General features: G+C 39.0%; 1 protein-coding gene, 1 long non-coding RNA gene and 1 pseudogene across 2 annotated transcripts; 1 reads left to right on the forward strand and 2 right to left on the reverse strand.

Annotated features, from left to right (window-relative positions):
- The first annotated feature begins 9,852 nt into the window (after positions 1-9,852).
- LOC144650129 (uncharacterized) lies at positions 9,853-53,644 on the forward strand. The gene is made up of 3 exons (XR_013570022.1): positions 9,853-10,100; positions 10,777-10,898; positions 53,098-53,644. It is a non-coding gene; the product is annotated as an uncharacterized LOC144650129 (long non-coding RNA).
- A 4,375-nt stretch (positions 53,645-58,019) lies between these two features.
- LOC144647725 (uncharacterized) lies at positions 58,020-60,867 on the reverse strand. Its single transcript, XM_078507402.1, has 11 exons — positions 60,726-60,867; positions 60,563-60,622; positions 60,319-60,447; positions 60,153-60,236; positions 59,985-60,070; positions 59,742-59,817; positions 59,562-59,621; positions 59,356-59,400; positions 58,941-58,999; positions 58,746-58,804; positions 58,020-58,543 (listed from the first exon to the last, which is right to left on the reverse strand). The coding sequence occupies exons 2-11, from the start codon at positions 60,605-60,607 to the stop codon at positions 58,137-58,139; spliced, it is 1,050 nt and encodes a 349-aa protein (XP_078363528.1). The 5' UTR covers positions 60,608-60,622; positions 60,726-60,867; the 3' UTR covers positions 58,020-58,136.
- Positions 60,868-60,885: 18 nt separating this feature from the next.
- LOC144648292 (uncharacterized) lies at positions 60,886-69,896 on the reverse strand (annotated as a pseudogene).
- Positions 69,897-72,089: the final 2,193 nt, after the last annotated feature.

A 72,089-nucleotide genomic window follows, 5' to 3' on the forward strand; every position in this document is an offset into this window, starting at 1 on the left:
AGCGCACACACATTCGATATCGAAATATATTCATATTCAAACATTTTGCCGTAGTTTACAAGCGAAATGCTCTGAGGTTTCTACGGCATGAAACATACATGTACCATGTAGTAGTAAGGGGAGCGTTGCCCTAGCCTTTTGTCAGTCACCTTAAAGTGGTTGGGGGGGGGGGGGGAGGAGTCAAGAGTTTCTTTATCAAAATGCAGGGGAGGGCCAACCCTTATTTTGGAAAAAATACAAACATTCCCCAGCCTTCCAACTCAAGAAAAAACGTACCTTCCCTTTATGTAAAACATTGCCGCTAAAACTAGCACCAAACAGCAAAACTGTAATAAAAATTAATAAAAGTTACAATCGTTTTAACAACTCTAATCAAACAAATATTTCTTTAAATAAAGAATCGTCAATAGAGTCAATTATTCTGTGTGAACTCCACCCTGGTTTTTCTTTTATGCAGGTGAAGTTTGTTGCCTCCGGAGATAAAACCTAATCGTATTTATTTAATTGATTTAAAACACTTAGGGCCGGTTATTTAAACAAAGTTTAGACTGCGGCTAAGAAAGTCATCGTCTAAATCGGGATTTAGCCTGCGAATCCAATTATTTAAACAACGTTTATCATAACCCGCGTCTAGATGAAGTTTAACCGTTGACTAACAAACAATGGCAAGTTAGACCTGCTCCTGAGTAGGTTTAAACGTCGTTTAACTGTTTATTTTCACTGATTCTAGCCCGTTGCAGTCAACTTGTTTCTTGATCTGTATTTTGTATGCGCTTTCTGAACCTCCGAGCTGGTTTAAATAGATATTTGCCCTCTATTTGTTTCATTTCCTTTAAAAAACACAAGTACAATTTCTTGAAAATATTTCCACACAGCTCTATACTACATTATCTATACAGTCCTTTGATTAAAAGAAAACCAACAGCAAGACAATAGTGTTCCTTTGGGAGTAGCACGCATGCATGATGTCAAAACAATAGCTACACTCGTTAGACGTCGTCTAAACGTGGTCTTCGGCTCATCGGCGTTCAAATAATGCAATTTAGACACCGGTTAGCCATAGTTTTTGGAGTCGTCGTCTAAACCTCGATTTAGCCTTAAAGCACGTCTAACTTAGGCTTCGTTTAAATAATCGGCCCTTAACCTTTAATTATCCTTTGCGTTTAAGATCTCAAAAGTGTGAATGGCTCAGTGGGAACTCAAAAAACAAATGATGAACAAACAGGGGTGACTGGTTATGTACGAAAGTCACAAGCTGGTAATTCAACAGGTAAGTGACAGATCCTAAAGAAACCAACGGGCTGTGGTCAAACATAAATTCATCCTCTCAGCGCTAATAAAAGCAAAACTAATTGCTTACATATTTTGTTCACAGACTTCCTATTTTTGCAACGTTTGTACCACTTCTTTCAAGCAACTGAATTGTCCAATTCACCGAAAACGGAAAATTCCCATTGGTTAAAAGGCGATTAGCGTGTCATGGCCCTGTAAATGATCCATTTAGACATTTGGTTCGGTTGTCATCACTTTAGAGAGGACTCGTCAACAGGTGCACGTTTACGTCTTCAAATGATTAACTCTTTTGTAAGTTTTTGCCTTTTGGCGCTTTCTGTATTTATATGTTTTCCCCGTTCGTTTCTTACCAGTATTTTTTCCAATAAATGCCTGGGCGTTTGTTATAATTGGGGGGGAGGCATTTAATCGGAATAGCTTTCTTTCTCAGTGTTCCAGAATAAAAAAGCTAATTTATTTAGTAAACCTTTTGGTCACTTGTAACCATGCAAAAATTCTAAATGAAGAACAAATTTTGGAAAGAGACGACGAGCCACAACCTCTGACAAATTGTTTGGGACACTTGCTGTTTTGAACACTTGAAATAGAAGATAAGGTCATTTCTTCCTCTCTTCCCGCCCCTTTACAATGTTGTGTAGCTTGGAACACAATGCATTCTACTGCTGTCTATTTTGTAACATTGCTTTTGGGGGAAGCGAGATTTCTATTTCTTATCATTTGAAACGAAATGTCTCGTTACTGTGTCCCAAGGAATTATGACCATTGCTAAGTTTTGATTCGCATCAAAGATGAAACAAAGTTAGATGACTCAAAGGTAAGCATTAAGCAAGTCCTTTGATATTATCTTTGACAGGGATATGACGCACGTCAAAGCTAGTAAAGATTTGACGCGAGGCAAAGATTCCTTTGACACTAGCCAAAGTCGTAATTCACTGTACCATTTTCACACTTTTGAAAAACGTCAGAAGCGTATTAGCTTTGATCAAAGTCAAAGACGGGCTTCCTCCTAATCAAAGGTATCTCAAAAGTTCCACAAAGATGGTCGTTACAACCTTTACCCCAAGTCAAAGGTACAGTCAAAGCCAATGTTTTGTGCCGGACCTGGTCTCGGATTAGTCGGAATGTAGATTTGAAAACCAACAAAGCTTATTAGTTTTCAATAATAAATGATGTGAAAACTGCCATTACCGTCAGCAACTGAAATTTGCGCAAAACGTATTTAAACAGGAAAAAATATAACGTTCTTATACAAAAAATGTTACACTGATTAATTTTTTCGAAATTTCGTTGTATACAATTGTGAAGTTAATTGCAATCTTATTAATCATTACAGATTGTCAAATTTCAATGAACATGTTTATCGACCAGTTCATGAATATATTGCTGCTAAACTAGCAGCAAACAGCAAAATTGTAATAATAATTTAATTAAAGTAACAATTGATTCATCAACTCTAAACTATGCAGTATTTTTCTTAAAAATTATAATAAAAAAATTCGTCAAAAGGGTCAATTCTTCTGTGTGAACTCCCCTTTGGTTTTTTTCTTTTATGCCGTAAAGTTTGTTGCCTCGGGAGATAAAACCTAATTGTACATATTTAAATTTAAAAACACTTACCCTTTATTTATCCTTTGTGTTTAAGATCTCAAAGGTGTGAATGGCTCAGTGGCAACTTAAAACACAAATGAAAAACAAACAAGGGTGACTGGTTATGTACCAAAGTCACACGTTAGTAATTCAACAGGTGAGTGACAGATGGAAAAGAATTCAACAGGTTGGACCTACCTTCTTAAGCGTCGTCTACAGGAGTATTTTTTTATTTATCGGACAAATATATTTGATCGTGTAAATGACACAACAATTATTTGTCAACAGTTCAAAGTTTAGTGCGCCACTAATGACTTTGGACAAAATTCTTGCGACACTTACTGTTTTGAACGCTTGAAACAGAAGAAAGAGGTAATTACCTAATTACCCCCTCCCTTCCCGCCCCTTTACAATGTTGTGTAGCTTAAAAGCAATGTCTCCCATTGCTGTCTATTTTGCAACATTGCTTTTGGGGAAAGGGGTATTTCAATTTCTTAGCATTTGAAACAAAATACAGTCGAAGCTCTCATAAGCGGACACCCTCGGGACGCGAAAAAAGTGTCCGCAACTGGAGCTGGCCGCTTACGAGAATGGTTCTTGTAAGCGGCCACTAGAGGTGTAGGGGATAGATGGCCGCTTACGGGAGCTTGCCCAGCTAACATAATGGTAATATGCATGTTAGTGGTGTTTCGAAATGTAACTGGACGTGGATGACGACAAAACAAACACTGAAATATGGTTTTGTAATTACAGTAAAATCATTGTGACGAACGGCGATGTGAAGTTGATTGATTAATAAAAGATACAGAGGTTTTTTATATGATTTTCTTTGCGGTGTCCGCTTACGGGAGCTTAAAAACAAAGAAAAAGTCTAAGCCGTAAACTCGGAAAGTGTCCGCGGCCGCTTACGGGAATGTCCGCTTACGAGAATGTAAAAATACAGAGTTTGTATGGGAGTAAAAACGGGGTTTCTAACAAGGTGGCCGTAAGTAGAGCTGTCCGCTTACGAGAGTGTCCGTTAAGAGAGCTTCGACTGTACATGTATCTCGTTGCTGTTGTTGAACTAACTGTCGAAGTAAGCAAGTCCTTTGATATCACCTTTCACGGGGATCTGACGTGCGTCAAAGCTAGTAAAGATTTGACGTGAGGCAAAGGTACCTTTCACACTAGTCAAAGTCGTACTTTAGTATTTCACTGTACCGGGCTCCCGGGGTCTTTGGAAAGCGTCTGGTCCCGTGGTGTGGAAAACCAAGAAATAATAAAAAATATCTCTTTCTGGTTATAAAGACAAGTTTATTTATTTTGTCTGTTAAAATGCATCACCAACTAACTCAGGATCTTCGTGAAACGTGTTTCCTTGTATCGAAAAGCCTATTACATGTAAACATGTCGTGAAGGAAAGCCACTCAAGCGTTGTAAACTACCCGCCACCATTGTCCATATTTCTTACGGGAATACTGGCGCTGGCGCTGATTCATTCATTCATGAATCGGTGTGCAGTGTTGTGGTTTTGGTAGTCAGAAAAATAAGCAATGGCGGGTTTTAAAATACCGACTATTAAAACAAAGCCAGAAAAGAAGATTACAGTCGAGGGTTTAAGCGAGTTTGATTGGGGTGACATTATAGACGAAAAGGAAGAAATCGGAAGAGGTTCTTTTTGCGTGGTTTTTAAAAAAATAATGGGGAAGCCGTCGTTGTGAAGCAATTGAGAAGCGAACGAACGGCGGATGTAGCCCTGAAGTAAGACTGTAGTTATGTGTATTCAAATTGCTCACAAAGACAAGTATGATTCACAACGATAGGCTTTCCGATATAAGGACACGAAGATCCTGAGTAAGTTGGTCATGCATTTTTAAAACTGACAAAAATGAAACTTGTCTTTTTAGCCAAAAAGAGATTTTTTAATCATTTTTTTTGGTTTTCCACATACCCCGGCACCCCGCGTTTTCCACAGACCCCACAGCCTGCGTTGTTTACAGACCCCTGTGGGGTCCACAGACTGCGTTGTTTACAGACCCCTTACCCCGGTACCCCGGCCCCGCGTTTTGCACTAATCCTCAAAAGCGTATTACCTTAGATGAAAATCAAGACGGCCTTTGTCGCAATCAAAGGTTTCTCAAAGGTTTGGCAAAGATGGCCTTTATCACCTTTTCCCCAAGTCAAATGTACAGGTCAAAGCCAACTTTTTGGGCCGTGTCGGAATGAAGATGTGAAAACAAACAAAGTTTATTAGTTTTTAATAATAAATGTTGTAAAAACTGACTTTACCGTCTGCAACTGAAATTTGTTCAAAAAGTATTTACACAGGAAAAGTTATAACGTTCTTATGTGAAATGACGCGCATGAAATCTAACACAGATCAATTTTGCGAAATTCCCTTGTATATCATCGTGAAGTTAAATACAATCGTATTAAACATTACCGATCGATAACTTTCCTCGGCGGTCAAATTTCAATGAAAATGTTTATTTATATTGTTTATATTGCCCGCTAAACTAGCACCAAACAGCAAAATTGTTATAATTATTATAAGTAACAACATGTGTAACAATCGTTTCAACAACTCTAATGTCTAAAATATTTCTTCAATAATAATAAAAAGAAATCGTCAAAAGCGTTAATTCTACTGTTTGAATTCCACCCTTGGTTTTGCTGCTATGCCAGCCGTTTGTTGCCGCCGGTGATAAAACCTAATTGCACTTATCTTAATTTAAAAAACACTTACCCTTAATTTATCCTTCGCGTTTAAAATCTCAAAGGTGTGAATGGCTCAGTGGCAACTCAAAACACAAATGATGAACAAACAAGGGTGACTGGTTATGTGCGAAAGTCACAAGCTGGTAATTCAACAGGTGAGTGACAGATGATAAAGAAACCAACCCGGGGGGTTGTACCTATCTTCTTAAGCGTCGTCTACAGAAGTAATTTTTATCTGAATTCTTAAATAAACAACAAAAAATTAAAAAAAAGCATAGGTAGTGGGTTAAGTCCTGAAAAACCTAGCAGCGGCGACAAGCTCAGGTTTGGCCCTTTTGTGATCACGTACGCTGTGCCCGGTGCCCGATTAATAAAAGGCGATAAACATGTCATGGCCCTGCCAATGATCCATTCAGCCATTTGGTTCGGTTGTCATCACTTTACAGGGGCCCGTCAACAGGTACACGTTTACGTCCACAAATAAATATCTTTTTCTATGTTCACGTCTTTTGGCGCTGAACCGTATTTGTCAAGTAAACTTTCTGGTCACTAGTAACAAAACAAAAACTTTTAACCAAGAGCGAATTTTAGAAAAAGAGACGAGGAGCTACAATCCTAGATAAAATTCTTGGAACACTTACTGTTTTGAACACTTGAAACAATAGGAAAAGGTAATTAACCGCTCCCTTCCCGCCCCTTTACAGTGTAGTGTAGCTTGAAAACAATGCTCCCATTGCTGTCTTTTTGCAACATTGCTTTTGGGGTAAGGGGTTTTCCATTTCTTGGCATTTAAAAAACTAACTGTCCAAAGGAATTATTACTCGCAAGGTACGAGAAGTTGCCATTGCTCTCTTTTGATTCGCATCAAAGGTCAGACAAAGTTGGATAACTGCCATTGGCACAACTGTCAAAAGGAAGCAAGTCCTTTGATTTCATCTTTGACAGGGATTTGACGGACATCAAAGCTACAACAGCAACGATTTGACGTGAAGCAAAAGTATCTTAAAAAACCTGACTTTTGAAGGGTAACACAATTACTGGTGTCCCAGTAGTTTTCATTATGGCCCTGAATCCCCGATCAAATTGGAATTTAGAAGTGTTGGCTTTCTTGTGGACGGAGGAAAACCGGAGAACCCGGAGAAAAACCCTTGGAGCAAGGACGAGAACCAACAACAAACTCAACCCACATATGACGCCGGGTCCGGGAAGCGAATTCGGGCCACATTGGGAAGCGAGCACTCTCACCACTGCGCCATCCCTGCTCCCCCAGACACAAGTCATAGCCGTATTTCACTGTACCTGTGTTACAATTTTGATAATTGTCAAAAGCGTATTATCTTAAATGAAAATCATAGACGACCTTTGTCGCAATCAAAGGTATCTCAAAGGTTTGGCAAAGATGGTCTTTACCACCTTTTCCCCAAGTAAGGTATGGGTCAAAGCCAATTTTTCCGGTGTGTCGGAATGTAGATGTGAAAACCGACAAAGCTTATAAGTTCTTAATAATAAATGATGTGAAAACTGACTTTACCGTCTGCAACTGAAATTTGTTCAAAACCTATTTACACAAGAAATATTATTACGTTTTTAAGCGAAATGACGCGTAAAAATCGAACACTGATTAATTTTTTGAAATTTCGTTGCATACCATCGTAAAGTTAAATGCAGTCGTACAAATCATAACTATTTGATCACTTTCCTCGGTGACAAATTTCAGTGAAAATATTTATTTATTGACCACTTCATGTATATATTGCCGCTACACTACACCAAACAGCAAAATTGTAATAATTATTTATAGAAGTAAGAATTGTTTCAACAACTCTAAACTATGCAGTATTTTTTAAAATTAAAAAAAGGGTCAAAAGAGTCAATTCTAGTGTTTGAACTCCACCCCTTGTTTTGCTTCTATGCAATGTAGCTTGTTGCTTCCGGAGATAAAACCTAATTGTACTTATTTAAATTTTAAAACACTTACCCTTTATTTATCCTTTATGGTTAAGATTATAAAGGTGTGAATGGCTCAGTGGCAACTTAAAACACAAATGATGAACAAACAAGGGTGACCGGATATGTACAAAAGTCACACGTTAGTAATTCAAGAGGTGAGTGACAGATGGAAAAGAATCCAACAAGTTGTACCTATGCGTCTTCTACACGAGTAATTTTTATCTGACAAATATATTAGATCGTGTAGATGACACAACAATTATTTGTCAACAGTTCAACGTTTAGTGCGCCCCTTATGACTGTGGACGGCAGCGATATGCATAACCTTTGAACAGGCTCTCCGGTCAAGGATGGGGCCCCATTTGGGAGCCTGTTCGCAGGATAAGATACACAGAAACAAGGCGATGCCGCTTGATCGCCACCCAAACAATATGGCGCTTACAAAAAGGCAAAAAGTTGTAGCTGCGACCATTATCGCGTTTCTAGTTTTACATAAACAACAAAATATGAAAAAGAAACATAGGTAGTGGGTAAAGTCTTGGAAATCTGAGCAGCGGCGACAAGCCCAGGATTGGCCCATTAATTTATTTTATGATCACATGCACTAAACCCAGTGGGAGGTTGGCGACCACCAATGCTGTCATTTCGAGTTGAACAAAGTTACTAAGATGAAAATTATTAAAACAACAACAACAACAACAACCATTTTATTTTGCCAAATTAAATAGAAGATAAATTACAGCATAAAATAAATTAACTAAAATAGGCCAAAAAACCACTCAGAGTAGAAATAAACTAAACGAGCTGAGTAGTTAAAAAAAAATTTAATTTCTTTGACAAGGTTGTACATAAAAGAAGACAGAAGTAAAATAAGACAATTACTAAGTAATTAAGTACCATGCAGACAAAATGAAATAAAATAAAATAAAAATAAATAAGTAAAGAAAAAAAAGCAACAAAAAACGCCTTCATAAGGAAAAGGCTGAATACCACTAAAAATTATGTAAGCGACAATATAATTTTTTTTAAAATAGCCCAAATTTGTGCTTGGGAACCTGTTTAGGCTAACTTGGGAAAATGGAGGTTCTTACTCGCGGGTTTTTACTGTAGTCCCTTACTTGTACGCAAAGGCTGCTAAGATTCTTTGCATTTGCAAGGAAAACTATTTCCTCTGATATCGAGTTGATATCAAACTAGTAATAGTTCTCACTATAAATCTGCCCCCGCCTTTTTATAATTTGTTTTACATCATTCTAAGTTTAGTGGAGTCTTTTTGTCGCTTTTAATTATTGATGCCGATGGACTACACAATTAGACTTCTTTTTTTACTGTGCAATGTACGTCACGACCGACATTGTTTGCTGCAGAATTTCTTGTTGTGTGACACTCCGCTGCGTCCTAAAAATATATCACCTAGCGCGCGGAACTAACTCCTAGCGGAAATAACACATAACACATTATTCGTGGTGACAACACGCAAGCTTTATATTCCCGGGCTTATAACATTCAAAATAACTTACAAAAATGTTCAGGCCAAAAAGCCCAAAAATTCCACGAGTAACAAAATATGGCACATTTAAAGATTCGAGAAAACAATTTTTAACCTTATTCAACCCACTCTTTGGATCAAATAATCTGACAGTTTGTTAGCGAAACGAATTACCTTGTATTACATGACAAAGTTCATGATTTTGTTTATTACTCGTTGAAAGATGTATCAGTATACGATACAGCAAACCTCCGAAAGCACTCGAACCAGCTCTTCGAACACACGTAGCCAAGAACACGAAACTAATTGCTCGAAATCTTTCGACGTATTACTATGATATTACTATAAACAGCTGCTTCAAATATCACTTAACACAACCAAAGCAGAGAAACTGCTCGAACATATCTGTGAACACGCGTAAGCCAAAACGCCGGAAACGAAATGCTGCTAGAATTTTTATGGTGAAGCTCGAAGGTGACGAAACGCGACCTCGTGGTTGCAAGTACCCGACACCATCGTGCGCGCTTGCTAAAATATTACCCGTCACGACCGTGCGCGCCTAGTTTCGTCAAATCGAGAACGCTTCGCCCATTACAAACACATTTCTTACTTTTTCAAGAGATATTCTTTGTCCTTGTATGTATACACCCGGGGACTCCTAGGGTGCCTCCTCGGGTTTTGGCCTCTGGGCCAAAACCCTGCGGGGGCAATGATCTCTTTAGAGTGAGAAAATCTGGGTACGAGATTTAAAATACCTGGGTACATTTCAATACGGGTACTTGAAGTACCAGCTTACGAAGGCGGTGCGAGTGTTCGATGCGAGTGGCGATGGAAGGCAGCATGGCGTATGGATTTGCATGCAAAGCAACCGTGCAAAGAAAATGTTTCAGTTCCTTTACTTTTCGAAGTTTGCTGCAGGTTTGCTGAGAAACGATGAATTAAATGCAAGTTACAGTGTACCGTACGGTGCAAGTGAAAACAGATTGTTCCAAGCAGAGGTCCAAGCAGTTTCAAATTATGGCATCATAGGAATGCTGCCATTTCATCTGGTTATGAGAGAGCCGAATGCATGGAATTACTTCAGGTAAGGTGTTCTTCCTTGTCTAGTTCTTGTTTTTACTCGTTAAACTCTGAGTTTGTCATTCTGCTATGCAGCTAGCACAGGGCTTTGTTTACAATTCAACGCATAACACTTGCAAGAATCGGACAAACATGCATTGTGGTTGATCTCGATTTAAGAACCCGTAAAATTTTTCATTGTTTTTGGCTATTGTTCTCCTGTTCTATATTTTTCCCTTAAATTAGGCTAACCGAAGTGCTATTCAGACTATTTAGGCTAACTGGAGTGCCAGTCTGCAGTCTGCCTTTGTTGCACGCTGTTTTATTTGTCATTTCTGTGATAGCAGTGGGCTAAACTACAGTACACGGCCACATTTCCAGCATGCTTATTGAGGTGCCTTGTCAGTTCATCAGTTAATTCAAACCTGGAAGGTGTATTATTGCAGGTAACTTGTTGGCTTGTCATTCACTGCCAAGCCGCTAAGCTGTGAAGCTACTAAAATAATATACCTTTGTTGTTCTGTAAACATTAAATCCAGTAACGAACCCTCAAGCTGCTGAGCCACTAAATTATATACCGGTACCTTCCTTGTTTTTATAAGATAATTCTACAAAGGGATTTACCTTCCTATAATTCTCTTACATGTATTACTGAAAGATGGCAAGCACTAGAGCCAATGTATTATGCGATTTCTTTTTAGGCAGTCATATAAACCAAAGCCATTCACTGCCCTGCAGAATACATCATGACACCAAAATGGCAGGGGATAGCAGAGTCAGGTTCCCTCAAGGATGTTAAGATGCTCAAGAGTCAGTTGCAAAGGTGTGTAAAATATGTGAGATGTATTTGGAAGCATTCTGTTTAAACATTGTCGTTTGTTCGTCACACATCTATGTTGTAGGTAATTTTTTTCTTCAGGTAAATTTGAGTTTTACTCAGGTAATATTTTTTCAACTAGGTAATTTGTAAAACAAATTTTTTACCTGGATATTTTTAATTTGTTATCATGTTCTTCATTTTCACATTTTTTATTATTTTTATTTATTTTTTTTATTGCAAACACACAAAAGCACATCACTTACAAAAATTCAAAAAAAGTATGCCCACTACTCACTACTTACTATTTACAACACTTACACTACTTACAATGCGATGCTTACTACTTACAGTGAAATATATATTTTTTAAATACAAGAGACTAAAATACTGTAACACTATACATGGCACAAGAGCTAATTGACAGAACTTACACTGCACTTACAAAAAAATACTGAAATTGGCACTAAACTAATACAGCTACTCACTATAACAACAGATCTAATGTAACTAAAATGATAAAGGATAAATATAACAGACAAAAGAAAATGCACCTTAACCTGGCTCTTTTACTTAATCAGTGGTACAAAAGCTACCGCATCGCTTATGCAGAGAGTCCACTTTCCTTCATACTTTTTATAGCTAGAGTTTTTAATAGCGATTTGTCTTTCACATTTGACTTTGCTTTCCAGTAAGGCAAGAAAGACTTTTATGCTAGGAGTCTCTGACTAATTTCTTGCGAGATATAGATGTCTTCATTTTCACATAGTAGATCAAGGGATTTTGTCAAAGCTGGAGTGCCGGTTAGCCAAATTTTAACCCTTAGCCCAAGACAGAATGTTTCACTAGTAGTTTGCTTGCGGTTAGCTTTCACTCCAGTTTGCTTGCTGTTATTTTTCACTCCGGTTTGCTTGCGGTTGTTGGGTATTTGTTTATTATTGTTGTTCCGTCATTCCACCGAATGGGATCACCCTCAGTCAGTTAGTCAGTCAACCAACCTTTAATGGGGAGACACTAAAGAGTTATGTAACTAATATACTTGTGGTTTGCCGTCACTATTGAAACAAAACGAATAAAGGAAAACAAACTTCACAGTTTGAGAAAATCAGTTTTATTGGTTTTATTGGTCCATTGCCATCTTACATGCTGCTGTGAAAGTAAGTTGTTTAGTACTATTAAATGTGATATTGGGTTTCCAGCATTTGGTTAACCTGCTGGGGGAAATGAGAGTTGTTATTAACCCAAATTTGGTTGCTAGTCGAACATATGTGTTCTCAATTTCTGTAATTTTCTCAAACAGAACATTTGTGTGAAGTGGATTACATTTATCAACCTTGTCAATTTTTACACAGACAAATTTAATCATTGATTTCAAATCTTTTTACACTTGGTCTTGCAGCTTTAATTTTTTCCTTATATTTGTTTTGTTTTTCATTCGTTTGGCTCTTCATTTGTTTTTGGATTTAGGAAAAATTATCTTGAGCCTTTCTCTTGGGAGCAGGATTGGTTTCCTCTAAGACTCTGGTAGGCTCTTCCTCTTCTCTTTCAACTGCATTCTCAACACATTCAATTTCATGTTCATCTTCCTGTTCTTCATCTGCTTCCATAGAAGGACATTCTGTTTCGGGCTCCTCTTCTTGTTCTCCATCTCCTTCCATAGCAGCACATTGTTCTCCTGATGTTGTTGTTGCTATTCCTTTATGGGGAAGAATGCCAAAGACTAGCTCATATGGGGTTCTTGATATAGCGCGGTGTTTGGTTACCGGTATATTTCTTTTGTAGGTAGCTTCTCCCACATGATTGCACCAAGTGTTTAAGCTCACTTGTTTTTCTTTAAGATGTTTGCCAAGTTTTCCTTAAGGGTTCTGTTATTCCTTTCAACGAGTCCTCCTGTTTGTTCTCCTTTCACAGTTCAGAGCTGTAATGTTGCCTTGGTAATCTCTGTTTATGCCATTATTTTCAGGTGGTTCTGTTTTGTTGCGAATTCTCTATAATGATTCTAAACTGATTCAAACTTATCACACCAACTCAAAGCTCAACATGGCTATATTCTCTTATTATCGATCCCTTGCATAACAAGATCCAAAAGTCATACGATACTTAGCTTTACAATCATCCAAAAATAAACACTAATTAACGCCACACCTCTATTGTAATTATCTTCAGAGTAAACAAAACGATGTCTCAGTCTATAGTTCTGATCCTTAGTTTCAATGTAAGCTGATCACAATGTCTATTTGCACTGTTTATTCTTCATCTCAGACAATCTCCCCTAAACGCAGACACGCTTCTATAACAATGTCGGCCAGCGGCCACTTCCCTCGGTTCTTGTCCTTTGATTTGATGATTACTTCGTCACCAGTGGAAGGTTTGTCTCCCCCAGTCCCTGCCTGTGCGTGAAGTCTCTCGCAAAGGCTGCACAAGTACTACTGGGACCAACGGTGCCACATTGCTTCCTTACACTTCAGGAGGTGTTTCGCTCACTTTCGCAGGTCAGGGTCTCGATGTGATATGGCTGTAACTCTGGGAGCACATTGTTTAGGAACAGCATAGAATTGGGCGTCAGGGGAGGCAACTGCACATCATCTTCAACAGGTAGCCTAACGGCCGGTTTTTAAGGTTGATCTCTACGTCCAAAAGCACTTCCTGTATCTCTTCCCGCGTAACATTCCATTTCTGTTCGTCTTGTTTAGGGCTGTCTTGACACAATGCCGATCAATCTTTTGAACTGACCTCCCCACCACGGGTCACGGCCTAGGTTGAACTGCCATTTGATCTGATTGGTGGAGAGGTAGGTCTGCAGTCGTTCGTTGTTCATGACAGTTTTCATCCACTCTGCAGTACCAACAAAAGTTCGGCCATTGTCTGAATAGATACACTCTGGTCTCTCTCACTGCACAATGAACTTATTCAGGCTTCTCAGGCACTCTGCCATTTCCAGATTCGGAAGGAGATCTAAGTAAATCCCTCGGGTGAGACTGCATGCATATAAGAAGACATATTCCTTCCCTTCTGGTTGCTTGGATACCTGATATTGTATGGGTCTGGCATAGTCCACTCCGATTACTTGATATGGGTTGGTCCCATGAGTCTGGGGGGTCGGCAAATTTCCGGGGGGAGGAGCTGCGTCCGCCAATGCACTGACTAAACCTGAAATTGCTGGCGGTCTAGGGCCTGTCGGTCTCGTTTAGCGATAATATCATCCGTCTTGTTTAGCTTAAAGTGAAGCATTTTGATTTTGCCATCCAAATCCGCTATCTGTTTCTCCGTCATTGTTACTTTTCAGATTCTTGCTCTTGTTCGAGGGTTTTCACTAATAACCGTCCCGTCGGAGGTGCCACTTATGTTGCGAATTCTCTATAATGATTCTAAACTGATCTAAACTTATCACACAAACTCAAAGCTCAACAGGGCTATATTCTCTTATTATTGATCCCTTGCATTACAAGATCCAAAATTCATACGATACTTAGCATTACAATCATCCGAAAATTAACACTAATTAACGCCATACCTCAATAGCTTTAATCCACTCGATCATAGAGGCAGAGTTTTTCCATTGGTTGAATTTGGATGTTCTAACTTAATTATATATAGAAATATTACATATTTACAAATGTTCTAGCTAGAATTTAAAAATAAATAAAAACAAAAACTAACAAAAAATTAAATAAGAAAAATATATGAAAATTATTTATAAATAGAATAAATAAAATTAGCAGCGGCCTTTTTTTGGACATGCTGTAGCTTGGAAGTTCGCACATTTGAAAGTCCACACATTAAGCTATTATAATAGTGCAGTCTAAAAGTAATAGATTTTTCAAGTGATAAATCAGGAAAATTAATCTGAAATGTTACTGTACTTCTAAGTATGGTAAATTTATATAAAGATGGTGACAGTGACTTTTAATCAAAGATAAAATCTCGCAGACACTTTGATTGTCCTTCCTGGTCTTGTCATGGAATACCAGTTAAAAGTAAACGCTCTTAACTCTTTGAAGTTATCCTCCGCAGTATCACTTTCACGTTCAAGTTCACATGTAGTGCTTGTTTGCACCTGGGAATGACAAAAATTATAATGGACATTGGCATACATCTTTGTGGGTCTCACCACTATCAGATTCATCTGCTCTCAGGCAAAAATCCATAGGTTAGAAATTGCAACTGTTTCCCACCATGTATCAAGGCATAGTCTAACTCATTATGTATATAGCCTGAATTGATCAAATTAACTTTCTTAATCATGTACAATTATGTTGAGGAAAATATCTTTTCTTACTTCTTCTAATGAGTGAAAGTTTCAATTAGTGTTTTACAGTGAAGCCTCTTCATGCTCAGTTATTGGCAGTTTGTAAAAAGCCTTCTGTCTTTGAGTTTCTTTTGACTTCAAGACAAGATCTCTGAAAATGTGGCACAGCTGCTTGTTTCCTTGCTTCTAGCTTAAATGTGAAATATCAAGTATTACCTCAGAAAAAAGTGTCCTAGTAGCATACCCTGTCCACAGGAGAAAATTGATCCATAGACATCCTCATAACCACATTCCAGTGTGACTACACCATCACTAACGACTTTCAAGAGGTATTAGTTATAATGCCTGTCATCATCAGCAGCAATATCAACAACACTGGAACAACTCTTAACATATAACTACACATACCGGTATATAAAAAATTACTCGAACAGAAAACATTCTTACCAAAAAAGCCTCACAGTGGCATCACTGTCAAGTGCATGAAGTCGTTTTCCCTTGTGGTCTGGGAAAAAGTTATCAAGTAAGTTCCAGGCAAATTGCGTCTTGGTACTGGCACTCTTCAGGCTAGCATTTAAAGCTTCATTGTTGATCCATATTTCTGTGCTTACTTCCTTGCACTAAGTTAGAAATGTAATGAATAATTATGTTTGGGTGGTGATGCACACTTTGTGTGTCTGGCAAAGAATACATAAAAAACCATCAAATAACTGAAGAGGTGTCAATACTGTTGCATGAAATTTTTACATTGAAAATACTTTTTTTTAAGTTTAATTTTTTTTTTCTAGCTGAGGTGAATAGTCCCTACTACTACTACAGCTGCCGCTGCTGCTGCTGCTAATAATTAATAATGCACTGGACCCCAGGTAGAGCACTCTGGCACAAGCACTGCATTGAGTTCTTAGGCAAGACATTTTACTCTCATAGTGCCTCTTATTTACCCAGGTGAATTTACTGCTGGAGTCAACTCTGTGATGAGCTAGCATCCCACACAGGGGGAAGTATAAATACTCCTAGTCACTTAATGCCACTAGGCTTGAACACAGAATTTACTTTAACCTTTATCTAGTACATGTATTTCTTTCTACAAATTAAAAACTCGTTTTAACTAAGATGAATGCTTAGAATAAGGGTCTTAAAAAGGAAATTTACCATACTAAAAGTGGCCCCTTGAAATTCGCTAGCCAACAGCAAACTTTCCAAATTTTGTCAACATCTTCAGCCAGAATTTGGTAATATTTCTTTGAAAATTTTACAGTTTTTATCTCTCTCAATCGCCCTTTCGACATGTATGCAAACTGATGCATTCTCCCTTGTTTCATCTGTGGGGAATTAGAAAGGATAGCCCACACTGTCTCGTCTTCACTATATTTTATTCTTCTCCTCTTCGATTCTCGCTAGATTTCACAACTCTTTGACTCGACTGGCTGAAAGATTACTTCAACTAAAAGCTAAATAAGTCACAAAACAATTGTTTCTTATATTTGACGCACACCTTAGTTAAAAAAATTATTTTTTTATAATGCTGATTGGCTAGATACTAATCTTCTAGACATAAGAATAACAAAGATTTCCAGACAAACATTTCACAATCACTATTTGATAATAATAAATAATAATAATAACAACATTTATTTAACCTCGGTTTGATGGGGCTGATTAGGCCCCTAGCAAAAGTATGCTAATGTGCAGAGAAAAAAAAAATGGCAATAAACAGAAAACACAAAAAAATTAAAAAACTATTTACAATTATATATATATCCAGGCATAACTAATCGATGACATCAATGACATCAATGAAATCAATGAGTAATCAATAGGTAATCGATAGGTAATCAGTTGATTAGTCGATGATCAATGAGTAATCGATGACTAATCAATAGGCCACAAAATTTTTGGTCATCGATTAGTCATTGATTCCATTGATTACTCATCGATATAATCTCGTGGTTGAAAACCGGAACTTGTAAAAGTGTTCAATACTCAAGATTGTACACGCCATAACAATCTAACAATATCATTGTTGATTTTAAAAATGGACCTGTAACCAGGTGGTTGATTCATTAAGAAATAAAAACGTTACTCTGGTTAAAAATTTTTGTAGTAAAATGTTCGTAAAATATCCACAATGTCCCAACGTTTCGGCTTAAACTAAAGCCTTCATCAGGGGAAAGTGATAAGTGAATACAAAAAGCACGTTCTTATATAATATGCAAATCGAGAGCTAATGTTTGTCCCTAAAGGCTAAATTTAGAAATTCGTGCGGTAAATGCATGCCGTCATCGCGGTTTAGCGGATTATTGCAAGTGTTAATTTCCCAAGCCTCCAGAATACGTCTTTTGCGCCAATTTGTGCTTGTACGTAAGATCTTTGACGATTCCCACGAGATGGTGTGGCCAGAATGAAAACAATGTTCCGCTAAAGCTGACTTGTGTGAGTGTTTGTTTTCAACTGCTTTTTGATGCTCTTTGAGTCGGGTGGAAAATTTTCGTTTCGTTTCTCCGATGTAGCTTTTGTCACAAACTTGGCAGGGAATTGAATAAATTGCGCCACGAGTCTGATCTTTTGGCAATGGATCTTTCGGTTTTGGAAACAAATTGCCGATGGTTTGGTGTGGTTTTAAAGCGACTTTGATATTATAATTGCTTAAAATTCGCTTGATTGGTTCCGTAGTACCCTTGATGTACGGCAGAACACAGAAACCTTTTTTGTCATCCGGTGCAGTTGCAGGCGTTTGTTGAGAAGGTCGTTTCGGTTTGCTTACATCAATCACAAAGCGCTTAGGGTAGCCATTCGCCCTGAGTGCCGCGGTCACATGTTGCATTTCCTTTGACTGTTGATCAACAGAAGATGGAATAATTTTTGCACGATCAGTCAAAGACTTGACCACAGCCCTTTTGTGAGCAGCCGGATGGTGGGAGCGGTACTACGGGAGTGGTACTACGGTACTACGGTGGTACTACGGAACCAATCAAGCGAATTTTAAGCAATTATAATATCAAAGTCGCTTTAAAACCACACCAAACCATCGGCAATTTGTTTCCAAAACCGAAAGATCCATTGCCAAAAGATCAGACTCGTGGCGCAATTTATTCAATTCCCTGCCAAGTTTGTGACAAAAGCTACATCGGAGAAACGAAACGAAAATTTTCCACCCGACTCAAAGAGCATCAAAAAGCAGTTGAAAACAAACACTCACACAAGTCAGCTTTAGCGGAACATTGTTTTCATTCTGGCCACACCATCTCGTGGGAATCGTCAAAGATCTTACGTACAAGCACAAATTGGCGCAAAAGACGTATTCTGGAGGCTTGGGAAATTAACACTTGCAATAATCCGCTAAACCGCGATGACGGCATGCATTTACCGCACGAATTTCTAAATTTAGCCTTTAGGGACAAACATTAGCTCTCGATTTGCATATTATATAAGAACGTGCTTTTTGTATTCACTTATCACTTTCCCCTGATGAAGGCTTTAGTTTAAGCCGAAACGTTGGGACATTGTGGATATTTTATGAACATTTTACTACAAAAATTTTTAACCAGAGTAACGTTTTTATTTCTTAATGAATATCATTGTTACACGTGAAAAAAGCACAGAAAGTAAAAATGCTTGCTGCTATTCTGGTGCGTACAGTAAGTGCTTATGACGGCTGTCTCGCTAAGTCGAAGCAGTTTTACTTTGCTAACAAACATTCACCGAACAAAATTTATAAACACGTAGTCGATTCTTGTCTCCGTACTTGTTAGTTTCATTTCCAGACTGGTTGGTTTTCCTGTTCAATTGTTTTGTTATTAAATAAAGAGTTGGGTAAAGGGAAAATATTGAAATATCATCTGTATTTGTGATTAGCCCTTCACGTCTCGACATGCCGGAAAGTTATTTGACCTTTTGTGAAGGCGCAATTTCGTCAAGAAGAATGTCAGTTATAAAGCAAAATATGACTAACATAGATAAAAAATCACAAGCAAAAAAATGGTACAAGAAAGCAAGGAATGTGTCTTTTGTGTGCAGTATAATAGTTGATGAGTAATCGATGGATCATCGATGAGTAATCAATAACATCAATAGGTAATCAATTACATCAATGAGTAATCGATGTCATCGATGAGTAATCGATAGGCCACAAAATTTTTGGGCTTCGATTAGTCATCGATTACTCATTGATCATTTCCAATAATCAATGACTAATCAACTGATTACCCATCGATTAATCATTGATTACCAATTATTGATGTCATTGATCATCGATTAGTTATGCCTGGATATATATATATAAAAAAAACACTATCCGACTTGCGATGTATTGAAGGTCAGCTGACGTACTGCCTTCTTAAATGCCTTAATTGACGTCAGTGTCCGCATTGTGTCAGGAATCGAGTTCCACACCTTAACAGCAGTGTACCTTGCAGATTTTAGTCCAAATGTAGTGGTGTTGACTTTTGGGATGACCATTTTATTCATCCCTCGCAAGTTCTTGACATTGTCTCTGATGCAAAACAAATTCCTAAGGTATTCGGGTGCCGAACCGTTCATAGCCTTAAATACTATAATCAGCATATCTTGTATGCGGCAGTCTTCTTGAGTATAGCCAATGTGATTGGCCAGACTACTATAATCTGAGGATAGGTCCCTATAGACATAACGTAACACCCGTTCATGAAGTTTGTTCAGCTTACTGCTGTCCGACTTGAGACAGTGATGCCAGATGGACGAGCAATAACTAAAGTAAGACATAATAAATGAAGTGTACAAAGACAGTTTGGACGAAAAGGATAGTATGTTCTTTAGCCTACTGAGCACATCTATTTGTTTTGCTATCTTCTTACATAACTTCAAGACGTGTTTTGTGAAATGGAGTGAATCGTTGACAATAACACCCAGTAGCTCAGCCTCCTTGACACAGGGAACGAGTTTCCCATCAGCAAAGAATGCCAACTCTGTGTCTTTGTTTGCTGAAAGAACCACGGCTTTGCACTTTTCAGGGTTTAATAACATTCTATTTTTTCGAAACCAATCGCACGCTACACTCAGTTCCCTATTGATAACAGACTCCACAATACTAGGGTTGGCATCCCAGAAGTACAGCTGGTTGTCATCCGCGTAGTTTGACAAAGTTGCTTCATCAATAAAATAAAACAAAGCGTTTAGAAAAATGTTGAAGAGTAGGGGACCAAGTACCGAGCCCTGTGGTACTCCCCTATAAACCCCGGACACACGCGAAGTAACATGAATTCGTACACGCTGTGCTCGTCCACGTAAATAGCTGCTTAATAGATTCAAGCTATGAGAAGACACTCCATAAGCTTTAAGCTTTGCTAGTAACAAATCATGCGGTATGACATCAAATGCTTTGCTCAAGTCCATTATTACGGCCCCGACTACACACTTATTGTCAAGCGCTCTTTTCCAATCCTTGATAAGACGCAATAGCACCAGCTCACAGCTGTAACCTTTCCTGTATGCTGATAGGAACTTTGATAGGATGCTGGAGAAGTGCTGAGCAAGTTGACGGTCCAGGCATCTCTCAAATACCTTGTCTAGTGTCACTAGGATTGAAACTGGTCTATAACTGGCCTTGTCAAATTCATCGCCCCTCTTAAAGATTGGACAAATGTCAGCCAGTTTCCAGTCAGTGGGTACACAAGGGGAGTCTATAATGGAGTTGATAAGATCAGACAGTGGCTTAGCCAGAGTGCAGGCACAGTCGCGCAGGTCCCTGGCAGGTATATGATCATGACCTGTGGCCTTGCTTGGATCAAGCGGTTTTAAAATGATCTCAAGTTCAGCTAAAATAACATGACTGAAATTAAACTGGTTAGTCATTGGACAGTTTTCTTTTATAGCCCTGATGCTATGTTATTTTCCTGTTTCCCATGTGCTTTCCAAGTGGAAGCATATGTAAACAAAGGAAACGGCTATTTTAGTTAATCATTGAATTGAAACTTAGAAACAAAACAAAACAAGTAATAAATGTCATAGATCGTTGAAATCACTTAATTGTCTCTGTCCATCTGCATAGTTCTATCCTGCGTTTAGTTTTCAAAGTTCTCCATCCTCTATAGCATCATGAATTCGCAAGTTAGCGGCCACCGCAGCATCTCTCCGTGGAAGAAAAGCTGGCGCCTTGCCTTTTCCATTGCAATTGTAACGCTCTCTGAGTGCCACCAAATACTCACAAGATCAGCGTCTCCCGCAGCATCCTTGCAAAATCTTAAATAGTTAGCATGCTTTTGAAGGTCAGCTGTCGCCTCTTGCAATTGTTCTTGTTCAGGGAGGCAAAGAGATCTTTGGAACAGAAAAGAAGATGGGGTGAGTAAAGGGAGCTGCAAGTCATCTTCTACATAGGACAGGGGGCGGAGATTCAGTTCAGTTTCAACATCCAGCATGACTTCGCACAGCTCTGACCAGGATTGCATTTCTCCACCAATTACCTTATAGAATGCGTGTTTGAAGAGGCCCACAAGTCGCTCAAATCAGCCGCCCCACCGTGCCAGGGTGCTCGACTTAGGTTAAACCTCCAGGTGATCTTCTCTGATGCAAGGTAGCCTTGAACTTGCTTATCTTTCTGTTTTTTTTTTTTTTTTTTTTTTTTTTTCTGATTCCTTTCAGTAAGTTTGCTGCTCCTACGAATGTTTTTCCATGGTCGAAAAGTTTTTGATGCACATTTCTTGACAATCTGGTCTCTGACCATTTCTTCTTCTAGGGCCCCAAAATCGCATGTCTTTGCTTATCCTCTGAGAGCAGTTAGGTAACTCTGGATCAGCTCTTCTGGCTTCTGTTCTCGCGAACAGAACTTGTATTGTTCAGCAACCACGTCCTTTTAGGCACGAAGTAGTCTTCAGTGCTTGCTTGAGGTCGCCAAGCTTCTTGTGTTTGCCAGGTAAGGTTCTGAAAGTTCTTTGCGCAGCTGCCAAGGCAGTGCAGAAACGTTCCTTGCTGGACCTTGTATCTTTTTTGGCTAGTTTGGAAGCCACTGTGTAAATCTCAAAATAACTTACCTAGTACTGCCATTCGCAGTATAAATCAGCTGCGTCGATGTTGAACAGCCTTGGTACTGATATGACGGACCATTCCATCTATGCAGAAGATTTTGGTTTTCAGTATGTAGTGTCGTGCTAATGACCTCAAGTAACTCATTTCATTGCTATTAGTCAACGGAACTCTATTAAAAGAGCAATATAGTATATTCACAATACAATACTAGGAATCAGTAATTCTACTTTTACATAGGAAAGTACTTTTACAGTCATGTACAGGTTGTGTGATTGGCACTAGCGTAACAGTAGTAACACTTGGGTAACACAATACACTACATCAGCCATTTCAAATGTTTATTATGACAAACGGATCACATATCTAGCAATATTTAAATTCAGGAAGATTACTGACTCTTGTTTGTCGCGCCAACATTTCTTTCTTTCTTTTTCAATTCTTTTGGTCTTTGCAGAGTCAGCGTGGGCTGGGGGTTTGGGTGAGGCAAGCGTTCTTGCTGTCAAAGTTTTGTCTGCAATATGGTTTTAACTGAAATGATTCCGGATTCTTAATTATTTTGCACTTGAAGAGTGGACCATTTCTATTTTTGCTCATCTTGATATTCAGGTGCATGTATCTACCTCATGCAAAACAGTAGGCTCCTCCGAGCGAAACGAGCCCCCAATGCTTTCATCAAGGTCTTTTTTGCACAAGCCGTATGTATATTTTGGCATTCCCAGCGGCATCCCTCATGCGCTGCATGGTGTGAGAGGCAGAGATATTGTAAAACCCCGTGTCCTCGCCTTGCTGCTAAGAGAATGGTTTGTACACCATTTCTAGTAGCATTCCAAAACGTTGGCATCTATTTGATTGAATGCTCACTTCCCACAGACCAACGCTTAACAAAATGGTCAGTCTTTTATGCCAGCGGTTGGTTTGTCCCCTTTTTCTTGAGAGGCCAAAAAATTGAGCATGCAGGTGGAGATCTGCTTTCCATTTCCTTTGCCCTTTTCTCTCCCATAGTTTTTCTTTTGCAGGTCAAACGACTTTTTGTGCTCGGAAACAGGGTTCTGCTGCTGAGGCTGAATTAACACCAGATGAACCTGCTATTTGTTGACCAGCCTGGCTTGTGGGCGGTATTGGTCCCACTGTTATATCCAGTGTTAAACTTGAGTGGGATCCTTGCACTGTATGATTTCAGTCGATCAGGTGGAAATCAGAAAAAATGAATTATGATGACACATTAATCTAACGATAGCTACAGTAAAAGTACTTATGGTTTAAATATGCTCCTAACAAAAAATTAAAGAACCCCTGAACAGTACGCTCTGTCACACGTGGTAAATAAAAGACATGCTGGCACCTATAATAATTTTTCTTCTGTTCGTGATCAAGAACTTAATTTTGAACTCAAAGAACATGCACAAATCAAAATATTTAACTTTCTTATGAGAAACGATTAATAGTAAGACTTGAGGTTACAAATTTTCTGGTTGACTAAATAACAAAATTCAAAGTCACAAAACGTCTAGTAGTGTGAATTTCCAACACAACAATGTCTTATTCTTTCACGTGTAGACAAAAAACCCTTAAAACCTCTCTAAATTGTATCTAGGAAAGGCAGGATGTTTTGATTTGAAAAGCTACAAGTGAAAAGAGTTCAAGGAAAAAAAATGAGCGGCTATTTGTTTTTTTCCTATGATTGCAATAAGGTTTTTATTCATTCATTCAGTATTTACCTTGACTTGGTCAAGATGTTGGACGTTTCACATCAAGTTGATCAGCCACTCAATGCAAAGTATCTTTAACAGTGTCCTATTCATGGTTCATGCTGATTCGTTGCAGATGTAGCAAGTTCGAGCAACAAAACTGTTATGCAATAATGAATATCTACCAACTTAACTTCTTGGCAATTGCCATGAGCTGTAGTCCTACCTGTGACATTTGATGCTCAAAAGCCAGGTCGACTAGATCCAGTCTTTTCTATATGTTACATAACCTGCTGACATTTGAAATTTTTTGGCAGGCAAAGCAAATAATTGGACACACATAAAAATTAGACACAAATAAAAAGTAGGTGGCAAAAAGGAAGTAAAAAAGAATAATGGATAACTAGTAGTGTAAATGATGTGAATAGATAAATAACAATGGTGAGTTTAAATGGATAGGGGTTTCCATCACTAACTTAGTCTAAAACAAAAGGTCCCTTAGTTCGACGCACAGTTGTTTAGACACTTCAAAACAGAGATTTTTCACTGGCAATGCATTTCTTGGACTCTTCCTAGTACTTCTGAAACTTTCTTCTCTAAACTTTCTTCTTTTGGGCCGATGACCAGGAAGACATCAGATCTCAGCATGCATTTAACGTGCCAATGCTTACTGAGACATGTTGGGTTGCGTTTGTTGTAAAATAAACACAAACTCATAAGATATGAGTGCAAAGTTCCAGGTTGGTACTTGGAAACAGCATATGCCAACCATTGCTTCCAAAGAGTCATAGAGTTCAACACATCAATCTTTTTTCTTCTTTTTTTTTTTCTTCCTTTTATTTTTTTTCTTTCTCTTCTTTTTTTTTTTTTTTCTCTCTTTTTTCCCACCTTGGGCACAAGCCCGTCATACTCTTCAACATTGTCTTCTTTACTATGTTTCTTTTCTCACTCAGGAATGAGAAAAATATTTTCTAGTGCAGTGTATAAAATAAAATAGCAGCGAGGTGACATAAATAAAAAGTAAGTGTCAAAAAGGTGGTTAAAAAGAATAATGGATAACTAGTAGTGTAAATGATGTGAAAAATAACAATGTTTAAATGGATCAAAAATTCTTTGAGTCCCATCATAAACTTAGTCTTAATCAAAAGGTCCCTTAGTTCGACGCACAGTTGCTTAGTCTAAAGTCTTTCAAGGTGCTTGTAAAACAGGTTTCTATCTCCTGCCTCAAAGATGCTTCATTTCAATCTTTAACAACTGGCCATGCATCAATGTAGAGGTTTTTCCTGTCAAAAAATCGCAAATTAGTGTTTTTGGCTTCCTTGGCCTACATTGAATTGAGGCCAAGGCCAAATCCACTTTGTTTGTGTAACAGATGGTCCAAACTGCAGCGTTTATGCCACAAATAGAGTTAGCATTAAAATAGTTTTGGCACATGCTTTCAAGCTCTGCCAACTATTGTCTACTTTTTACTCGTGAATGCATAATGAACGAGTATATATAGTACATCCGTCCTTCCTTCCATCGTTGTTAACATTATGCAAATTAGGTATGCTCACGGGCGCTTTCTAAATTTCGTTTCCCTCGGCTGTGGATAAAAATACAGCTTTACAAAGGTATTATTTCAAAGAAATAAGTGTAGAAAATACTTCACCCTGTAAATGAGAAACAATCGTTTCCCAAACGATGAAATATTGCCTTTTCCTATATAATAATCGCGAATATTCGGAAACGATGACCAGTGACTTTATGTATGTGTTATTAAGACTGGGAAGGTTAAATCACGGCACGATTTATTAAAGGATAATCAGTAAAAGAGTAACGAAACTCTATACAAGACAGATATGTATATAATACCCGTGAAAAAAAGTAAGAGGAAAAAAAGAATTTTAGCCACAGGGTATGAGAGTCGATCCCGGGTCACACGCTTCAGAACGCAGAGCAGTACCACTGAGCCATCGGTTTACTGAGCAAATAAAATGATGAAAAAAGTAATTCTTATACCTAAGCGACTTGTTACATGTTCACCCTCTTTTAATAAAGTTGATTAATATTATTAATCACTATAATTAATATTTTCCATCGATACTATACTGTTCAAAGGAACGATTCAAATATATCTAACGCATTCACGAGTAGGTCATAGACCTCTTTGATTTAATCCTTGAAAACTGTGGGCCACTGTGAATCGGAAAGATCGTTAATTCCTAAAAGGACTTCAATTAGGAACCCAAAGATCCAGTTCTAAACCTGTAAATCGATAATTGTGTGGAATTCTGTTCATTCTCTTCTTAGAGAATTAGTAGGAGAAATTCTTGTACAGACATCCCGCTTCATGCGTTTTGTCACACAATTAAAAAACTTAACTGAACGACAAGAAGTTGCTAGAACTAAACAACAATTTCTGTTGAATAATTATGAAAGGAAAGGCTGCCTCCAATGCATTGAAGTACAAATCTTATCAAAATGGCAGTTCACAATGCATGTTACTTGTTTGGTCTCTTACCGTTTAATCACATTTTCATGTCTTCCAAGAAGGTCTCAATGCGTTAACTGTCAGCTGTGAATGGCCAAGCACAATCTCTGGAGCAATATGCCATTATTTTCTCCTGTAATCATCATGCTCAAGTACAGTCAACGACTTTCATTTTGAAGGATCCTTAGAGAGTGAAATGGTCTTTCCAATATCAAAAGGATTGGATGGTGCTCATTTTTTGCAATATGAGTCAACAGAATATTGTCACCCTTAATGTCTCGAAGGAGTCAACGTTTTGAGTGCAAATACTAAATGCTTTTATAAAAAGTTAAAACAAAATCTTTCTCTCCCACAGAGTACTTTGAAAAGTTAATGGATTGACTGTGGAGGGCACAGTGCAAAGTGCAGAGAGCAACGCTAGTCTCTTAAGACACCCATAACGGATTTTTTGGATTAAAACGGCTCCTTGTTGCTTTTCTTCTTGAACAATGCTTCATCCTCTTAATCTGGAACAACTGCTCTTCGGCATTAGAGTCGTTAGATCTCTTTAGAACTGAAAAAGAAATTGAAACCAGATCCTTGATCTGTCCTAAGAAATCATGATTGTTCTGAGCAACAATTTCTTTAACTTTGGCTTTATCCATTTCAAGAACACAACTAAATCTGCACACAGCGAAGGCTGGCCTTAGAATTTCCTTGTCACTAACCACAAACTTAAATCCAACAATACACTGTGCACCTCAAACCTATTCCAACCCTCTGGTTGGTGCTGGCAAAATAGAAATTTATGGCAGTAAAGATTGCCACAAATAATAAGATCCTCCATTAAACATCTTAACGGTTAAATTTGTTTATTAATTAAAAAGTCTGTGGACCTATAAAATTAACTTACGTAATTGATACTTTTACCCTCTGTCACAGGCACCAAAAGTGGAGGGAATTTTGGAGAATTGGCGCAAAACACAGAGCATGTGTGGTACAGGACGGAAAGGCCTAAAACTGCGCTATTGTTTTGGTCATTGTAGCCCTTCATTATCATGCAGACAAGAGTTATTCAAATTTACTATTGCCTGCTTGCCAGACCAAATTGATTCAAAAAGCAAACCTGATTGAGCAAGGCAAAGTTTTACAAACAAAGAAAAAAAAAACCTTCAGAAATTAAAGGATTTATAGGTGTGTTGACATTTGGCATTGTGGCAAACTTGTTATCATTCTCTTCTTGGAAGCGAACACAATCAAAGTGGGGGAAGCATCATCAGCTCACTGTATCCAGTTCCATACTTCTGTTCCATCGACGCCTTATTACCAGCACACTTGGAACATTCTTTACAGGATCAATGCCCAGTAGAACCACAAACTTTTCTTCCAGCTGGCACATCACATGTAACACAGAGAAGAACAGCATAGTAAAACTCTGAAGTTGATGCTCCATGGGCCTTTAATGTGATACCATCCTTCCACAAGAGATTGAGCTTTGGTTCATGTTGACCCAGAATGATGCCCATTAGGAATTCATTTTCCCATTTAAATCTTTCAGTATGTTAAAGGTTCATCAGATCCATATAGAGGGGACCCACACTATAGATAAAATGTTTAAATGGTTGGAACCAGTCAATGTTTGGCATGAATACATAATTTCTTGGAGTTGCCAAAAATGGTACTCTGTTGACAAACTGCCACTCTTTCCAAAAACGGCCATCAAAGACATCAACTAGGAATCCTCCAGGTGTTGCCCTCTCACCGCAATTCACTTTTAACAGTGAAACCTGGCTTCTGTAGAAACAATTTCATCTGACCACTTTTGAGTGTTTTTCTCTTTAAAGTGGTTCCCCACACTGTATTCTGCAGAATACTTGTCTGTGATTTGGGAATCCCACAAATGTGCTCTTCTTGGATACTCATTGTCTGTTCCATGTAATACCAGTAATCAAAGCTGTATAGAGTTTCATATGTTGGACACAACATATTTCATGAATGTGTCCTCGTCAACTCCCAGTTGCTTCTTGTCCACCAAGAACTCATTTTCCATTTTAATATTTCATTATGTGAAAGTTCATCAGAACCATATAAAGGGCACCCACACTATAGATAGAATGTTTAAATGGTTGGAACCAATTAACATTCAGCATGAATACATAATACCTTGGAGTTGCTAAAAATAGTTCTTCGTTGACAAACTGCCACGCTTTCCAAATGCGGCCATCGAAAACATCAGCAAGGAATCCACCAGGTGTTCCTCTCTTTCACCACAATTCACATTTGGGAATTCCACAAATATGCACTTCTTGGATACTTTTTGTCTGTTTCATATAAAGAAACAGTTACCAAAGCTGTGTAGAGTTTTACATGTGGGACACAACATATTTCACGAATTTGTTCTTGTCAACTCCCAGTTACTCCTTTTATAGGTGAAGTAAATTTGGAAATTATGCAACAAACCTTCCAATAGCAGGAACAACTATAGTCATAAAGTTTAAAAAAATGCTCTTAGAAATTCAAGAAAAAATTCCAGGGCATTGTCTGAAATAACAAAAAGAAGACCACAGACATAAGAACAGCAAAATCCAACAGATAATGCAGTTAGCCCTCTGTCACAGCTCTTCTTTTTTGTTGCATTACTGTGAAAGGTACATGTATAAGTTTATTTGGTGTCATTCTAAACCTGAAATAAACTTTAAGTTACTAAAAAGTCACTTTCATGTAGCACACGAGGGCAATAAATGTAGGAGGCAGTGAGCTGTAAGCCTATGCACTGTTTGTAATGGACATTTGTGAGGACAGTTGGAAACATACTTCTGTTGCATTTGTGGGTGGATAGTGTTCTATTCTAAAAGATATTTATGTTGGCCACAACTAACATTACATGCTTAAAGTGGCTTTAGGTGTTAACGGATATGTGGGACATCATTGCAGTAAATTTAAATCTTGAGCTTCTTACTTGGTAATCACAGCAGCAATCTTTGGTTGGGGAGTCCCTTTGATCAACCTTGCCAAGGGACTATTTTGTTGTCCCTGATTTGCTGTCGAGATTGGCAGCAGTTCAAAGGAGCGCTCACACAAGGACAAAGAAGATGTAGCTTGAGAGTTTAGAGTTCTAGTCTCACAGCCCTTTTGTTGAACAAACCGCCTGATGTAACTTATAACAGACTGAAGACTGGGAAATTTCATAAGTATTGCAAAACCATCTCCATCCACAAATCCTCTCTCATTTCTTGAATGTGGATCAAATACAGCAAAGAAACCATCAGATAGCCTTTAAACAGCAGTTGTGTACTCCATAGTTCGCAACAAAGCACCAGTGTTTGTTTGCAGAACATTCAACAAACCACTCTCCAGGGTTACATATGGTGGGCTAGTACACACAGATAAGACGTCACCACAAAGTATGCCTTGGGGGAATGTTATGGTGGTACCTTCGCCCATCTGTCGAATGGCAGTCTGCAGCTCTTCAAAACAATCTGGCTGCAGCATGACCCACTGCATTGGACAAAGCTGTGTGCACTCGGTCTCCAACTCTCAGAACAGCATCGACAGCTTCTTTGGTTAGTGCCCCAAAAGATGTAGTTGTGCTGTGAAGGAGGAATGTCAAGGACATACTTGTGCACTGGTTGCCCCTGTTGGCCAGGGGGAATTCCTCACTTTGTTGACTCATGGATCCACAAACAACTTTACATGGGAATGACTGTGACTGCACTTTGGAAAGTTGTTGTTTTGGGACAGATTGTGACACTGGTTGCTCAGATACCTCAGACTGCTTGTTGATACTGTGAATTGCTTACATTTCGATTTGTTGGAAGTTGCGCTGTTGTATCTGCCATTGGAGATGGTTCTGCCTGGGAAGCAGTTTTCTTTGATGTTGAATGTGCCGCGCCTATGATGTGGTCAGTTAGCCACTCACTAGATTCGATGGTCGTGATGTCCTGTTCATCAAGCACGAAACGTCCATGCTTTGGTACCGGTGTTGCTCGTTTTGAACTACTGACAAACTGACAATCAGAAGATTCTACGTTGCCTGATTTGTTGTTAGATGTCAACTTGTTTTCTGCCTCATTCACTGTCGAACCAGAATCAACGTGTAGGTCTTCCCCTTTATCTTCTACCTTCTGATGTTTGGATTGTCCAGAAACATTTTTGTGTTCTGTCTCTTTTTTCGAGGCGCTGTATCAGTCTTTATTGTCAAACCAGAATCAACGTGATCATGTCCTCCATCTAGCTTCGGGTGCTTGGCTGGTCTAGATTCTATATCACGTAGTGTGACGTTGTAGTTTCTTTTCATTTCATTTGCCTTCTTTGCAACACGTCCTGCATAAGCTCTTGAAATCTAGTTTCTTCTTTTTTACACGTAATTTTTTGGAGGCATTAGCGACATGTTTTGCTTTCGTAATGGGCGTTTCTAAAATGAAGCCATTCTCCTTCGGGAATGCATTAACCAACAGTTAGTGGCACTCCTCCAGCTTAATCCTCAACTGATTTAGCACATCGCCATCTCCCCACCCTTCAGCAATGTAGCTCATATTTCTGATAAGACCTAGCAGCTCTCGGCATTGTGCAGCACAGGTTCGAGGTCTTGTTCTGTTGCCTCCAGAGCTTGCAGGTGTGTAATATTCCATTCATCATTAATCTGCAACAAAGCTGAGTTAAAAGATTGTGAACAGAATTCAGGCTCTACAGAATCTTCACATTCAGTATGATTTGCTACCGTGCATTGGCTCTTCTCCTATGAAGGAACACCACCCATGTTACATATCTTTCTGTGAGATTGTGTAATACTAGACGCAGATAGTACACCAACACTGTGCACGAGCTCATTCTTACTGTCAGACTCCAACACTTCAACTTTCAAATCATTTTTAGAAAACATGCCATTTTCCTCCATTTTTTCCTCCACAGAAATTTTAACAATTGGTCCTCTGGCACAATGTAATGAATAAATGACTTTGGTTCTCTGTTCTTGTACAAACGAAATGGGATGTCATTTGTTGTGGGGCTTGGGGTATTGTTTATAACATCGGCCACAAAAGGAAGAAGCATTGGCCAACAAGCAGCTTGTGTCTTAGGAGAAAGATTCTGAAGATAACGTGCATGCTTCTTGGTTACCTTATTTTGCTTCTCAATCTGGCCTTGAGATTGAGGATGATGTGGCCGTCCATGAACAACTCTAACTCCAAAGTCATGGCAAACTTTGCCGATTATATTGGCTATAAATTCGCTACCATTATCTGACTGTAGAATGTCAGGGCAACTTTCTCTTTGAAAGAGAATATACAGAACTGAATAAATGTCATCAGCATTCTTGGTTTGAATTGGAATAAGCCAACAAAATTTGGAAAAACAGCACTTAACACTAACAATATAACGAAAGTTTAACCTATTGCTGGTCAAAAACGGCCTTTTCCAAGGAGCCATGTCAATAAGGTCAATCTGAAGCCTGCTATGAGGTCTATATGGCCTGGGCCAACTATTGGAGGTGTAGTCATGCAAATGAAAAATTGATCTTATTCGGCATTTAAAGCCAGGGTTTAACTGCATAAACATCTCCATCTCTTTTGGATACCCAACGAAGATCATTACACGATTTCCTTCCAGCATTGCCTCCATTAAAGTATCCAGCGCTTCCTTTCCATAGTCTTTCTCTGAGTCAACATTCAGCCGGCATGCCTCATCTATGAACAGCACACCGTCTTTTGCCTTTCAATGCAAGCCTTAGCTGGCTGTGCAGTCTCCCCCAGATATCTTCTTACGAGGTCTGTCGCATCTTTATACATATGTACCTCGGTCAGCCGGGACTTTTTGCAAACCCCTGCCTTCAGGAATAAAGTGACAGAAAGACAGTCAAGAAAGTCAAAATAAAACTTTGTTTTCATGCGGCTTCTCTTCTGTTAAGCACTTCTTTGAGAAAAATTATTTCTGCGTTATGTAAATATTTATGTGGTATGTTTTTTTTTTATTTCAACATCTCAGTCCCTGTAACTTGGCCTGTTAACATTTACAAACCTGCCATCAATCTAACCTTCAGGAGGTGGCAAGGGAATTTGAAAACAGAAAAAAAAAAATATCAACACAAACAATGTCTTTACGGTGCTAGAGTGTCTGCAGGTAGCTTGGGTAGGTTCTGTTAGTGGACATTGGGTAGCATGCTTGATAACTTAATATCGCTTACCTTTCCTTGCCATTTATAAACTTTAATACAAGATTTCTGGCTTGCCCATCTGGCATTTTTGAAATTAAATCCAGGAGGTTTTGACGACAGGAAACCACACTCATTATCTAAAAAGGAAAAAAAGAAATAAGCATCACCTAACTGTTGAATTGCTTTTCTGTAATTAGTCTAACCTTTCCAATTATATTGATTAAGTCCTCACTTTTTGAATTTATTGGTTAACATATCAGAGTTAGCTACAATGTACTGTTAAACGTTGTTACAGTGTGTGTGTGTACAAAATCATTTCTTGGTTGGGTATATTCTGGGTTCCTTTGAAGAAATAAGTTATGTCCCCATTTCAATTCTCAAATACAAAGAGAGGGTTGCACCACAGTAGGCCATTTGCAATCACATCTTCAACCAAATGTAAGAAATTGCGCATGTTTAATAGCAAATACCTTGAAGCTGGAAAAAATAAAACGCTACTGTCACACGTGTTACCTGTAAAAAAACTTTCAAAAACATTCAACATTTATTATTTATCATTTGTCTTTGTCAGTATAAAGTACACATATAAAAAGATGACACATGAATCAATCACATAAAAGTCATACTGCCCATGAGAATTGGAACTGTCTTCTTACTCCAAAAGTTGAATACAAAACGTAAAGGAAGAGAAAAATATTTCTTAGCATCAACGTACTATCTTACTCTAGAAAGTTCAGTTATACAATACATTACATAGGAATGAGCCATCTATCGATGTATAACTTGCCTGGGTCCATCTTGTCAAAGGCGGCTAGTTTACCCTCTTTGGCTTTCTTTAATTTTGGCCATTGTTTCTTGCATCTGTTCTGAATATCTTTGGGAGATTTCTTTTTATGTCAATTTCATCTTTGATCTCTATAAAGCTCTTCTGAAGACCCAATCCCGGTTGGGAAAGCATAAGAATTCTATGCGTTGGAATACAGTTTGCATTGGAATTCTATATCTCTAGGTGCATCAAGCTCCAACTTTTTTTTTGAAGAATTGATACACCACCTCAGCAGTGCTTTCTGTGTCATCGTTTAATTCAGAGATGCATTAATACTGGCTTTGGAATTTTTTCCACGGGTGGTGTAGCCTGAGGAGGGAGAAATAGGAGAAGACTGTTTTGACTGGTCCTTGGTTGCTTTTGTGTGATGATTCAGGGATAATTTGAACTTTCATCTGAAATTGATGGATGTATCTTGTTGAAAGCAGCAAGTGTGGACGAACTGTGAAGGAGTGCTACTCTGGCGAGAAGACATCTTTGGAAAGACGTAGAGTAGTATAGAGGGTAGGCCACAAATACCACCTCGAATTAGACGCTTTTATCGCAGCTGGAGTGCGTTTTTTGGCAAGTGTTAATGAGTCACGGTAAATTCCCCGACTTTGTTTACCCACGCGGAAAAAAACAAAATTTGCATACCATGTTCAGGCAAGCCCTTGACATGTTCAAACAAGCCCGTGACTGTCACGCTCTTAACGTAATTCGACAAATACCACACTGAATTAGACGGCAAGGGGTCATAATTGATATCACGTGCATTAAATCAAAAGAACAATAGTTGTGCACGTGTAAAACAATAGATTTTTCATTCCAGAGTGCTTAGAACTCAGATTTTAAGCACACAGGAATGAAAACAACTTACAAAAGTCTAAAAATATCATTCGGGTAAACCCCGACACCCACGCACAAATTTGCATGCCGCTCGCGGCTTCATGTCAATTGAACATTTGCAGACATTGGAGTATACACAAAGATGGGCCGAGGAAGAAAAGGAGTTTTGATAACAAGTGGGAAAAAAAAAGTTAAAAGGTTTATTGGACCCCCTTTACAAACTTTTCAACATAATAAAATTGCTAAAGAAAACAATCAAACAGTGATTTTATTGTCAGAAGAGGCGATCGCACAGTTGAAAACTTTTGACAAAGAGCTTGTCGCAAACCTCTTGACAGGAAATTGACTCTTTTAAAACTGTTTTTTTTTGTACGTCTTAATATTTACCGGTAATTATTAAATTTAACAAACCTGTTTTTGTATTTATTGCTCCGTTTTTATTTGAAATTGCGACCAAAATTTTGTCTCCTTTTGATGCTTCTAATGAAACAAGGTCCTGTTTTTGGAAATTAGAAACGGTTGGACTGAGTGTGGCTGACCCCCTTGCACCATTTTCTGTTTGAACCTTGATCGCCACCTGTACTTCATCATTTACAACATTATCATCTTTTTTACTTAAAATAAGAAACTGCCATTCTTCAATTCTTCCATCAACGGGCATAATAAAGTAATTTAAATTAAAATTAAATTTAACCAAATAAAAAACAACAGAACTTGGGTGAAAATGGCCCCCAAGAGTAATTGTACCATCGGTTCCATCATAAAAACCGTTTATGACAAAATTTGTTATTTTTGGAAAATAGTTTTTTAACTCAAACCCATTCATATCAATATTCGTTTCAAGCACCATGTCTCCACTTGAAATAATGAAAGGCTTTTCAAAAACATCGCTTGGCACGTCCGCTTGATAACCCTTTACACCATAAGCAATCAAATAAGCTTGCTCACTTGCTTGTGACCCCGAGTAACCAGGATTGGTTATGTCAATAAAAAGTTTATCGTCACTGTTTGACGCATTTTTTTGTGAGTGAATGATTGTTCTCGTATATTTTGGCGTGTGATTGTTGAATCTTTTTGTATGATAATTGACAGTGTTACTTCCAAAAGGTGACGAAGCACTTAAACTCCAGTTAAGATCACTTTCTGGGAAGAAAAACTCAACACAAAGAGTGTAATCACCAGAGGGCAACCCGGTTAGGCCGATTTTAAGTCTTGAATTGAAACTGTTTCCAGATTTTACTAAATTAAAACGAAAAGCGCTTTCTTTGAGTAAGTGAACACCAGAGGTAAAATTCTCAACAACTGTTAATGAGTTAACATTTGTAACACCTTGAAAAGAAGATGCAGAAAAAAACAAATGTGAAAACAAATTTTCGTTTACTCCTGAAGAAATTGAGTGAGTTGAAACATACTTTTGCATTGAAACTAAGTTTACAGCGTCTTGGTCACCGACGGGATTAGCAAGCTGTTTGATTGAATGGTCGTTCATTACCAAATTTTGATTAACAACACCCATTTTTCCAGGGTCACCTTTTATGCCAGCGGGACCTTGTGGACCAGTAGGACCAGTTGGGCCGGCATCTCCTTTTGGCCCTTTTGTTCCAGCAGGCCCAGTATGTCCAGCAGGCCCTGTGGCACCAGCGGGCCCCGTTGGACCTGTTTCACCTTTTGGACCCGCAGGGCCAGCAGGACCAGTTGCACCGACGGGGCCAGCAGAGCCAGTTGCACCTTGGGGCCCTTGTGGACCAGCAGGACCAGTAGAGCCAGTTGGGCCGCTGTCACCTTTATCGCCTTTTTGACCAACGAAACCTCTTGAGCCAGTTGGGCCTTGGGGACCTTGAGGACCAGTGACGCCTTTCGGGCCAGCGGGGCCAGTAGGACCGCGAGAACCTTGTGGACCAGCAGGACCAGTAGGACCTTGGGGGCCTTGGGGGCCAGTGTCGCCTTTATGCCCAGCAGGGCCAATCGAACCTCTTGGGCCAGGGGGGCCGGGAGGGCCAGTTGTTGAAGAGCTGTCTGAAGGATGACCTGTGTCTCCGTTGAAAGCACCCATTATATATATTCGTCAAAACTTTTTTTCGTTGTTTTTTTTGGCCTGTCGTGATACAAAAAAGAGAATTTTTTTTCTGTTGCAAGATCAAGCAGACTTCTGTCTATGCCGAGCTCATCAGCAATACGATTATTTTCTCTTGGAAGAAAGGAAAAAATGCAAAAATGGCTGCAGTTGTCACGGATATTTTTTGGAACTTTGAAAAAACATTGAGAAAGATAAATGACGCTGCATTGACGATGTCTTCCGTTTATAAAGTAATTGATGATTTCGTTTTGATTGCTTTCACAAACCATGTCGTCAAATATGACTATTTTTTGGTTGTCATCTGTGAGTTCTTCAAGAGGAATAACGGTGTTGGTTGCCTCAATAACTTCATAACCAGTTTCAGGATTGACTCTTTTTTCAAAATCGTCAAGAATCAACTGGTACTTTTCTTGATGAAGATTTTTTGCGCAAAGATAAATTTTGTCGTAAACCAAAAGCTCATAAAGCATGTGTAAAAGAGTGTTTGTTTTTCCAGAGTTGCTTGGACCACAAATAAGCATGCGAAAAGTGTCAGATGGCATGCTTGTATGCCCCTGTTTGAAAGCACTTTGCGAATAAAACTCAGGATCGTAATTCGGAATCTTCATTTTTTAGTCGTTATATATATACGCGAAAAGATGTCGATGAAAAAATGGCGAACACTTGCTGAAAAAAAGGCCGCTGTTGAGCAGCAAAATGAAAAAATACTTACTGCAATGAAAAACAAAGCGATTGAAAAAAAATTTGGACAGCTTTCAGGTGAGGAGGTATTTAAACCGCTGACACGAAGGTTTGACCGCGCCTTTACAGCGCAAAAAGATACTGAAGAAGTGCCAGACTATGCCTTAGATGCTTTTGATGCAATCAACCCATTTGATGGAGATTTCAGGCCAGATGAAGAAACACCCCCTGTAACTCCTCCTTTGACACCAGATGCAGAAACTTTTTTGCAGTTACCCGTACCTGACTATTCAATAGCTGAATCTGACCAAGATTTCGAAGACGACACCCCCGAATCAACACCACCACCAACACCAACATCATCACCGGTTCCCACTCTTGCAGAAGGGGAGGATGATGATGATGATGATGCAACGAAAGGTGGTGTTGATGATGATGCAACAAAAGGTGATGATGATGCAAAAGAGGGCGATGCCGCAACGCCGCCACAAGACTTGTCTCAGTCAGTTGAACGCGCCAAATGGGGGACACCACAAAATCCAGGAATTCAGGGATCAGAATCAACTGATTTGCAGGTGCTGAACAGCATGTTAACGAAAAATAAAGACAACCCCGACTATGTCGTGAAAAGCCCGAAATCAAAATATCACGGTTACACTATTCCAGACATACAAAAAGCCCGAGACGCAATTTTAGAAAGAAGGGGAGAAAAGAAAGCAAAATCTTCTTTATTTTCTGAAAAAGAACCCCCGGATCAAGAGGGGAGCGGTGTTGTTGATGTTAACGACCTTGTTGACAGACTTCATATAAGCCTCGGGTCAATTGATGCAGGAAACACTTCAAAAAAGTTGCGCAGACAAATAGTTTTATTGCTGCAAATGTTAACAAAACAAAAAGCGCTGACAACAAAAGAAGCAAAAAAAATTTTTGATAAGTATATAGGATGAAACATCTTAACCTTTTGCTTAACTCTTCGATTGCAAAAAAAAATGATGCAAGAAATGAACCTCATGACTTTAAAATTCACTTTACACCCCCAATTGTTTTGGACCCTTCAAAGAGGTACAAAGCGGCAATGAACGAGCTTGTAACAATGAGCTATTCTTGGTACAATGTTTCAGAAAAATATAACAATAACAAATTTAAATGGAAGAAAAAAAGTGACTCAGACTGGATTGATGTTACCATTCCTGATGGAATGTATGATTACAAAGACTTGAACGACGCTTTTCAAACTCTTACAGGAAAAACTGATGATTCAAAAGACATTTTTGAACTTTATTTTTATACCACGACATACAGAGTCACAATTTTGATTGCAAATGATTACGAGCTTGATTTAAGAGAAGGTGATTTTTCAGATCTTATTGGTTTTGAAAAAAAAATCTTGAACGATGCAAACAACGTTGGCGATCATGTTCCGAACTTGACGAGAGGGGTAGACTGGATTTATGTTCATTGCGACCTTGTTTCAAGAGCTGTTGACAACATTGAAGACGATGTTTTGTACACGTTGTCAACATCGACTCTTCAAATATCTTATCCATTTTCGAAAGAGCCCCGTCGACTCTTGTGGCATCCAGTTAACAAATACCGAATTAACTCGATAAGAATCAGAATCAGTGACGGACTTGGAAATGACCTTTTTTTGAACGATCAACCTGTCGCTTTGAGCATTTTTATTGAAGAGGAAAAATGATTTTTTGAGAAAAGTATAGGATGAACCACCCAAGCGAATGGACGAGGTTTTACGACAGAGGTCACTACAGATATCGGCACAAAGGAACCGGAGTCGTAAGAGATACTTTATTGTCTATCGGTAAACGATTTGCAAAAAGTGGGAAAAAAAAGGCTGAAGAGGCAGCCAAAAAAGCTGCTGAAAAAGTCGCTGAAAAAGCTGCTGAAAAAGCAGTTGAAACTACCAAAAAAGTTGCAGAGCGCGGCGCGGAAAAAATTCAGCAAGTTTTGAAAAGAAAAAAAACTCTTCCACCTGATTCTCGAAAAAAATCAACTGTGAAGAAAGGACTTAACCAAACTTCGAGACAAAAGCTTGAAAATATTTTGAAAAAAAAAGAAGCAACTATGGAGAAAGGACTCAACCAAACGTCGAGACAAAAGCTTGAAAATATCTTGAAAAGAAAAGCAGAGATGAAGGTGAACCAAATCATTTCAAAAAATTAATTTTTTTTGTGGATAATATATACACCTGGTTTTGGAACGATGTTCAGAAGCGAAAAGTTTTTGGAAAAAACTGAGTTCATGAGATTTGGGTTAGACAAGCCCATAACAATTCCTGGAAACGATCAGTTCCAGGCAAAAAGTGGCTACAAATTTTCTGTGACTGACAGAGACAACTGGTTCGACTGGTACAACGCTTACATCCGTGCAGATTTTGCATTCGAAGTAAAAGCAGATGGGACGGCTGTTGCAGGAGACACACAATCAGCGCCGATTAATGGATCTTTTTCTTTAATAAATAAACTTGTGGTAAAATCTGCGGGAAAACCTCTTTATAACGTTGACAACGCTCACAAGCTGATATTTATCAAAAACTTGTTGGATTTTTCCGATGACTATTCCAGAAGTGTGGCAAAAAGCCAGTTTTGGTATCTTGACACGGCAAATGATGACCGAACAGCAGCAGCCTCAACAAACGAGGGAGCTAAAGCAAGAGGGGCGTTAGCCCACGGGGGTTTAACGGTTAACACTATCATTCCTCTCAACAGGTACTCTTTTTTTGAAGAGCTTAGTGACAAGCTTTTGCCTCCAATGCCGCTTGAGCTTGAAATACAACTTCAGTCTGATGAAGAACTGATTTGGCAGAACAACAACACAACACACAGGCGAATTGTTGTGAAAACCCTTGAGCTGTGGGTTCCAATGCTTCGGTTTACGAGCGAAGGGCAAATGCTTGCAAATGAAGACTTTTTAAAACCAAGAAAGTGGACTTACATGAGTGAAATGGTGGAGCCCAGCACCAGCCAAAGCGCTGCTTTCGGAACTTGGCAGATAAGTCCTGGAATTAAAAACGCAAAGCATGTCTTCATCTTTATCCAGCAGACCCGAAGGGTAAACGCTTTACCCAAAACCCGTACTTTTTTGACACTTTTAACATTGACGGAGATGACTCAGCAAAGCTTGCTACTTGCAGGCTTTGCTGAGTCATCTCCGTCAATGTTAAAAGTGTCAAAAAAGTACGGGTTTTGGGTAAAGCGTTTACCCTTCGGGTCTGCTGGATAAAGATGAAGACATGCTTTGCGTTTTTAATTCCAGGACTTATCTGCCAAGTTCCGAAAGCAGCGCTTTGGCTGGTGCTGGGCTCCACCATTTCACTCATGTAAGTCCACTTTCTTGGTTTTAAAAAGTCTTCATTTGCAAGCATTTGCCCTTCGCTCGTAAACCGAAGCATTGGAACCCACAGCTCAAGGGTTTTCACAACAATTCGCCTGTGTGTTGTGTTGTTGTTCTGCCAAATCAGTTCTTCATCAGACTGAAGTTGTATTTCAAGCTCAAGCGGCATTGGAGGCAAAAGCTTGTCACTAAGCTCTTCAAAAAAGAGTACCTGTTGAGAGGAATGATAGTGTTAACCGTTAAACCCCCGTGGGCTAACGCCCCTCTTGCTTTAGCTCCCTCGTTTGTTGAGGCTGCTGCTGTTCGGTCATCATTTGCCGTGTCAAGATACCAAAACTGGCTTTTTGCCACACTTCTGGAATAGTCATCGGAAAAATCCAACAAGTTTTTGATAAATATCAGCTTGTGAGCGTTGTCAACGTTATAAAGAGGTTTTCCCGCAGATTTTACCACAAGTTTATTTATTAAAGAAAAAGATCCATTAATCGGCGCTGATTGTGTGTCTCCTGCAACAGCCGTCCCATCTGCTTTTACTTCGAATGCAAAATCTGCACGGATGTAAGCGTTGTACCAGTCGAACCAGTTGTCTCTGTCAGTCACAGAAAATTTGTAGCCACTTTTTGCCTGGAACTGATCGTTTCCAGGAATTGTTATGGGCTTGTCTAACCCAAATCTCATGAACTCAGTTTTTTCCAAAAACTTTTCGCTTCTGAACATCGTTCCAAAACCAGGTGTATATATTATCCACAAAAAAAATTAATTTTTTGAAATGATTTGGTTCACCTTCATCTCTGCTTTTCTTTTCAAGATATTTTCAAGCTTTTGTCTCGACGTTTGGTTGAGTCCTTTCTCCATAGTTGCTTCTTTTTTTTTCAAAATATTTTCAAGCTTTTGTCTCGAAGTTTGGTTAAGTCCTTTCTTCACAGTTGATTTTTTTCGAGAATCAGGTGGAAGAGTTTTTTTTCTTTTCAAAACTTGCTGAATTTTTTCCGCGCCGCGCTCTGCAACTTTTTTGGTAGTTTCAACTGCTTTTTCAGCAGCTTTTTCAGCGACTTTTTCAGCAGCTTTTTTGGCTGCCTCTTCAGCCTTTTTTTTCCCACTTTTTGCAAATCGTTTACCGATAGACAATAAAGTATCTCTTACGACTCCGGTTCCTTTGTGCCGATATCTGTAGTGACCTCTGTCGTAAAACCTCGTCCATTCGCTTGGGTGGTTCATCCTATACTTTTCTCAAAAAATCATTTTTCCTCTTCAATAAAAATGCTCAAAGCGACAGGTTGATCGTTCAAAAAAAGGTCATTTCCAAGTCCGTCACTGATTCTGATTCTTATCGAGTTAATTCGGTATTTGTTAACTGGATGCCACAAGAGTCGACGGGGCTCTTTCGAAAATGGATAAGATATTTGAAGAGTCGATGTTGACAACGTGTACAAAACATCGTCTTCAATGTTGTCAACAGCTCTTGAAACAAGGTCGCAATGAACATAAATCCAGTCTACCCCTCTCGTCAAGTTCGGAACATGATCGCCAACGTTGTTTGCATCGTTCAAGATTTTTTTTTCAAAACCAATAAGATCTGAAAAATCACCTTCTCTTAAATCAAGCTCGTAATCATTTGCAATCAAAATTGTGACTCTGTATGTCGTGGTATAAAAATAAAGTTCAAAAATGTCTTTTGAATCATCAGTTTTTCCTGTAAGAGTTTGAAAAGCGTCGTTCAAGTCTTTGTAATCATACATTCCATCAGGAATGGTAACATCAATCCAGTCTGAGTCACTTTTTTTCTTCCATTTAAATTTGTTATTGTTATATTTTTCTGAAACATTGTACCAAGAATAGCTCATTGTTACAAGCTCGTTCATTGCCGCTTTGTACCTCTTTGAAGGGTCCAAAACAATTGGGGGTGTAAAGTGAATTTTAAAGTCATGAGGTTCATTTCTTGCATCATTTTTTTTTGCAATCGAAGAGTTAAGCAAAAGGTTAAGATGTTTCATCCTATATACTTATCAAAAATTTTTTTTGCTTCTTTTGTTGTCAGCGCTTTTTGTTTTGTTAACATTTGCAGCAATAAAACTATTTGTCTGCGCAACTTTTTTGAAGTGTTTCCTGCATCAATTGACCCGAGGCTTATATGAAGTCTGTCAACAAGGTCGTTAACATCAACAACACCGCTCCCCTCTTGATCCGGGGGTTCTTTTTCAGAAAATAAAGAAGATTTTGCTTTCTTTTCTCCCCTTCTTTCTAAAATTGCGTCTCGGGCTTTTTGTATGTCTGGAATAGTGTAACCGTGATATTTTGATTTCGGGCTTTTCACGACATAGTCGGGGTTGTCTTTATTTTTCGTTAACATGCTGTTCAGCACCTGCAAATCAGTTGATTCTGATCCCTGAATTCCTGGATTTTGTGGTGTCCCCCATTTGGCGCGTTCAACTGACTGAGACAAGTCTTGTGGCGGCGTTGCGGCATCGCCCTCTTTTGCATCATCATCACCTTTTGTTGCATCATCATCAACACCACCTTTCGTTGCATCATCATCATCATCATCCTCCCCTTCTGCAAGAGTGGGAACCGGTGATGATGTTGGTGTTGGTGGTGGTGTTGATTCGGGGGTGTCGTCTTCGAAATCTTGGTCAGATTCAGCTATTGAATAGTCAGGTACGGGTAACTGCAAAAAAGTTTCTGCATCTGGTGTCAAAGGAGGAGTTACAGGGGGTGTTTCTTCATCTGGCCTGAAATCTCCATCAAATGGGTTGATTGCATCAAAAGCATCTAAGGCATAGTCTGGCACTTCTTCAGTATCTTTTTGCGCTGTAAAGGCGCGGTCAAACCTTCGTGTCAGCGGTTTAAATACCTCCTCACCTGAAAGCTGTCCAAATTTTTTTTCAATCGCTTTGTTTTTCATTGCAGTAAGTATTTTTTCATTTTGCTGCTCAACAGCGGCCTTTTTTTCAGCAAGTGTTCGCCATTTTTTCATCGACATCTTTTCGCGTATATATATAACGACTAAAAAATGAAGATTCCGAATTACGATCCTGAGTTTTATTCGCAAAGTGCTTTCAAACAGGGGCATACAAGCATGCCATCTGACACTTTTCGCATGCTTATTTGTGGTCCAAGCAACTCTGGAAAAACAAACACTCTTTTACACATGCTTTATGAGCTTTTGGTTTACGACAAAATTTATCTTTGCGCAAAAAATCTTCATCAAGAAAAGTACCAGTTGATTCTTGACGATTTTGAAAAAAGAGTCAATCCTGAAACTGGTTATGAAGTTATTGAGGCAACCAACACCGTTATTCCTCTTGAAGAACTCACAGATGACAACCAAAAAATAGTCATATTTGACGACATGGTTTGTGAAAGCAATCAAAACGAAATCATCAATTACTTTATAAACGGAAGACATCGTCAATGCAGCGTCATTTATCTTTCTCAATGTTTTTTCAAAGTTCCAAAAAATATCCGTGACAACTGCAGCCATTTTTGCATTTTTTCCTTTCTTCCAAGAGAAAATAATCGTATTGCTGATGAGCTCGGCATAGACAGAAGTCTGCTTGATCTTGCAACAGAAAAAAAAATTCTCTTTTTTGTATCACGACAGGCCAAAAAAAACAACGAAAAAAAATTTTGACGAATATATATAATGGGTGCTTTCAACGGAGACACAGGTCATCCTTCAGACAGCTCTTCAACAACTGGCCCTCCCGGCCCCCCTGGCCCAAGAGGTTCGATTGGCCCTGCTGGGCATAAAGGCGACACTGGCCCCCAAGGCCCCCAAGGTCCTACTGGTCCTGCTGGTCCACAAGGTTCTCGCGGTCCTACTGGCCCCGCTGGCCCGAAAGGCGTCACTGGTCCTCAAGGTCCCCAAGGCCCAACTGGCTCAAGAGGTTTCGTTGGTCAAAAAGGCGATAAAGGTGACAGCGGCCCAACTGGCTCTACTGGTCCTGCTGGTCCACAAGGGCCCCAAGGTGCAACTGGCTCTGCTGGCCCCGTCGGTGCAACTGGTCCTGCTGGCCCTGCGGGTCCAAAAGGTGAAACAGGTCCAACGGGGCCCGCTGGTGCCACAGGGCCTGCTGGACATACTGGGCCTGCTGGAACAAAAGGGCCAAAAGGAGATGCCGGCCCAACTGGTCCTACTGGTCCACAAGGTCCCGCTGGCATAAAAGGTGACCCTGGAAAAATGGGTGTTGTTAATCAAAATTTGGTAATGAACGACCATTCAATCAAACAGCTTGCTAATCCCGTCGGTGACCAAGACGCTGTAAACTTAGTTTCAATGCAAAAGTATGTTTCAACTCACTCAATTTCTTCAGGAGTAAACGAAAATTTGTTTTCACATTTGTTTTTTTCTGCATCTTCTTTTCAAGGTGTTACAAATGTTAACTCATTAACAGTTGTTGAGAATTTTACCTCTGGTGTTCACTTACTCAAAGAAAGCGCTTTTCGTTTTAATTTAGTAAAATCTGGAAACAGTTTCAATTCAAGACTTAAAATCGGCCTAACCGGGTTGCCCTCTGGTGATTACACTCTTTGTGTTGAGTTTTTCTTCCCAGAAAGTGATCTTAACTGGAGTTTAAGTGCTTCGTCACCTTTTGGAAGTAACACTGTCAATTATCATACAAAAAGATTCAACAATCACACGCCAAAATATACGAGAACAATCATTCACTCACAAAAAAATGCGTCAAACAGTGACGATAAACTTTTTATTGACATAACCAATCCTGGTTACTCGGGGTCACAAGCAAGTGAGCAAGCTTATTTGATTGCTTATGGTGTAAAGGGTTATCAAGCGGACGTGCCAAGCGATGTTTTTGAAAAGCCTTTCATTATTTCAAGTGGAGACATGGTGCTTGAAACGAATATTGATATGAATGGGTTTGAGTTAAAAAACTATTTTCCAAAAATAACAAATTTTGTCATAAACGGTTTTTATGATGGAACCGATGGTACAATTACTCTTGGGGGCCATTTTCACCCAAGTTCTGTTGTTTTTTATTTGGTTAAATTTAATTTTAATTTAAATTACTTTATTATGCCCGTTGATGGAAGAATTGAAGAATGGCAGTTTCTTATTTTAAGTAAAAAAGATGATAATGTTGTAAATGATGAAGTACAGGTGGCGATCAAGGTTCAAACAGAAAATGGTGCAAGGGGGTCAGCCACACTCAGTCCAACCGTTTCTAATTTCCAAAAACAGGACCTTGTTTCATTAGAAGCATCAAAAGGAGACAAAATTTTGGTCGCAATTTCAAATAAAAACGGAGCAATAAATACAAAAACAGGTTTGTTAAATTTAATAATTACCGGTAAATATTAAGACGTACAAAAAAAAACAGTTTTAAAAGAGTCAATTTCCTGTCAAGAGGTTTGCGACAAGCTCTTTGTCAAAAGTTTTCAACTGTGCGATCGCCTCTTCTGACAATAAAATCACTGTTTGATTGTTTTCTTTAGCAATTTTATTATGTTGAAAAGTTTGTAAAGGGGGTCCAATAAACCTTTTAACTTTTTTTTTCCCACTTGTTATCAAAACTCCTTTTCTTCCTCGGCCCATCTTTGTGTATATTCCAATGTCTGCAAATGTTCAATTGACATGAAGCCGCGAGCGGCATGCAAATTTGTGCGTGGGTGTCGGGGTTTACCCGAATGATATTTTTAGACTTTTGTAAGTTGTTTTCATTCCTGTGTGCTTAAAATCTGAGTTCTAAGCACTCTGGAATGAAAAATCTATTGTTTTACACGTGCACAACTATTGTTCTTTTGATTTAATGCACGTGATATCAATTATGACCCCTTGCCGTCTAATTCAGTGTGGTATTTGTCGAATTACGTTAAGAGCGTGACAGTCACGGGCTTGTTTGAACATGTCAAGGGCTTGCCTGAACATGGTATGCAAATTTTGTTTTTTTCCGCGTGGGTAAACAAAGTCGGGGAATTTACCGTGACTCATTAACACTTGCCAAAAAACGCACTCCAGCTGCGATAAAAGCGTCTAATTCGAGGTGGTATTTGTGGCCTACCCTCTATACTACTCGTAGTCAATGTCAATGCGACCTTCTGCAAACCAAGCCATCATCACTCTTCTTAGATAATAGGAATGTTGTGTAGGGCTTTGTAGAAATATTTTCTTTTTCTGGTGTGGGCCAATCAGGTACTGAAAGAAAGATCTTCCTTCAAAACTTTTTCCATAATAAACTATTTCATTACAAACAAGTGCAACCGTTAATTACATTGACTAAACTTTGAACTTTAAAAATGTGAAAGTTTTTAAGCTATTCAAAAAGTTATAAGCTTGAACTTAGCTAAATGAAGTACAAACATGGAAAAATCATGAAATATCAACAAAAATGGTTTTCCCCTCAACACACAAGGATGTGGGGTGGGAAAAAGAAGCAGCAAGGTGCAAGCCATCTTTTGATTTTTCTGCACCTGACCCACCAAGCACTCTTATCTCTGAAATTGAGCCTTCTTGTGACACAGTTTGCAATGTACGAGAGGCCCCAGTCAGAAAAGACGATGTGTCCTTCCTTGGTTACATCAACACTGTGTACTGTTTGGCAAATTTCTCTATCCAAGGGCAGCTTATAGAGATCCGAAGCAGTATATTTTATTTCTTTTCTTTGCTCAATGATTCCACAAAATCTTTCTTCCTAGCATCTGCCCTAACCGCAAAGTTTCCTTCCTGTAGCTGTGCTCGTAAGTCGTCCATTTTCAACTTCTTGGGGTCGAGGAACACTGACAAAACAACAGCTTTGTAGGCCAACCTTTCATTGCCGGTGTCCTCTATAAATACGATTGTGCTGACATAAGCAACTCCATTTGGGTTCTTAGGGACCCACATCGACAGGGTAATGAAGATGTGCTAGAAACAGGCACAACTTTCTGTTGTCCATTATAAATAGGCTTCCATGATCTGCGACACAGATACCCTACAATTCCCTTTATACAGGCGGAGCGATTAACGTCACAGGAATAATTGTCTGTACCAGCCGTGGGATCTTGCCGATGATTTGTCTTATGGAGGGTTTTGCGATGATGGGCATTCCTTCTACCGACATCCTGTCAGAATTGCAGGTACTTTCAATTCCCCCAATCTCACCCTTTTTAACTCAGAAAATTCTGAGTTAATAATTATCCTACCTATATCTGGTTGGTTATTTAAAAACATTACATGGTAAAAATGTCTGTCATAAATTGAAGGGACCATCTTTTTAATTATGTTTTTGGTGCTGGAGGTAAATATAAAAGTCCTTGTTAACAAACAGATACATTATTAACTGTTTGTGAAGTTTGAGAAACTGAAGATTGAGAATCTTCCTTTTTGTTCTTTTTTTCCTTTTCAGGGCCTGTGTATGTTTTCCTGTAGTATGAAATAAAACAGAAAAAACACAAATAATCAATAACTAGCTGGTAGTAATATACCGTATTAATATTTCCAACAGAAGATATTTTAACTCATGCACCTTTCATCACGCTTTTACCTTTATTATGATTATTGGAAATTCTTTTACCTTATATCCTGTAGATAAGCTGTGATTTCTTCAAGAAGATACATCCAAGGTTATAGTTAGGGTTATGAGGTTGCTAGAAACCTGTGTAACATCATCCAATTAAGCTTTTAAAAACTAAGACATTTCTGTTCTAAATGAGGCTCGACCCTCATGCAAACAATGTGGAAACCGATGAACCGATTGTCACAAGAATGTGCCTTAGAGATACTCGAACAGCTAAGAAAAATGAAATGTTACACATAAAATAGCCTCTTGAAAACATGCACTCCTCCCAAACAAACTTACCTGAACAACTGAGAAAAACCAGACCTAGCAGAAGTTGCACCATGACTGGGAAGTCACTGGAGGTAGGCTGCGCAAACCCATGTAAATATGACCCTCAACTAAAAGCCGACAAATCGAATCGACCTTCTCTATTTGGCCATTCCATCAAATTATCAAATTCCTCTACAGTATGAAAAAAATAACACAATTTCTTCTAAATAGTACTTACTTGAGTTGGACTACAGGCTAGAAATTACACACATTCAAAGAACTCGCAAATCAGCTGTAGATATTTACACCATAACTAATGTTAACAAAGAAATTACCTCGAACATCAATGCCAGCCTTTCCATGTTGATCTGTCCATGTTTCATTTTCCTTTCAACTTGATTTTTACCTTCTCCACAAACTAAGAAAAACACATCCTTGTCCAAACAATCTGCATTTGCCATTTTGTCACCTTCACCCAGGCTTTCCCATGGCTACAGGAATGCCGTCATTCTTCCGGTTAGCTAAATACCGAAAGGACACAAACACTGAAGTGGAAGTTCAACTCCGTTTTGAAATTATCTGGTCCAAAGTCGTGAGAAAACGAAATACAATAATTAAAGATCGAATTCCGTTTTCCAAAGTCGTAGGAGAACGGTTGGCACTAAGGTACAGGCATTGTTTTACGTGCTTCACAGTTATAATTAAAAAGAAAAAAAAAACCGACAATTGACCAATTATATGCTAAGAGACAAAGATTAACTATGAAATATGACAAAACAATGGCTCTTTTAGCCAACACATTTGAACTATTTCAGGGATAGGAGTGAGTTTTGTTTTTTTGCAGTTCACAGTTTGTTTTAGTTTTGGCTAGTTTTAATATTGAAATGAGGTATTGTGTGCAGTGAGATGCATGCCTATAAGCTTCATATTACGCTGGAATCGTCAAACTTTTCTCAGGTGAAAGAGTGATTTTGCAGTAGTTTTGGTGTTAGCTGCGTCAGCTGTTGACTCCCAATCTTCTCGGTCTTTCTTTTTTTTTACTTTCTCTAGAAACTACTTCTTAAGCACTTTTTAAAAGAGTATGTTACTTGTTTATTGTTGTGATTGGGGAAATGAACTTTTGATGTCTGTGTTTAGTAATTCGTTTTTTTTTTCTAATAACCTGCAAAGTTGCTGTTTTCATAGCCTCTTGATTATTAATATCCAACTCCACAAGGTGTTTAGTTAGAAATACCCCAATTTTATAACATATGTAAATTTCAAGTAAAGCGTGCAAATGAAAAAATGATGGTGAACACTATAGAAGTGGTTGGGTCGGACTGATATTTTGATGGGCGGTACCAAATTTTTTCTGACATGTAAACAGCCTGTTAATTTGTGGCTAAACAGGGGTATCTTGCTAATTATATGGCACGATTTTAGCCGCCGTTAAATAACAGCTGAACTGGGCATTCTGCCTTATTATATAGTAACTTATGTGACACATTTATTTACGGCCAAACTTTATTCTAATCAACATTTATATGCACTTTTTCTCTTCTTTTTCTTTCCTTTCTAAGATACAACTATTAACTTTTACATTTTCTGCTGCTTTAGCTCTGATAACGTAGGTTTTTAGCCAATCAGAGTGCGTGCAGACTCTTATCTATATTATTATATTTAATAACATAAAATAAAGTGCTTTTTTACCAATGACAAAAAAGCTAATTAAACAACAGAACATGTATTCAAAATTTTACAAAATACATTTATATTTTGTGGTCCATATGTATCATTGATTTAAATTTTACTTGTTCTTTGTTTCAAAGTTCTCATAATCGTACATTAAGGTTCACACCTAAAGAAAAGAAAAATAGAATTTAAACCGATAACAAATTGAACTACATGTATAACATATTTATAGGATTGGCTGGGTAGGAGCACAAAAGTGATTGTCATGGTGTAGTTACCAACACAAGCCTCTGTTATGTCAAGTTCTTTGAAGCCTTTGGACAACAGCTTTTCGCGGCTGTTAAAGAGACATAGTAGTGACCTAACCAACACTGTGCGGGATTTGTTTTCAGCATCTTTTATTGCTGCACTTAACTAATTGGTGCTTATCCAAACGCCTGAGCCAGTAACAAGCTCTGTAAGCTGAAGAGAATAGGTAGTTTTAAAATATATTTTCTCATCATCTACATTGATCAAAAATTCTTATTTAAAGCGGATCAAATTAGTAAACCACCACCTTTAACCTAAGAATTGACCTGATTTCCTTGCCAGTTGTAAACATTACCTCTATTGATTTCTAGGGCTGGAGGTATTGCTATGACCTGTCGCTATTGTTTTTATGAGAGTGAGCTGTCGATGCTTTCAGTATTGGTCAAAATGTTATACAGAACTTTAAGTGTGCTTTTACATCACAGTCACAATCTTTAAAATTTTTAAACTGTACAACTTCTGGATTTTCTGGGCTTGCACCGCAAGCCCCACCAACAAGAGACGCAAAACTGCATAGGGACATTCTATTTTTAAATTTTAGCCGAGAAGTTTCTTGCCTTCGTGTTTAATGTCCTGTCGCTGTGTACATCATGTTCAGTCTCTCAAAGAAGAGTTTAATTAAATTTTGTGGTGTGCATCTGACGGAATGAATGGATTTTGCACAATAAAACATAGCTTGCTGGTTTTGACGAGGAGTGAAGGATGAAAGATTAAAGAGATGAAAGATTGCAAATAAACCAGTTCCTTATAAAAAGATAGTTTAGATGAGTCGTTGGGTTATTTAAACAACATGCAATCAACAGAATAGCTTAACCCTTTTGAACTACCGCAAATGTGATTTACATATAAAAAGGCAACTGCCTCATGGCACTTTTCCGGTTGCAATCAAACAAGATGCTCACTCATCTTAATACTACATAATCATTGTAATAAACTTATGTAACACAATGCGTTTTAAATTTAAGATCTGGGCTGTTACAGTTTGTGGCTCACCCAGTGGGTTAGTGGGTTGATTGATAAGTCAGTGGACAATAAGTCGTCCAAAAGACGTTCATCTTCTTCGCTGTTTTAGACCATTGGTAATTTAGGTGCAAAACAGAACAAACACAGTCTGATTGTTACTGGATGCAGAAAAAAAAGGAAAACCAGTGGTTTTCGGTGAACGAGTGGTTTCCGGTGTGCCTCATGTTATGCAAGGACAAAGCGCATTCAAATAACCACAAAAAAGGGAAAAATATGCGATTTTTCCCAATAATTTGAAGAGATAAATTCATACACGTTTGCTCTCGAAGCGGGAAAGAACCTGCATTGATTTCTGGGATTGGAGGTGCAATCTCATGGGGTCCCTATACTGCGGATGATGGGATAAAATTGACATTCATGTGCCATATGGCCAAAACAATTAAAATGGCCCCCATAATCTCCCCACTCCTCAACATTGCTCCATAAATTCCATTTATCACCTTTGCTACATTCTTACTTTCCTCAATTTCTCATTTCCTCTTTTATCTTCCTTATTTGTTGCATATCATATGCTTTGCTTTCACATATGTTCTATCCTCCTATTCCTTTCTTTCTCTTCCTTTCTTTTTCTGGCGCTACCTTATAAAAATCATTTTTCAACTTTGTGCTTCCCCTGTTTCCGTTTCTCCTTTTTCTTCCTTTCTCTTTTTTTCCTTTCTTTGGCGCTACCTCATTAATCACTTTCCTCTCCTTCTCCTTTTGCGCCAACTCTTCATTCACTCCTCTCCTTGTCCTGCCAATAGCGCCACTCCACCTAAGGGCTTTTACCTCTAATGCTCTTCCTTTAATATCACAACGCAAAACAAAAGGAGCTTTCCAACAATGGAAACAATACAACAACGAAGAACATGTAAATGAAGAATGCAGAATCTGCAAAAGTGCAGGAACAGCAGGAAAAAGGACGTAAAATATACAGAAAATATACCGTACGCATAAAAAAATGCAACAACGAACTAAAACCGAGCACCTAGAATGCGGGAGAGCAAAAAACTAAGCAGGACTAGGACTAAGGACAAAGACAAAGGACTAAGCGCAAAGTGACTTCCAAGGCAATCTCGTCTCTTGACAAGCAAAGTCTCACCTTTCTCAAGTGATTCCTTGACCTTTTCCAGTTTTTGAGCCGAACATTCAGCTTTGAGTTAAATCGATATTGATCTTTGTTCGCCTTCTTCTTAAACCGGCGCGGCTCTTCAAATTTGAGCTTCTTAATCTCTCTGAGGTGTGTGTCCGCCAAGTCAGAATTGGCATTCTTGATCCCAGTCAAGAGTCATTGAGAATTTCCTTCATGGAAGCAAGAAGGCTGCTGTTGTTCTTAGCAATTGTGAAGTTGACAATCTGTATGACTTGGGACTCGTCCATGGCAGTTTGAAATTTAAAATTCTAGCAAGTGGTGTCGGCCTAGAATGATTGCCCACGTGCAATTTCAAGCTTCAATATTCACACAGCATTACCCATGATGCTACTGCACTAGTGCCGCAGAAATTTTCAATTTCTGGCTAATTTGTATTCACTCAATCGCCAGAAATTCCATTAGTTGGTAAGCTCTCGCCTCTTGACGCACTAGAATAGCTCGAAAATAGATCTCTCAAGTTTTTCAAAAAATTTCAGTTAAACTCTTTCTTTGTACAAATGTGTCTTGACTTTGTGGCTAATGAACTTTACTATGATCAAGTTGCTGCCGTGGCATTTTAATGTTGGGTGCAGTTCCTACTTCTAAAACCACTTCTTCCATGACGTGTAGTATTTTTCAGGGATTCTGTCAATTTCCAACAATTTTTTCTCAAATACTGTTGGAGATCATTGAGAAAAAACCACAGGTTAGATTTATGGGTTACCTCGGCCCCTTCCTGGTTACCTCACCCCCCTTGATGGGTTACCTTGCCCACCTAAGTTTTCCTCGCCCCCCTTGATGGGTTACCTCGCCCACCTTAGGTTACCTCGCCCACTTTCATAGGTTACCTAGCCCTCTTACCTAATTTGCATACGTGTTTTTTTGCTTTAGATGTGTCAGTTTGTGGGTGATTCTCTTGAAACTTACGTGAAGGGCTTATCTATTAGTCCTACACAATATGTGCATGTTAGAATGAACGATTTTATTCTCAGTCAGCATTTTTCACCTTTTTTTTGTTTACAGGTTTTGACAGCTCGGAAGCAAATTGACAGGTTTTAGTCAATCACTACTAGATATAGTCATAATGGAAATGTAGAGGACATCATTGGCTATCGTCCTGCCAAATCCTCCGTCAGCTTCACTGGCTGCCTGTGCGTACAATTTTTAAGATTTTACTTTTAACTTTTAAAGTTTTAAATGATTTAGCACCCAGTTACTTGGCGGAACTTATTAATATTCATCGACCGAGTAGGTGTGTTCGTTCAAACAATGATCATCTGCGACTGCAGAGACCAGTCTTTAAGACCAAGAATTACGGTGGGCGTGCTTTTTCATCTTGCGCGCCAACATTGTGAGCAGTCTCCCACTTGATGTGAGGAGTGCCCCATCGGTTGACACTTTTAAAACTAAGCTTAAAACGTTTTTATTCAATAATGATCTTTAGTATTTTTCTTTTTTAATGAATTTTAGTATTTTATAATGAGCTTCAGTACTTTTTTATGAATTTTAGTATTTTTAATGAACTTTAGATTTGAAGAATTTAGTATTTATCCTATATTGTAATTTTATTTTTTTTAACTAGTAAGGGCATTGAGATTTTTTATGTAATGCACTAGAAATAAATTATTATTATTATTATTATTATTATTATTATTATTATTAAATGTTTGACAGCCATATTGGATTTTTTCAATTTGGTGAAAATTTCAATTTTCTTGACACTCTAGTATGGTGTTTAAGTACTAAAAAGTGATGGTTCATGATGTTTGAGACATATATAAGACCAATAAAACACATTAAACACCTTTGTAATTATTTTTTAATAAACATCTTGAAAAACAAGAGGTATAAAGGATTGATTGTTTGCCCCTCCTACTTTCTCATCCTGGCTTGGGACCGGCAATAGCAGAGTTAACAAACACATTACAACACAACGCCCTTCACTGTCATCGAGCGATTCACCTGGCCTTTTTTTTACCTGGCTTTGGTCTGATTCTTCTTTAAGGACCAGACTAAGAATATCTGTGGGGCGCTCCCTGGGGGTTGGCTACCCCAGCTCACGTTTTATCCCTAACAAATATCATAGTCTTGTAGAAGAGCAGAACCAAGTGACAGGCCACAGGCATTTTTTAATTTTTTTTTTTTTTAGTTTTAGACTTCTTCTTAAACATACACATAACATATATTTTTTTTACTTTTTGCTTTTTTTCTTAAACATATTTTTTAGTTTGTTGTAGATCCGGTTCCATCCCTCCCTTTCCTTGATGGCATAAAGCTCTGTATCCTTCTTCAAGATGGTGCGGATAAGAGCAGTCGACGGAAGCTTTTGAAAATCTTTAAAAGCTCTATCCAGTCTCTTTGTGTCCTCGTCGTCCTACTCCGACCTGCGGGAGGACCTGGTTGATGGATTGTCAAAATCATCTAGCCAGCTAGATATTTTGGCTGCTTCAGGTTTCGCGGCTGGTGGTGTTGCCGCACTTCCACTTTTCTTCACGAGGTTGTTAACGTGGTTTACAACCTGTTTGACTCTGCCTCGAATTGTATTTCTTGCCATCTTCTGCCGCACAACCTCCATTGTGATCATCTTGTTTGTCTCAAGTTCTACTTTGAATACTTTTTGTAACTGCCGTTTTTGAAACTCAGATAGAGTTTTGGGAAGTGGGGAGGGAGGGACTTTTCCACTGACCAACATAGAGGACTCTGATGGAGGGCGAGTGGAGGCCGCGGGCGAGGAAGGTGGTTCATTGGACGAGACGGTTGGCGACAAAAGGTGATGTCGTCGACGGTTAAACCTCTGGATCGTCACCTGGGCCAGGCGAAGATGAGTGGGGAGAAGATGGGCTGGGAGAAGATGGGCCAGCCACATCCACTACAGCTTTCTCCTTTGATGTTAAAGACAGGTACATGGCCTTATCATCGGCATCCAGCAGGCATTGAATTGTTTGTGCCGCTTGAACGCCGATCTCTGTCAGATCTGGACGAGTGTTCCATTCCCGAGAGGTCTTCTCGCTGTGTGCGAGTACTCGGCTTAGGTTGGCTTGCTCTTGTGGGCTTGCTCTGTTCAGTATCTCCGTGGTGATAACTTTCCGCATGCGCCTTCCAAGGTTGACCCCACACTTCAAAATAAATTGCGTGAGTCTGCGGCCTATGGTGCTTTCTGGAAACTGATCGCCCTCGTTAGTGACGAAGAGGGCAATCTCGTTCTCCTTCGCAAAGAGGGGACAGATGCGACGGACGTAAATCTCCATATACTTGTGGAGCTCAGGAAGCATTGGACAGATGGCCGGTCCATCCTTCGCACGCTTGTGCTTCGACCGGGCTGAAGTTGTCTGCCAATTCGCCAGCTGCCAATTCGCCCTCTAGAAGAACACTGCCAATTCGTTTCTCTTTTGGTTTTTAAACAACTGTCGTTACCAATGTGTTGCCACCTTAGAAGGAATATTAAAATTAACATTTGCGCACACGCGCAAACAAACAATGCAAATGCGCAACGATAACTGTATTCAAATAATTCCTAACACTCAGTGAGAAAATGTACATCAATATGAATATGCACGTGGTAATAACTTTACAAAAATGCGTTCACTATTTCCTTTTTTACATTTTATGGAATACCTCTCTAATATACATTTCATCTCTTTACAGCAAAACCCCATCTCTCAATCTTGCGGTAGAAATATATGGCTCTGAACATCGACCATGTTCGACAGTGTTCTGCTATTTGCCTTTGCCATTTAACTTGTCGGGCCTAATAACTTTTGTTTTTATCTATTATTAGTTTCTAATTGTGTATAAAATCAAACAACCGCTACATGCAACTATATCTCTCGACACTAGAATCTCTCTTGCTCCACAGTTCACAAGGATTATGGTCGCAAACTTCGCACATATCTTATAACGTACAATAATACGGCCGCCATCTTGTAACTAAATGCGACCTTTCGGGTCTAATAACATCGTAAGTGTTATTACTACAATCTCAGACTTATTATTAAGTTAAACTACTGTCTCCTGTTACTTTATCTCTTGATATAAGGATTTCATCTCTGCCACAGTTCAAAAGAATTATGACCGTCAACATCGGCCATAATTGTAGATACGTCCGCCATCTTGTAAAAAAAGCGACCTTTCGGGTCTAATAACATCGTAAGTGTTATTACTACAATCTCAGACTTATTATTAAGTTAAACTACTGTCTCCTGTTACTTCATCTCTTGATATAAGGATTTCATCTCTCCCACAGTTCAAAAGAATTACGACCGTCAACATCGGCCATAATTGATTAATACGTCCGCCATCTTGTAACGAAATGCGACCTTTCGGGTCTAATAACATCGTAAGTGTTATTACTACAATCTCAGGCTCAATATTAAGTTTAAGTACTGTCCCCTGGTACTTCATCTCTTGATATAAGGATTTCATCTCACCCACAGTTCAAAAGAATTATGACCGTCAACATCGGCCATAATTGATTAATACGTCCGCCATCTTGTAACGAGATGCGACCTTTCGGGTCTAATAACATCGTAAGTGTTATTACTACAATCTCAGACTAATTATTAAGTTAAACTACTGTCTCCTGTTACTTCATCTCTTGATATAAGGATTTCATCTCTCCCACAGTTCAAAAGAATTATGACCGTCAACATCGGCCATAATTGATTAATACGTCCGCCATCTTGTAACGAGATGCGACCTTTCGGGTCTAATAACATCGTAAGTGTTTTTACTTCAGTCTTAAACTTAATATTAAGTTTAACTACTGTCCCCTGTTAATTCATCTCTTGATATAAGGATTTCATCTCTTCCACAGTTCAAAAGAATTATGACCGTAAACATCGGCCATAATTGATTAATACGTCCGCCATCTTGTAACGAAATGCGACCTTTCGGGACTAATAACATTGGAAGCGTTATTTTTATAGTCTTTTGCTTATAATCTTGTTAGATTACTGCTGCCTGTTACTTCATCTTTTGACAGAAGGATCCTGTCTCCACCACAGTTTGAAGGAATGTTTGCTTCAAACATCGGCCATATTCGATTGATATGGCCGCCATCTTGCCTCCAAGTGCAACTTTTCAGATCAAATAACATCTCACCTTTTATTTATTAAGTCTTTTTGTTTATATAAAGCTAGACTACTGTTGCCTGTTACTTCATCTCTTTACGTTATGTTCTAATCTCTCTTATAGTTTGAATGAATTTTTGCCTCAAACATCGGCCATCTTTGTTATGGCCGCCATCTTGTCACGCAGTTTAACTATTCAGGATTAATAACAAGTAAAGTCATTTTTCTACGCTGCTTTGCTTTATTTAAAGTTAATCTACTAATGCCTGTTATTTCATCTCTTGACAAGAGGATATCATATCTCCTACAGTTTGACGGAATTATGGCAGCAAACATCGGCCATATTTGATTAAGTTGGCCGCCATCTTGTAACTAATTGCAACCAGGCTTTCTGGTCTAATAACGTCTAAATTGTTGTTTCAACAGTCGTTTGTTTGATATAAAGTTGATCTACTGTTGCCTGTTACTCCATCTTTTTACATTATGTTCTGATCTCTCATATCGATTGAAGGAACTTTAGCCACAAACATCAGCCCTCTTTGATATGGCCGCCATCTTGTCACAAATGCTAACTTTTCATTTCTCTACACTACAAACGCAACACTTCATCAGGTGGAGTACATAAGGAAGCTATTTTTTTCTCAGGACCCTCCTTGGCCTTTGCTGTTTTCTTTTTGATGGAGAATGTGCATTTCTCCTTTGTTTGGCCTTGGTAACTAGACTTTCCCATTTGTTGCCGTAGGGGGTGCGGCATGGCTTTTCCTCTTCGAGAGCAAAGCCCGTTGCCGTTGTGTAATCACACCCTTCTAGTTCCATTATGAGCTTTGTGATTGCCTCATATTGCAAAACGTGGCTCACATAAGAGATGTGGCCTGGAATATGTTTTGGTTGATCATAATCCAGAAATGATGTTTCTGGTATCAGGGGTACAAATTGTTTCTTCGAGGTTCCCTTGGGCTTACTTACTGGCTTGAAGAGGTTGTGTGGGACATTTCAAATTCCTTCTATTACCGAAAATGGGAAGCATTCCGTCCCAAAAATAATTGTCTCTAGCTTTTTAAAAGAGTGGAGGCAACCACCGAAAAGCAAATACGTCTGATGACAGTCTAAATGAGGTAGGGGCAATGCTTCTGAGAAGGGTGTACTGGCAATTGACAATAAATAATCTTTCATGCCAGTAACTCTTTTTTTGGCATCTTCAACGGAAATTGAGTGGCGAGTATTTTCTTCGTCGCTCGTCTGATCTCTCGCCTGGTGTTCGTCATCAGTTTCGATGCTCTCGTCGTTGACCTGATCTTTTAATCTTTCTATCGCTATCTCGATGGGCTCTTTCTGGACATCTTCGCCTGGTTTCAGATGCTCCCGTGGCTTTAGTGCTGCCATGGCCGCTGCCACTTTTACTATAGAAAAAGAAAAGACAATTACCAATATTAAGGTGGTCATAGATGTACTTAGTTGTGTCATTTCAGTGTGCCTACTACACTGTAATTGTATAATTCATGATCCACTTTAAATTGTTTAAAGGCCTCTTGCAAAGTACATAACATACATTTCTGTTTGAGTTTTAAATGAGTTATATGCGTAAACAATTTGGGACCTTACCATTCTCGCCACGTGGACAAAATGGCGCTTTCACTTGGAAACATTCCGTGGTCTCTGATCTATAATTGTTAAGTACACAATATTTAACATAATTAAATCCGTTTCTTGGTTGATTAATTCATATCAGTTCTACACATATTTTAATCTATACATACATATACATACATATTCTATACATATTTTAGTGAAACTTACATCATCTTTTGATTCAAAATCTCGAAAGCTATTTGAAACCGTAGCTCGGGGATATCCACCTACGGAGAAAAAATCTTAGTAAAAAGATGCTGCTAGTACAACGTATACCAAGAATCGTAGGTCTATTTATTATGCTTTTGCTCATTAGCATTGCTTTTGTCGAAAAAGTTTACAATGGTGTTGTGCACGAGTAAACTGTATTGGTAACTTTGTCATTTTTTCTTAATTAACTTGACATTTCATTTATGCTAGTTGGTCTCTTTTATAATCAGAACGTAATGCCCAATTAGCAAGTAAGCTATTGACTTTAATATGAATAACACCTATCCTGTAGAACGCCAAACAAACATACAGTCTATTCCCGTGACCTACATCTGTTTAATTCAAGGTGCAGCAATGGCCAATGTCATGTTACCTGGGAAAAGCAGAACCCTCGACCAAGAACGATGCTGAGGACAAACTGTCGAACAAAGGAAACAGAAGGGTAAATAAAAAAAACAGCCCTCCTGATCGAGAAACATAGTATTTTCAAAATTGCGTAATAATGTCCAGTCTTCCCTTTTTCCGAACGTAAGACAGAACAAAACGGTATGGGGATATACGTAGCCTTTTTATACCTACCATACACACAAACACTCCACAGTCGTCCCTAGTTTTTTGAGTGGGTAATCCGTTTACGCCCTAAGGAAACAGATCGGACCAAACATATCATTCGGGTATGAACGTATAAGCACTGAAGAAATAGACAAGAAAAAACTTTCGGAAATTGTTATGTGTCTGGACGATGACGTTTGCGCCCACCTTTAGGATTTCAAAGCTCCATTTTTCCCAGTTTACCACGATGCTGTTGAGCTCTAAGATTGTCTGGAATAAATACCTATATGGTAAAGGTACATTGAGTCAACACAACGGTAATTGAAATATCCTGAGTCTTTTTGGGTCGGCATAAAAAGGCAAAGTATGTTTCTTCGTTTCACTGCACTTACGAATGTACACGAAAGACCCTTTCCCGTTTCATGAAGATGCAGGCATTGGTATAGTTACCTTGCCACACCAAAGGTTTCTTCCGCCTTTAAACCACTTCCGAGGGGATCAAGAAAGACCATACGGTTATCTTTTCCGCTTACATACTGTAAAATGAAAACAGTATACATTACAACAAGCATGGCTAACACTCCCATCTAACATCTCTATGAAAAGCTATTCCTTTACCAAAAGACACCAGTGTCCTTCTTTTCCTGGGAAGTGGACCACTGCAAAGTAATGATCAGCGTCTACCTGGACTTTCGATACAACCTAATTGAGGAACAACATTAAGAAGTAAGCTCTATTTTTGGAAGGCAGTTCAGATATGCTCTTTTGATTATATTTCCAGTACCTTGTCCATCACCTTCTCCAGTGACATTTGAAGTTTATCACAAACATCCATCTCAAACAATTCCACGGCACTACGCAACACCGAAAACTGTTGGCTGCTTGTGAAAGTGCATTTCTCTTTATAAGTAACCTATAAGACATCAATGGATAGAGAATCGCACAATTTGAAGTTATCTCCCATAAACTATGCCATTAGCAGTATAAATTATCATATATTTTTTCAAGAAAATCATTGTACAGTGTACCTTGTCTGGCTTTACATTGTTGTAATCTTTGAAAAGGAGCCTCATGTAGCAATCAATTACCTAGAAATAGAAAAAAAAGTTTTGAAACTTTGAAAGCACTTCATGAAATTACTTAGCTATTGCAGGTCAGCCGAAAGTAACAAACGATAAATTGAGTTCTTACAAAACTAGTGAGTTTTGTGGGCACTCCTGAAACACCAATGAGTCGTTGCACATCTTCGAGAGACAAGTATGGGATTAGATCCCCCGCGAAAGTACGAATTGCGCCAGTGGGGTTTCCTTGTGAAGCAGAATGCACCTCGTTCTTTACCTGCGCAACAATAGAGGCAGCAGAATCAATATTGGCCTAGCTCTTCCTACATATGGTACATTGTATGGTAATGAGTCCATCTCTGCATCTCATCAACCGCCTACATATGAGCGAACACAATTGAAAAAGTTAGCGTGTGGTTTATTCTACTGGAATGTAAAGAGCGCAGAAAATGTTTAATCAGACCTCGGCACATTCCTGACATTTCCTAGTGTTGGTCACCAGCGCTCGTTGGGGGTTTGATTCGATGGTCTGTTAAGAAATGAAATAGCAACATGACAATTACCTGCAGGTACGCTAGATCCACACAACATAATCAGAGCCTAGTGTGTTAATGTAAATATCACCATTATATATCGCCATTAACAATGTTAATGCTCACCGAGTCTACAAGAAACTCTAAGAGCTTTACAAGACATTCATGCGCGTCATGCTGTATTCCTTTTGTCAATGAAGGGTTCATGGTGTGAAATGCGTCCTGCAAAATATAACTCGATCTTTGTCAATGACAATAAGAATGAAACAAGTAAGGGTTAACTGTCGGAAAGAACAAGTTTGGTTGACTAGAAAAACAAGAAATACCCACCAAAGCTATGGTGGGATCAAGAATAATGTCCCCAGACTTCTTTGTTAGTCGTTGTAACAAATCTGAAACCAGTGAGCCCTCTATGGAAGGTCCAATAGTCTTTGCTGGAGAAAGAGGCGGAACTGACATCAATGTTTATAACAGCAACACTCTATTGACAATAATTCATTTTATACCTGACAACCAGTCTCCAAACGAGGTATGTGCTAACGATTGTAAAGTGGCATTAAACCAACAATTGTTGGCAGCGTTTCTCAGCCCCGGGTAATCCATTGGCTGTTTCACCTTCCTCGTCTTTCCTTGCACTTTCTTTTTGGCTTGGAGTGTGTCGCTTGAACGGGATACCCTTAATATAATCAAAACTATCAGCTGGAATTAATAAAAAAAATATATGTATATACATTAAAATTTTCCTTGTTACTAAACCTTACATTGCAGAAATCTTAAGTTGCTTCTTAGGGGCCTGCTGATATTTTCCTATTCGTGGAGAATGTTCTGGTCGAACACGTTTCGCCCACTTCTCCTCTGCTACCTCGGCTGAAGCATGGTCATCGTCCTCAATGTGTGCCTTTCAGCGAAAAGAAAAATATAAATAGAACCCAGATATGTCGGCAATGCGAAGAGAAATGCAGTGGTGAAGCAATATAATATTATTACCTTTTTTCTCTTTACGTCCCGTTTAGACATAAGTGTGTCGTTGTAAAATTTTCTCAAGCGTCCCTGTTTGTTTTCCCTCATTTGCTGGACTATGGATGCCAGATCCTGGGGCTTAGTACCTACGATATCGTGCACCTGGACGATGCACTGCCACCCTTCCATTAGTCCTGCTGTGGAGCGCGTGGGCTGATTAGACTAAAACAAACGACATAAAAGTTTGAATGAACTAATAGCCTACGAAATTGAACAGAATGAATAGTTAGATGTTCGAGAAGTAGTAAGTACCTCTTTGATATCCTTTGCCGCGGCTCCGAATTTATCCACTATGTAGCGCTTTAAATCTCCTGTAAATGCAAAGAAATATATTTAGGTTATCATAGGGACAGCAGATTGCAGTTTCGAGAGAATCAGTGCTTCGAATAGAGCAATATATGCAAGTGTCAACACTTGCCTAGCATCATTCCACTCCATAGAGGCGCTAATGGAAACATGTACAGTTCCAAGTACTTGGCTAACTCTGGACTGTTCAGCTCGTTGGGACGATTTGCATCGCCTGCCTCTTTCGGTTTCGCTGCCATTTTGCTTTTGACACGTTTATCCACTGCACATGAAAAAGGAGATTGGTCGCGTAGTGCGTTGCCTTTCTTCTCACTTGATTCACCACCCTCCTCTTCCATTTCCACCCTTTCTTTTCTTCCTGGAATGTCGTCCTTAATTCTGCGCTCAAATGCTTTGTCTCTTTCTATACGACTCATTAAGAAATGTCGTTCCTGTGCAACCAACTTATCTTCCCCTCGAAGACTGCAACACCACCAGCAATGCGGATGCAACATCCAACCAATCCTGCCAACTAGTGCAGTTTACAAGAACTCCCATGGCATACCAAAAAAATTCTTTAACACTTGCCTTGATTGAGCTAGAATTGCGAAAAAATGAACTATTAACTCAGTAACTGGTTGAATACTTAAAAAAAAATGGTCGAGTACTTCGCGGTCGATATAACGCTAGTTTTTCAGTTTAAAAGAGCTACATTTTCGCAAACTATTCAACATTACGCCGAATGAAATGTAATAGCACCATGTATGTTGAGTACACTAGTGTAAAATGTAAATTTTTAATGTCGCGACAGCAATTCTTTTACTGTAGCTTTTATCTGTATCTTTAAGCACTTAACTTACTTACCTACCTACCTACCTACCTACCTACCTACCTACCTACCTACGTACCTACCTACCTACGTACCTGCCTACCTACCTGCCTGCCTACCTGCCTACCAAACTACCTACCTACCTACCCTCCTGACTGTCTGACGGACTGACTGACTGACTGACTGACTTTCTTACTTAATTATTTCACTAATTAACTACTTACTAACCAACCAACCATGACATCTATACTTACAGCCTTGAAAGTTTCCGGCGAACGGTGTTCATCAGGTGGCTTGTGCAGAAATGGATAACTGTACCGGCAGTGTCCGCCGCTTTTCCTGTATTCAGCACTAGTCTCCAACAACGCTGCAAGTAAGGCAGAATGTCCATGCCTAAAAACCCTTTGAGAACACTGTGCAGAATTGCCCAGCTGAGGTCGATTTCAATATGACAAGGTGTTACCGCCTTCCCGCTGTATAATTTGGTTGCAGCGTGCTTGAATGACATTAAGAAATAAGTCAAAGTGTTTACACTTTGACTTGAAGAGAACATTTCTGCCACAGCAATCGGTGGTTTCTTTTCCCTGGGATGGGCAATTACCAAAGCATAATACAGCAGTTTGCCCGTATCTGGAAATATTTTCCTTGCAAGATTTCCTGTCGCATCGAAGTACAATGGGATAGATGGGCTCAAATCGTGAAACAATCTAAGGTCTGCCTCACTCCACATCATGACCACGGTAGGATACAGTGATACATTTTGAATGTACCCGAAAAGGTGTGGTTTTGCTTCCTTCGTATGCTGAGGGAAAGCTCTCTGATCTTCTTCAATGAATTTATTACGTAGATGTACAAGGCTGCGAACTGCATCCACATGGGGCCCTTTTAGTTAAGTTGGCCTCTCTTGAAATCTTTTGCAAAACAGCCTCATTGCCAACTCCGTCTCTATTACCTGAGGCATACACTGTGGAATTCAGGGAAGAAAGGATCTGATGGTAAACCTTACTCGGGTGCTCGTGGCGTAACGGCTCTCAGCTTCGCTCTTTCCATTCCTTTAATTTGTCTTCCGTGCTGTGCGTCACCACGATGTCTTACTTCTCCTTTAAAAACGACCGTTAGCTCTCGTGAATTCTCTTCTTGAATAGACAGTTCCGCGGTCACGGGACAATCAGGAAATGAGCATGACAAGGTACAACGAAAAAAGGGACTGACCTTTTTTCTGGAGTTTAAGCGCTTAACACGGTTTTGGTCACATCGAAAGACGCAGAAAGGGTTGTCGTTTTTCACATAGGAAAGAATAATTCCGTCCCAGCCAACTGGCAGGGCGCGTCTGCCATTGTCTCTGCATTGGGGCCGTAGCTTTATATAGTCGTCTTCCGTGAGGAGATAAGTTGAATGCGTTGGCAGACTGCGGGTAAAGATACCTCTTCGTTTAACTTCAGATCTGGCTGCCACTTTAATAGTTGTATCGTCAAGTACGTCCTATAAAAGGGAAGGTTACAATTATAAGAAATCACAAACAGTCAATAAGCGAAAAAGAGAAGTGGGGGAATTTTATATTTATAAGGAATGCGATTGTTTTTTTTCTGGACATTCGTAAATACCTACCGGTTGTAATTCCTCTTTTCGAGATTGGCTGATAGGTGTGGATGTCTTATCTACAGGCCTTGTAGCGTCACCACTGCCATAGTTGGACTGAAATAAACAGATCGAATGGGAATTGAGATAATGTGTAGGTAGAAAAAACCTTAATTGAATGACAAGAGCAGTCTTACCTCGTTATCACTTGGTTCCACTTCCAGCGATGGAGAACTCTTTCTTTTACCTGCCTCTACTCTGCCTCGTACCAAGAACGAATCTTCATCCTAAAACGGGATTACTTGTATTACAAACAGTAGATAAGCGAAAAATAGAAGTGAGGGAATTTTATATTTATAAGGAATGCGATTGTTTTTTTCTGGAAATTCGTAAATACCTACCGGTTGTAATTCCTCCTTTCGAGATTGGCTGATAGGTGTGGATATCTCATCTACAGGCCTTGTAGCGTCACCACTGCCATAGTTGGACTGAAATAAACAGATTGAATGGGAATTGAGATAATGTGTAGGTAGAAAAAACCTTAATTGAATGACAAGAGCAGTCTTACCTCGTTATCACTTGGTTCCACTTCCCGCGATGGAGAACTCTTTCTTTTAACTGCCTCTACTCTGCCTCGTACCAAGAACGAATCTTCATCTTAAAACGGGATTACTTATATTACATTCTGAGATCAATTAGAAAAATGACAAGGGGCATCTAATCAAGCAGTCTCAACGGAATGTCACTAACGTTATCGATGTTCTCATCTCCTAAACATTGCGGACATACGAATTGCGAGTGGTTTACGATGGAGTTCAGGTCCTCTTCCGTTAGTTCCAGGCATTCGGGGTGGAACTATTGGAAACATACGTCACATCCAATGTAAAACCTTTGGAAGAGCGAAAGAAAATAGTCTGAGTTTTCATTCAAATAATTTATAAGGGAATGCCGGCGCGAAACAAAAAGGATGTCCGACGTTGCATAAACGTTCGCTATACCTGTTATCCTCCGGTTTCTTGCACAAACAGAACAGCACTTCCTCGTTCAACTAAGCGGAGGAAAAAGCAACAGTTTAGAGTCTGAAGAAGAAAGGGAGGCTTGGAATATAGCATAACCATTGTATTAGCGGTAACGGTTTTGGTTTTGAAACAAACTAAATCAAAAGATAACCTTTAATAAAAGGCAAAGACGTAAGGCAGCCTGGCAGGCGGTAAGGAGATGAAAAGACAAACAGACAAGCAGTAGGCACTGCAATCCCATGTACATTTTCCTCTACTAGCATAGTTGTTTAGGTCGAAGCAAGGGAACCAACTTTCAAATTACTGACTTACTCGCGGACGTTTAGATCGTCCCTTAAATCTTGGCCCGAGTACAAAATCTTTCAGATTAACAGGTGTCTGAAAAAAAACTAACAAGGTTAATTCAAAATAGCATCAAAGATAAAAAACTACTTTTCTTATGACATAAAAACCCAGAGCAATACACAGTTATGACATAGTAAATACATTGTGAGATCTGTAAAACATCCGAATGGACAACTAACCTTATAAGCTATATATGTATATACCTTAACGTAATAGCGCCTTACATCAGCTTGTAACGTATTTCTTGTAACGGTCAAGGCCACTCCGTTAGTTGCCCTGACGAAGTGTTTTGAATAAACACGAAATATCGGCAAAGTCATTTTTTCCCAGTTTTTTGAATATGTACATGTATATATTTATAAATATAAGTACCTTGGTTGATCTTGTTAAGCGATAGCGTGGTGAAATTACTGTCGGTGCGACCATTGTTTTGGCGTGAAAACCTCTGGTTAGCCGTCTTTTTTTGGGTAAAACCTGCAATAATTAATAAACCCTATGTAATGAAACACGCAAAACACACTTGACACACTTTCGAACAGGACAGTAGGCAGTAAAAATGTATGACATACTATTTTCTCCTCTTCATCGAAGTCGCATTGTACATCCCCATTAGGCTTAAAGAGACCAGTATCTGTTTCAGTAGTCTAAGGCAAATGAAAGTAAAGGAACAAATGAATAACAGTAGAAAGGCGTACACAATAAGAACGAATGTCATAAAATGAAGAGGAATGGATGCGAAGTAGAGGTTACTTGTACCAGCGCAGCTACTAAAAAGCTATTATGTTTGTGGGAAAGTTACGTACTATCTCCGAATTTTCTTTGACAACATTTGGCTCCTCCTCGTCTTCGTCAGCGTCTCCAGCATCATCAGCATCACATGGATTCTATGGAAAATATTCAAAGGAAATGTAAGTAGGATTAGACACGAAAAATGTGAGCTTCAGAAGAAAAAGGAGAACAAGAATTCATATCATTCCTGAAAAGATATATTTCCTCAATTTTTCTTGGACTTAGCATGTTCCAGATGCTCATTTTCGGGTCTTAAGGCCCACACAAGAGAATATGGCCATTTGTGAGAGATAGCAAGTTTCCTCAGTTAAGAAAAATTAAGTTATTTAAGTTACTCAGTTAATTAAACTAGTGTGGAAAAATTACCTACTATCTCCGAATTTGCATCGACAACATTTGGCTCCTCCTCGTCTTCGTCAGCGTCACCAGCATCATCAGCATCGCATGAATTCTATGGAAACTATTCAAAGGAAATGTCGGTCTGATCAGTGACGAAAAATGTGAAATAGAGAAGAAAAAGGAGAAAAGATATATTCTCTTATTCTTAGATAGAAAGTTTCTTCGGTTAATTTAGGAATCCTCTGTCAACGGATACTAACCTCGACAGCTAAGCTTCGGAACTTGGGGTACCTCCATAGGTTGTACACGGCCTTGATGAAAGAGTCAGTGGGAACTTCTCCACCGAGATATCTCCTACTGATAGAATACCAGTAGGAGCCTTCTTTTAGGCCTGGGGAGAGATCACTTTTCTCCGGACGGCCAACTTCTTGAATTATTTGTGCTAATTTCTTATGATTAAATGCGTAATTCTTCCTGCATTTCTAAAACAGGAAAGCATGGGTATTAAAACTTTAGCAATGTGAAAAATCGGTACACATACTGGATGGGTAACTCTTCTGGATAAGTTTTCGCGGCAAACAGCCTAAGTCGCCCGCTGTGTCAGTGGGCGATACTAGCCGTAGGTTCCGCGTGAGCACGTCGCAACTGTCTTCAATCAAGCAAGAAGCTGACAGTCAAGCTTTTTCCATGCTTACTTGTCAGTAGCCTGCGAATACAGCCGCTTCTTATTCACTTCCCGGGAGCGAATGAGAGGCAGCTGTATCCGCAGGCTAACTTGTCAGATCCAGGGCGGTTTGTTACACTGGAGAGACAAGTCACGTTTGGTATCACTGGATTCGACGTGAGTAACGCCAATAAAGGAGCGTTGATCCACCACTTTTATTCCAGATATCGCGTGGTTATTATGTTTGTGTAATGCAAGTGTATGCTGCACTTCTCTAAAGAAACTGGAACTTACTAACAAAGTTAACAGATCTACTAAAAGAAAGCAAATGCTTACCTTTCGGGGCATACCGCTTATCATGGACAGGAAACGCCAAATAGTCAACACAACAGATACATAAAGCTATCTCTCGTGGAAAGACATAGAATCCAGAAGGATGGGTTTCTTTTACCCAGCAGAAACAAAAGTAACACTGAAACAGGTAGCGACTAAGCGAACAATTCACACACGAACCGGCAACAAGGGGATAAAAGCATGCGCTAATCGCTCTTATAAACCAGCTGATTATAAGATAAATGCGTCAAATTAGCAAACAAATAAATATATCAGGTTTCCACAAGAAACACAAACAGACGTAATTTCGAGTAAGACATTTTCAAATCGCGCATGCGTTTTTTCCTGACACAGACGGTTTGTGTGTTTTCATCTTACAGTAGTAAATGTTTCTCGACATGAATTGAACAAAAATAGGTGTCTTAAGTGTAACACACAATTGTTCGAGGGGTCATTGTGTTTTCCTTCGTAAGTCACGCATTCCATTTAAAAGGGCAAGGGATAAAATTGTAGTTATAGTAGCTCTGGACACGATACATCGGCTTTTTAATAATTTTTTAGGGAACTACTGTTTTTCTAGTTTTCAGTGAGTTTATAATGTGCAGTGCAAGCACGTGTGCAGAAAGAACAAAGATTCGATTTATTTATGTAATAGGGGTTATTAAGTTACCAACACCGATGGTTGTCAAAAGATCCTAATCAGATTACGCAAGGTAACTCCCGTGAACCGTGCATGGCACCCCTCTTTCCGACCCTCTTATCGGGAAGGAGCAATAGAAGTTTGTGAGCTTGTGCCAACACAGATCTGCGAGTGTAAATACGTAGCTGAGCCATTTAAGTCTGATGACAATAAAAGAAAAATGTAAATGATCAGCAATGTTTGCGGCTATTCAACATAACCTACAGTACTGCTAAAAGTAGATTGACAATCCTTTGAGACTTGAGACCAATTCTTGATAGGCTTATGGAAATTTGCAAAACGAAACGAAACGAAATGGTAATTTGCAAAACAAAGCAGATATACCAAGAATAAACATAGCGAGAATACATGCCTCCTTTGTTTACCCAGAATCGTGTGACCCAGAAAATTAACAGTCATTTCTAATTTAAGCATGAAGATATCCTTCAGAAAATTCTGCAGATCTTTGGCAATCTTAGGGAAGAAAATGCGGGCATTAAAGCTTTCTTATGCATCTTGCTTGTCCACAAACGCTAGAAATTCTCGAAGGCTATGAACCTCCTTATCAATGTCATCGCCAAACGGCAAAAAATCAAAACAGACGTATTCCAACATAATAGCACAACGCTTTTGGCAAATTGCTTTGAATGCCACACATTTTAATGGTTAAGATTATGGAGCATTGAAACCTCTTTGACCAACACCTTCTGCTTGCCTATACCACTGCATCCGAGACGTGACCTTGCTTGAATGTTTAGCTTTGACAACAACTCCCAGAAAATGCATCCAAAGACCATTTTTCTCAAGATCTTTATACACAAACTGCAGTAAATTAGTTACCTTATTTGCAATTGCCTTCTTGGTAATAGAAGGCAACTTAGAAGCCATCTTTAAACCGGACTTAGCAAGATTCCGAATTATTTACTTCAAGCATTTTTCCAGCATTCCTGTTTGCATGAAAAATGAAACTTTGTTGGAGAACACATCACTAAAAACTTAATGATTAATAAATAGAAAGAGGAAGTGTTTATTTCAGGAAAACAAGGAAGACTTTTCTTGCAAAATACATTGGGTCTCCTTCACTGTTATTGCAGGTCTTTTCTGCACATATTTCAATTCAGGAGATATCAAGCACGAGAAATTCTCAGGATAATGTCCCCATAATAAGCCTGCAGGTTGCAAAATCTAATGACCTTGAAAGGTCATATCCGGTAGCGAGTATCTGCTTCTCTACCATGACGCTGTATTTTTGTTCTATTGCAAAACCATCACACAATGTACCTCGCAATAACTTGGATTAAATGGCCTAACACAATCAAATTGTGGATAAACTTGGCATAAACTTATAAAGCAACAGGGAATCGATACGAAGGTTGAATATAAGCAGTATATTCCACTGCATACAACAGCTTATCGTCATCATCATAGTTAGCATCCGCAACAACACTTGAAGGATAACTGGCCATGGGGGTTTCATTTGAGCCATCTGCTGAAGGAATTTCACCAACAGTCAATGTACTGCTCTCTTTATCTTCTTGTCTTTCCTCTAAGTTATCACTCATCTTGCCATATGTGTGCCTAACAAGTAAATGAACGGTATTCAGGTAAATTAGTTTTTTACTACAGAGCTTAAGATACCCCGTTTTCGGGCATACGAGTATGGATAAAGTACCGGTACCCATAGCTGTAGATTCGGCGGGAAGATTGAATAAGTTACCCGTATGCGTTCTTGTCAACAGAAAAGGACTGGATCGGAACGTGCAGGGCTTCAATTGTTGACAACCTGGGGACCTCCAAGGCAAGGTTGGTTTCTCACTAGTTCGTTTGCTTTCCTTTTTTTCAGGTCTTCAAATGTCAATTTCCCTACCCTTGGGTCTCCATTTAGAGTCAAATTCCCACCCCTAGGGATCACATATTCTGTACAGAAATGACAAAAAACTCAGGTACTCACAACACTTTATTGCAAGGTGCTTAGTGACTCTGTTCACATAGTATTTACAGCAATGCAAAATGTGCAATTCCAGAACATGTCATCATCAAGTGGGGTTACTGCACAAACTTGGTGATACCATTTATCACAGGCATCACACTGTATCCAATCTACAGTTTCAGCTCCATCCCCACCCCCCCCCCCCCCGTTGGGTCTTCTTGTTTACAGCAGCCACAAAGTACCTTAAGGGAAGGAAGCACATATTGAGGTCACAATTACATACTTCCATTAATGCAAATGAAATTGTGAAAATTTTGAATTACAATAAAACAGCATTGCATGGGTATTAACTGTGTGGTATCTATTTTTTTCTTAAAATCAACATAAATGAGTGTTTTGCTTTGCAGCGTTATCAATATCACTAGGTTAAAACAGCGAAGGAATTAGAAGTAAGCTTCATTAAGTTGCATTATAAAAAGTGGCACGCATATTGACAAGAAATGTGGTGAGCGTCCAGTTCTGAATTTATTACTCAAATTTTGTGCAGCTTTCGAGTAGTTCCTAATACTCACCTATTGCATGGAAAACACGAGCAGGGAAGAAGCTGAGAGCCTGGAACAGATTAAACCTTGGCTAGACCTATTTATGCAAGAAAAATACATGTTGGATAACATGCTATGTATAAATATAAAAGTGTTAAAGTACAAGTGATAATCACCAATTGATTCAGAATAGTGTTCTACATTGAAGGAGCCGTATATAATTAGTTGGTGCTCTACTCAAGACTTGATTCTGTTGAAGATCTTTCTTAATTTATGTCGTTCAGGAAAACACTTATCGATTAGACGGATAAACTCTTGTCCTATGTTGGTTTTAACATTCTTATTGAAATGGTGGGTTGAAACAGATTACGTTTCTAGGTCGGTCGCATTTCGATAGCAACCCACTAATTCACAAGTCTCTGCTCCGTCGTAGCTGCCCATGGCTACGTCAAATAGCATAGTGGTAGTTCGCTTTTTCCATGGTTGGCCGTTACTGAACAGGAGTGAGTGCTTTGCGTTGATGATGGTTTGACAGTTGTTATCTGTAATGGTCAAGTGTTAAAGTATATATATTAATTATTTCCTAGGGTTGTTGTGGCATGTTTTTTG

Source organism: Oculina patagonica, chromosome 4 (genome assembly GCF_052425735.1).
Source record: "Oculina patagonica isolate OP01 chromosome 4, crgOcupat, whole genome shotgun sequence".
NCBI classification, from domain to species: Eukaryota; Metazoa; Cnidaria; class Anthozoa; order Scleractinia; family Oculinidae; genus Oculina; species Oculina patagonica.

Coding starts and splice junctions, on each gene's coding strand:
- LOC144647725 (XM_078507402.1), bottom strand. CDS start 60,607: ATGAGGCTCCTTTTCAAAGATTACAACAATGTAAAGCCAGACAAG. Junction 60,237..60,318: donor TGGAGAAGGTGATGGACAAG/GTACTGGAAATA, acceptor TTCCTCAATTAG/GTTGTATCGAAAGTCCAGGT. Junction 59,000..59,355: donor GAGGGTTCTGCTTTTCCCAG/GTAACATGACAT, acceptor TTTTCTCCGTAG/GTGGATATCCCCGAGCTACG.